Here is a 72,089-nt window from a genome sequence, read left to right on the forward strand (position 1 = left end):
CGAGGCGGACGACACAAGACCTCCTCGGGAACGGCCTCGCCGGGCTGGCTCGCGAGGGGCGGAGAGATCAAGGCAAGGCAAACCTCGCAAGGTTCCAATGACGTGAGCCATGACGATCAAGACCAGGCGGGCGCCAGCACGCACAATGTCCTTGCTTCCTCTTTGGGGCTAAGGAGGCAAGCACAGGCTAGGAGTACCGAGGCCTCAGGCAAAGGTTTCCATATCGGTGCAATGAGACCAAGATCATTAGGAGGCAGAATGGAGGTCATCATGGAGCCCAAGCCGGCGTCACCACCAAAGCCTTTGGCAGGCGAAGACCACCTTTAGTCAGGATAACTTGTACTAGTTGTTCCCTTTAAAATTGGCCGTTGTGGCATCCCTTCCCGCTCAATATTTGGGAAGAAGACCAGGGCCTCTATAAATAGGGCTAGCCACCATAGTAGGAGGCAACTCGTCTCGAACTCATTCAGTTCATCCTCACACCCACCAAGCACAAGAACACCTCACCTCAGGAGGCTGTTCTTCCCCTTGTACTGTTAATCCTCAGCCCGAGAAGCAATCCACCACACCACACTGGAGTAGGGTATTACACCACAACGGTGGCCCGAACCAGTATAAATCCCGTGTCTCTTGTGTTGCGAGTTCGTCGAGCTAAGCTTAGAGATCCCGGTGAGGCTGAGGGCATGATTTGGTAGGGGAGATTTTCGTGCACGCCCCAGTGTTCGAACCTTGAGGGTTTGGCCGGAACCCAAAATCCGACATGTATGCCTTTCGATTTATGCAATGCACCTACTACCTTTCAAAGATGTATGACTGATATATTCTCTGATTTTTGTGAAAAGATTGTTGAGATTTTCATGGATGACTTCTCTGTTTATGGAACTTCTTTTGATGATTGCTTAAGCAACCTTGATCGAGTTTTGCAGAGATGCGAGCAAACTAATCTTGTCTTGAATTGGGAGAAGTGCCACTTTATGGTTAATGAAGGTATTGTCTTGGGACATAAAATTTCTAAACTAGGTATTGAGGCGGACAAAGCTAAAGTTGATGCAATTGAGAAAATGCCATGTCCTAAAGATATTAAAGGTATTCGTAGTTCCCTTGGTCATACTGATTTCTATAGGAGGTTTATTAAAGACTTCTCTAAAATTTCTAGGCCTCTTACAAATCTTTTACAAAAGGATGTTCCATTTGTTTTTGACGATGATTGTGTAGGAGCCTTTGAAACACTTAAGAAAGCCTTAACTTCTGCAGCTATAGTACAACCACCTGATTGGAAATTTCCTTTTGAAATTATGTGTGTTGCTAGTGATTATGTTGTTGGTGTTGTTCTAGGACAAAGAGTTGATAAAAAGTTAAATGTTATCCATTTATGCTAGTAAAACTATCGACAGTGCTCAACGAAATTATGCTACTACTGAAAAAGAATTTTTAGCAATTGTGTTTGTTTGTGATAAATTCAGATATTATATTGTTGATTCTAATGTAACTGTTCACACCGATCATGCTGCGGTAAAATATCTTATGGAAAAGAAAGATGCTAAACCTAGACTCATTAGGTGGGTTCTATTGCTACAAGAATTTGACTTACATATTACTGATAGAAAAGGAGCTGAGAACACCGTGCCTGATAACTTGTCTAGGCTAGAAAATATTCTTGATGACCCGCTACCTATAGATGATAGTTTTCCTGATGAACAACTAGCTGCAATAAATGTCTCTCATAACACACCTTGGTAAGCTGACTATGCTAATTACATTGTTGCTAAATATATACTATCTAGTTTCACATACAAACAAAAAAAATCTTCTATGATTTAAGACATTACTTTTGGGACTACCCACATCTTTACAAAGGAGTAGATGGTATTATTAGACGTTGTGTAACCGAGCATGAACAAGAACAAATCCTACGGATATGTCACTCTGAAGCTTATGGAGGACATCATGCGGGAAATAGAACTGCTCACAAGGTATTGCAATCTGGTTTTTATTGGCCCACTCTCTTCAAGGGTTCCCATAAGTTTGTTTTATCTTGTGATGAATGTCAAAGAATTGGTAATATTGTAAGCGTCAGGAAATGCCTATGAATTATTCTCTTGTTGTTGAACCATTTGATGTTTGGGGTTTTGATTACATGGGACCTTTTCCTTCCTCTAATGGGTATACACATATTTTGGTTGCTGTTGATTATGTTACCAAGTGGGAGAAGCTATTCCAACTAGTAGTGCTGATCACAACACCTCTATTAAAATGCTTAAGGAAGTTATTTTCCCAAGGTTTGGAGTCCCTAGATATTTAACGACTGATGGTGGTTCACACTTTATTCATGGTGCTTTCTGAAAAATGCTTGCTAAGTATGATGTTAACCATAGAATTGCATCACCCTATCATCCTCAGTCTAGTGGTCAAGTTGAACTTAGTAATAGATAAATAAAATTAATTTTACAAGAAACTGTCAGTAGGTCCCGAAAGAATTGGTCTAAGAAATTAGATGATGCACTTTGGGCCTACCGAACAGTTTATAAACATCCTATGGGTATGTCTCCCTATAAAATGTTTTATGGAAAAGCTTGTCATTTGCTTCTTGAGTTAGAACATAAAGCATATTGGGCAATTAAAGAACTCAACTATGATTTCAAACTTGCCGGTGAAAAGAGGTTATTTGATATTAGCTCACTAGATGAGTAGAGAACCCAAGCTTACGAAAATGCCAAATTATTTAAAGAAAAAGTTAAAAGATGGTATGATGAGAGAATCGAAAAGCGTGAGTTCAAAGTGGGTGACTATGTCCTTTTCTACAACTCTCGTTTCAGATTCTTTGCGGGAAAACTTCTTTCCAAATGGGAAGGACCTTATGTTATCAAAGAAGTTTACCATTCTAGAGCTATCAAAATAAATAATGCCGAAGGTACTAACCCGAAGGTTGTCAATGGGCAAAGAATTAAACACTATATCTCAAGTATGCCATTAATGTTGAAAGCAATATTATTCAAACTATGACACTAGAGGAGCACATAAAAGACCCTTCTGGAACACTCTAGAATTGTGAAAAAAAGAGGAGGTACGTGATACGGTAAGTAAACGGACTTCGAAAAATCTGCAAAAATATTTTTTTATAAGTTTTGGAATATTTAAAAAATTAGGAAAATAAGAAACAACTAAGAAGGCAACCCTGGTGGGCACAAGACACCAGGGCGCGCCTAGCGCGCCCAGGTGGGTTGTGCCCACCTCGGGTACCTTCCGGACTCCGTTTTCTCCCGTTTGCTTGTTTCCCAAGATAAAAAAATCTTTATATATCCCGCGAACCTATTGACCATCGTATCACGGAGAAATCTTCTGTATTTCTTTCTCGTTGTTTTCCTGACAGATCTGAAAATATGTCGTCTTAAGATTCAAAGGAGGATTACCCAGTTTCTTATCAGCCTTTGGATAAAAACATCTTCAAGGACACCTATCCCTATATATGTTCACCGATGAGGAAGATGAAGATGAACCAGTCCCTCCTCGCTTCAAGCAAGAAAGTAAGGAGGCATTATGCAAGAGGATAATAAAGCTTGAGACGGAGAACGATGAGTTAAGGATGGATAATTTTACCCTCCGGCCCAAGCTGGAGAAAGAAAAGGATAAACGCGCTACTACCTCATCACCACCGCCGCCTTCCTCATCACCAAAGGAGACTTGAGTATCTGGTATGGCACTACCCTTGGCTTGTGCCAACCTTGGGGGAGGTGCCCCGGTATCGTATCACCACCACTAACTTTTTCCTTTATTTATTTTAGTTTGATCCTTAGTTATCTCTTTGCTTTAGTTGAATAAAAATTTAGTTTGATCTTTCTTTGAGTGTTTGCTTAGTAATCTATCTATCCTTGTAATCGTCTGCGAGATATATAATAAAGTTTAGTTTGAGTTTTTCTCTCTTTACTTTCATGTTCCAATAAAAAGAAACGAAAATAAATGAAAAAGATCATATGCTAATCTTATGATAAGTAATGACATCACATAAGGAAGAGTATAAGTAGTAAAACTTATTGGAGGTTGACAAACATAGCATTGGTCAATGATGCAATTCATGAAAGAATTAATAAAGGAAGATAAGATTCACATGCAAATACACTATCTTTGAGATCTTTTATGATTGTGAGCCCCCATCAAAATATTATATGCCAAAATTGTTGACGCTGGACAAGGAAGACAACGTAATAATTTATGCATGTTCATATTCACATAGAAGTTATATTGTCATAGATCCTTTAACATGTGATGCTTGCCCCCTATCTTTGCTAGCCAAAAATTCCGCACTAAGTAGAAATACTACTTGTGCATCCAAAAACCCTTAAACCCAAATATTGCTTTGAGAGTCCACCATACCTACCTATGGATTGAGTAAGATCCTTCAAGCAAGTTGTCATTGGTGCAATAAGGCAATAAAAATTGCTTCTAAATGTGTTAGATCATTTAGTGTAAGAGAAAATTGAGCGTTGTACGAACTTGTGATGGCAAAATAATAAAGGTGACAGACTACATAATAAAGGTTGCTATCACAAGGGGCAATATAACGTGACGTTCTTTTGCACTAAGAGATTGAGCATACAACCAAAAAAGTGCATGGCAACCTCTGCTTCCCTCTACGAAGGGCCTATGAAAGGATCGATATAGTTGACTAGAGGGGGTGAATAGGCAACTGCCAATTTTTAGCTTTTCTTACCAAATTAAACTTTACATCAAAGTAGGTTGTCTAGATATGCAACTAGGTGAGCAACCTATATGATGCAACAACAACAAGCGCACAAGCAAGCAAGAGATACAACACAAATAAGCTTGCACAAGTAAAGGTAAGAGATAACCAAGAGTGGAGCCGGTGGAGACGAGGGTGTGTTACCGAAGTTCCTTCCTTTGAGAGGAAATACGTCTCTGTTGGAGTGGTGTGGAGGCACAATGCTCCCCAAGAAGCCACCAGGGCCGCCGTATTCTCCTCACGCCCTCAAAAAATGTGAGATGTCGTGATTCGACTATTGGTGCCCTTGGAGGCGGCGACCGAACCTTTACAAACAAGATCGGGGCAATCTCCACAAGTTAATCAGACGCTCCTAACAACACCACGAAGCTTCACCACAATAGAATATGGCTCCACGGTGACCTCAAGCATCTAGGGTGCTCAAACACCCAAGAGTAACAAGATCCGCAAGGGATTAGTGGGGGGAATCAGATTTCTCTTGGTAGAAGTGTAGATCGGGGCCTTCTCAAGCAATCCCTAGAAAACCAACAAGTTTGATTGGCTAGGGAGAGAGATCGGGCGAAAATGGAGCTTTGAGCAACAATGGAGCTTGTGGAGGGAAGAGGTAGTCAACTTGGGGAAGAAGACCCCCTTTATATAGTGGGAGGAAAGATCCAACCGTTACCCACTTATTCATCCCGCAACATGTGGTACTACCGCACATACACACGGTAATAACGCAATGGCATGCGGTACTACCGCTAGGCAGTGTGGTACCACCGCTCGCGTGGCAGGGGCCAGACGAGGCCCTGTTGCGTATAGCAACGAGCGATAGAACCGACGGAGCGGTACTACCGCACGCCCTTGTGGTACTATCGCAAGGCAGAGTTCAACTGGGCTGGGAAGGCACGGACTAATAAAATTACATCCATGGCTACTTCCGCTGAGTTTCGGTCTGTGCAAAAATCCGGCACGATACTGCCGCTCGCAGGGAGCGGTACTATCGCGTAGGGCGCGGAAGTAAAAATTTACTTCCGCACCTACTTCCGTGCATGCCAGCGTTCTAGGCTAGAGGCCACGGTACTACCGCTCGCGTGGAGCGGTACTACTGCACAGCGCGGTACTACCGCTACCCTGGGTGGTACTACCGTGGACCACTGTGGTACTACTGCTCCCTTGAGCAGTATTACCGCACGCCACATAACTATAGCACTTGGAGGCCTTCATCTTCACATAGACAAGGGAAAACGACCGGTGCTCCAATGAAGTGAAGGAAAGGTGGTGCAAAGGAACATATGTGTACGTGTCGATTCCACCCTAACCTTTCTTAAGCGGACCCATGATACATCTCCAACGTATCTATAATTTTTGATTGCTCCATGCTATATTATCTACTGTTTTGGACAATATTGGGCTTTATTATCCACTTTTATATTATTTTTGGGACTAGCCTATTAACCGGAGGCCCAGCCCAGAATTGCTGTTTTTTGCCTATTTCAGAGTTTCGCAGAAAAGGAATATCAAACGGAGTCCAAACGGAATGAAACCTTCAGAAACGTGATTTTTAGGAAGATTATGATCCAGGAGACTTGGACCCTACATCAAGAAAGAAAAGAGGAGGCCACGAGGTAGGGGGCGTTCCCTCCACCCTCGTGGGCCCCCTGTTGCTCCACCGACGTACTCCTTCCTCCTATATATACCTACATACCCCCAAACGATCAGATACGGAGCCAAAAACCTAATTCCACCGCCGCAACCTTTTGTACCCACGAGATCCCATCTTGGGGCCTGTTCCGGAGCTCCGTCGGAGGGGGCATCCATCACAGAGGGCTTCTACATCAACACCGTAGCCTCTCCGATGAAGTGTGAGTAGTTTACATCAGACCTTCGGGTCCATAGTTAGTAGCTAGATGGCTTCTTCTCTCTTTTTGGATCTCAATACAATGTTCTCCCCCTCTCTCTCGTGGAGATCTATTCGATGTAATCTTCTTTTTGCGGTGTGTTTGTTGAGACCGATGAATTGTGAGTTTATGATCACTATTATCTATGAACAATATTTGAATCTTCTCTGATTCTTTTATGTATGATTGATTATCTTTGCAAGTCCCTTCGAATTATCAGTTTGGTTTGGCCTACTAGATTGATCTTTCTTGCAATGGGAGAAGTGCTTAGCTTTGGGTTCAATCTTGCGGTGTCCTTTCCCAGTGACAGTAGGGGCAGCAAGGCACGTATTGTATTGTTGCCATCGAGGATAACAAGATGGGGTTTTTATCATATTTCATGAATTTATCCCTCTACATCATGTCATCTTGCTTAAGGCGTTACTCTGTTTTCATGAACTTAATACTCTAGATGCATGTTGGATAGCGGTCGATGAGTGGAGTAATAGTAGTAGATGCAGCAAGGAGGCGGTCTACTTGTCTCGGACGTGATGCCTATATACATGATCATACCTAGATATTCTCATAACTATGCTCAATTCTGTCAATTGCTCAACAGTAATTCGTTCACCCACCGTAAAATACTTATGCTCTTGAGAGAAGCCACTAGTGAAACCTATGGCCCCCGGGTCTATCTTCATCATATTAATCTCCCAACACTTAGTTATTTCCTTTGCTTTTATTTTACTTTGCATCATTATCACAAAAATACCAAAAATATTATCCTATCATATCTATCAGATCTCACTCTCGTAAGTGACCGTGAAGGGATTGACAACCCCTTATCGCGTTGGTTGCGAGGAGTTATTTGTTTTGTGTAGGTACGAGGGACTCGCGCGTAGCCTCCTACTGGATTGATACCTTGGTTCTCAAAAACTGAGAGAAATACTTACGCTATTGTACTGCATCACCCTTTCCTCTTCAAGGAAATCCAACGCAGTGCTCAAGAGGTAGCAGAGAAGATTTCTGGCGCCGTTGCCGGGGAGTCTACGCAAAAGTCAACATACCAAGTACCCATCACAAATCCCTTATCTCCCGCATTACATTATTTGCCATTTGCCTCTCGTTTTCCTCTCCCCCACTTCACCCTTGCCGTTTTATTCGCCCTCTCTTTTTCGTTTGCCTTCTTCTTTTTACCCCTCGCTCTCTCAGTCGTTATGTCTGAATTTGGGAAATTATTGCCGATATGGACAATAATAATATCATAGAAAATTCTGATGCTCCTGCTGAAGAACCCCCTACCTTGCATACAAAAAGATTTCGAATTGGTAGTGGTAATATTATTGGAAAAGGAGTTATTCAAGATTTCTTTACTTGTGTCGGTGCTTTGCCTTCTATGGACGGTTCTATTCTCCATAGAACTAGTAGTCTTGCGGACGCTATTGCCATGCTTATAGTTGAACTTGAAAGGCAATTTATGCACATGCATCCTTGCATACAAAGAATTTTCTTAGAATTCTCTAATATTGAGCATTCTTCTGCTAAGCGTGCCGCCACTATATTTTTGGCTCATGAGTTTAGATTCATAATAAAAGAGGCCAAAGAAATCTTTGCGCATTATAGGGTAGATGCTAGTCATCCTCCCATTGAAGCTATCCTTTTAAATCAACAAGACATGATGCGTTTACAATCTTTGGATCATATTGCCTATAACGAAAATCTTAGGAAAAAGGTTCCCACCGATGTTCTAGTTGATAGAATTTCCGAGCTTAATGATGATTTTGCTATTCAGAATAATGGATTAGGTTTTCCTCTTGAACAAATGCTTGTGACTTTTTGCCAAAAGAACACTCTTAACGATGAATTGGTTGTGCAATACAAGGGGCCTAGGGAGGAACCCATACCTCCCGAGATAGATCTTGGGGACTTTTGTCCCATTAAATTTAGCCCTTTTGATTATTTTTGCTTGCCTCAAAGAAAACTTGCTGCTGATCGTAGAGAATATGAGAAAAGTTTTCATGACTTGCCATACCACTATTATGGCAATACCTAGATCTATCCTTGCTTTTATGCCTAGCTAGCGGCATTAAACGATAGCGCTTGTTGGGAGGCAACCCAATTTTATTTTTAGTTTTTTTGATTTTTGCTTCTGTTTAGGAATAAATATTTGTTCTAGCCTCTGGTTAGATGTGTTTTTATGTTTTAATTAGTGTTTGTGCCAAGCTAAACCTATAGGATCTTCTTGGATGATAGTTATTTGATCTTGCTGTAATTTCCAAAAACTTTCTGTTCACGAAACAATTGTTAAAAATTACCAGAACGTGATAAAATAGTGATTCCATTGCTACTGATCAATAAACAAATTGTCTAGGTCGTCCTATGATACGTCTCCAACGTATCTATAATTTTTGATTGCTCCATGCTATATTATCTACTGTTTTGGGCAATATTGGGCTTTATTATCCACTTTTATATTATTTTTCGGACTAACCTATTAACCGGAGGCCCAGCCCAGATTTACTGTATTATGCCTATTTCAGTGTTTCGAAGAAAAGGAATATCAGACGGAGTCGAAACGGAACGAAATCAACTGGAGAAGTTATTTTTGGAAGGAAAGCAACCCAGTGAACTTGGAGTGCACGTCAGGGGAGATACGGGCCACCCACGAGGGTGGGAGGCGCGCCCACCCCCCTAGGGCGCGCCCCCTGCCTCGTGGAGCCCCCGTGGCTCCTCCGACGTACTTCCGCCTCCTATATATATCCACGTACCCAAAAACTTCCAGAACAGAAGATAGATCGGGAGTTCCGCCACCGCAAGCCTCTATAGCCACCCAAAGTCAACCCGGACCCTGTTCTGGCACCCTGCCGGAGGGGGGAACCCTCACCGGTGGCCATCTTCATCATCCCGGCGCTCTCCACGGCAAGGAGGGAGTAGTTCACCCTCGGGGCTGAGGGTATGTACCAGTAGCTATGTGTTTGATCTCTCTCTCTCGTGTTCTTGATTTGGCACGATCTTGATGTATCGCTAGCTTTGCTATTCTAGTAGGATCTTATGTTTCTTCTCCCCCTCTTCTCTCTTGTAATGGATTGAGTTTCCCCTTTGAAGTTATGTTATCAGATTGAGTCTTTAAAGATTTGAGAACACTTGATGTATGTCTTGCCGTGATTATCTGTGGTGACAATGGGATATCATGTGCCACTTGATGTATGTTTTGGTGACCAACTTGCGGGTTCCGCCCATGAACCTATGCATAGGGGTTGGCACACGTTTTCGTCGTGATTCTCCGGTAGAAACTTTGGGGCACTCTTTGAGGTTCTATGTGTTGGTTGAATAGAATGAATTGAGATTGTGTGATGCATATCGTATAATCATGCCCACGGATACTTGAGGTGACATTGGAGTATCTAGGTGACATTAGGGTTTTGGTTGATTTGTGTCTTAAGGTGTTATTCTAGTACGAACTCTAGGGCTGTTTGTGACACTTATAGGAATAGCCCAACGGATTGATTGGAAAGAATAACTTTGAGGTGGTTTCGTACCCAACCATAATCTCTTCGTTTGTTCTCCGCTATTAGTGACTTCGGAGTGACTCTTTGTTGCATGTTGAGGGATAGTTATATGATCCAACTATGTTATTATTGTTGAGAGAACTTGCACTAGTGAAAGTATGAACCCTAGGCCTTGTTTCAACGCATTGCAATACCGTTTACGCTCACTTTTACCGCTTGTTACCTTGCTGTTTTTATATTTTCAGTTTACAAAAACCTATATCTACCATCCATATTGCACTTGTATCACCATCTCTTCGCCGAACTAGTGCACTTATACAATTTACCATTGTATTGGGTGTGTTGGGGACACACGAGACTCTTTGTTATTTGGTTGCAGGGTTGCTTGAGAGAGACCATCTTCATCCTACGCCTCCTACGGATTGATAAACCTTAGGTCATCCACTTGAGGGAAATTTTCTACTATCCTACAAACATGTGCACTTGCAGGCCCAACAACGTCTACAAGAAGAAGGTTGTGTAGTAGACATCAAGCTCTTTTCTGGCGCCGTTGCCGGGGAGGCTAGGTAAGTGAAGGTATATCTTTAGATCTTGCAATCGAATCTTTTTGTTTCTTGTTTTAGCACTAGTCTAGTTTATAAAAGAAAACTACAAAAAATGGAATTGAGTTTGTCTCATACGCTTCACCTATCAAGGCCCTAGAATTGTTTGCAACTAGTGGCATTGCATCCATGCATCATGTTTAAATTTCATGAAACTTGAAATGGGGATGAGAGAACCCCCAACACCCCCTTAAACCAACTAGGGTTTACTAAAATCATTTTCAATGAACCCAAAATGCCCTTCTAAAATGTTCATCATCTTTGCATTGGTCTAGAACCTCTCCCAAAAATGGTGCACATTTTCCTAGGCCATTCTGGATTTTTTTGAATTAAATCATATTGTATTTGACTTTGGGCATTTAAATACTATAAATAATTTAAGTGCTCAAATAATTCTGAAACTAAATTATTTCAGGAGTTAAAAATGGGTTAGTACTTTTACTAATTCAAAACAGAGGAAAAGAAATTGAAAAATAGAAAGAATTAGGAAAAGGCAGAGAGTGAGAGAGTTACCTGGCAGCCCATCTGGCTGGCCCAGCCCACCAGGGGCAGGGAGGTCTTCTTCCTCCCGCTAGTCAGAAGCACGGCGCGTGGCCGACGCACGCAGGCGCGCCCCGGCCACCTCCTGCTTGCCGACGATCCCCTAGACGTGTGGACGATTTTCCCATGTCGTCCCGATTCCGCTGACCCCCTCACTCACTCTCCCTCTTCTCTGGCTCTCTCACTCACGCGCGACCGAACTCAGCCGTCGCCGCCGACAGCGCCCCCGAGCTCTGCCGTGACGTCCCCGTCCTCTTCGCCGAGCCACATGACGCCGGAGCGCCCCGCAGCGCCGCTATCGATGTTGTCCTCTTCCTCTGCTCCGGGCGCCGCCCCATTCGATTCGTCACTGTCTGGGCTTCCGCGACCTGACCGACGACGCCATAGAGTTCACTGTGAGCTCCTGTTGCTTTCCCCTCGCTCTCCCCCTCCGTTCCCGTTCCCTAGCCCCGTCTTCCGACCAAGCCCGAGAGCTCACCGCCGCCGGCCATGGCGCTGCCATAGCTAGAGGCATCGACGACGCATTCGAGCCCACCCCCGTGCTCAGCGAGTCCACAGGACTCCGTAGCAACCCGCAGCTCGTCCTCCCGTGCACCAAAACGCTGTGTCTGAGCGTGCCCGTACTCCGGCCGCCACGGAAGTGCTCACCGCTGTCAACTCCGGCCATCCCAGCTGCTGCTGCTACCACCACTAGATGCGCGAGAGCGCCAGCAATCCGTAGGAGCAAACCCCGCCTCAAACCGTGGGCTGTAGCGAGATCCCGACGATCTCCGCCGCGCTAAATGGTCGACGCCGGCGAAACTCCGGCGACTGATGTCATGGCTCGTCATTAGCCACTAATGACCCAGCTAAACCACCCCTAGTGCCACTGCCATGTGGGCCCTGTGCCTGTTTAGTTTAATTTAATTTTCTGTTTAGATTAGTTCATAACCCACTGGGACCCACACGTCAGCATTGACTTTGCTGACGCGGCTGTTGACTGGTCCCACATGTCATCCACCCAAACCAGCCCTACTACACTGACCCGTGGGTCCCAGCTGTCAGGTTTGACTCTGGGCGACCCTGTTGACCAGCTGACGTCATAGTGACGTAGTGCTGACGCAGTAACTCCTTTTTCTAGATTTATTCTTATTCAGGAAATTCCAGAAAATAGTGCTAACTTCTAAAAATCATATAAAATCAATCGTAGCTCCAAATGAAATAATTTATATATGAAAAATGATCAAAAAATCCAATCTATCCATCTGTACCATTTTCATGCATGATAGAACAACTTAGGGCTGCTGTTTAGGCCAAATCTTATAAATGGCATTTAAACCCTCACATATGGAGTTTGAATTTGAACCTAGGGTTCAAACCAACTCCATTTAACATGTTGCTAGTTGCATTAGCTCAAAACACAGCATATTGACATGTCATGATCATGCATCATATTATGCATTGCATTGGTTGTGTTTTCCTTCTCTGTTGCCGGTATTTGTTCCCCCTCGGTAGACATTGTTCCGATGCTGTGATCGTTGACACTAATGAAGACTCTATGCTATCTTCAGAAGTGCCAGGCAAGCAAAACCCCCTTGTTCATTCCGATACAACCCATTTTCTCGCTCCCGCTCTCTTTACTGCATTAGGACAACAACGATTCAACTGTTACATGCTGCGATAGCTGAACCGTTTTCCTCTGCATGACATGTCATTGCCACAGTAAATAGATGAAACCCACTAGCATGAGTAGGAGTTGTTTGAGCCCTGATGTGCCTACTCATTCATGTTTGTTTGTCATGCCTGCTACTGCTTAGAGTTGAGTCGGGTCTGATTCATCGGGGATGAATTGGAAAGTGGTGAACATGTCCTACTGTTGAGAGCTAAGTGTGTGAATACGATTTGGTAAAGGTAGCAATGAGACGCCTTGTAGGAGTACATGGTGGGTTGTCTCATTGAAGCCGTCCTCAGGAACTGAGTTCTGTGTTTGTGATCCATTAAAAAGTTACTACCACACATTGGGATCCTTAATTGACTCTCTCGGCTTCTTAATCACCCTTGTCCTCTGTCCAGGAGCTGCAAGTAGTTTCTGGTGTTTGTAGTATGCTGGGGGTCGTGCGCAGCGCTGACCGAGGGGTGGGCTGTGTTGCGGTAGGCACGTGGCATGGTGTACCGGGCACCCGTTTGGTGTCTTGGGAACCCTGCACACATCATTTGGGGCTGTGAGCGAAACTCCGGCCGAATCTCCTCGCGGATGGAACCCGAATAGGCGATAAACCTGGACTAGAGACTTGAGTGTTTAGGTAGGCCGTGGCCGACACCCTCGCTGGGCTTCCGCTTGAAGGTTTCCGCGTACATGTCGTGTAAACGGCGATAAGTGGTGAGAGTGTGTGTGAAGAAGTACACCCCTGCAGGGTTATAAATGATCTATCCGAATAGCCGTGTCCGCGGTAATGGACTTCTGGGTTGCCTATAACAGTTCATAGACTAGTGAAAGTGGATACTCTAAAATACGCAAGATAAGCGTGAGTGTTATGGATGGCGTTCTCGTAGGTAGACAGGAGCGAATCCATAGTGGTGTATTGATATGGTGAATATGTGGACTCGTGTGCGCCACCTTAAAAGAGTTACTTGCAGTCATAGTTCAGGTTAGCCACTGAGTCAAAGCTGGCTTGCTGCAGTTAAACTCCACTACCCCCATTGTTCATACCGATGCATATGTAGCTAGTTCTGATGTAAGTCTTGCTGGGTACATTTGTACTCACGTTTGCCTATTTTATGTTTTGCAGAGAGACGTCAGTCTCGCTAGTAGTTCCGTGTGGACTTCGACGTTTAGCTTGATACCTCAGCTACGATCTTGTGCCCTCGGCAGGATCTGGTAGATAGTCAGGCTTCTCAGCCTTTTTCATTTGTAGATGTCTGTACTCAGACATGTTAAGCTTCTGCTTGTGCTTTGACTTGTATGCTCTGAATGTTGGGTCATGAGACCCATGTTTGTAATATCTCGCTCCTCGGAGCCTAATGAATAAATACTTTGAGTCGTAGAGTTATGTTGTGATGCCATGTTGTATTTACACATATCGAGCATATTGTGTGTATGATTGAAATGCTTGGTATGTGTGGGGTCCGACAATCTAGTTGTTTATCCTCGGCAGCCTCTCTTATGGGGAAATATAGTCTAGTGCTTCCATGAGCCATAGTAGTCCGCTACAGCCCGGTTCACCGGAGTCCTGCTAGCCCAGCACTACTGCTCAGGACACTTGACTGGACGGCATGTGTTTCACTTCGTTCCTGTGTCTGTCCCTTCGGGGAAATGTCACGCGGTGACATCCGGAGTCCTGCCTAGCCTGCTACAGCCCGGGTTACCGGAGTCCTGTTAGCCCAGTGCTACAGCCTGGATTCACACGCTGCTGATCGACATGCTCGAAGTTGATTCATGTATGCCTGTCTCCATGGGTTATTGCCGCTTTGGGTTCTCGACTAGCCATGTCGGCCCGGGTTCTCTGTCATATGGATGCTAGTGACATTATCATATACGTGAGCTAAAAGGCGCAAACGGTCCCGGGCCATGGTAAGGTGACACCCGTGGGAATACCGTGCGTGAGGCCGCAAAGTGATATGAGGTGTCACCAGCTAGATCGATGTGACTTGGAATCGGGGTCCTGACAGCGTTGGTACCAGAGCCTGACTGCCTGTACGATTACCAAGCCAAACTGGTCGAAGTTGAGTCTAGTAATGCTTTAGTTATATAAGGGAATTGATTGTGGAAGGGAACATAAGGCTCTTTTTACTCCTTATACCTCATGACCTTCTAATCTGAGTCAACCTCTTCTTTTCTACGGGGATTAAGAACTAGGCCTTCTCATCTATCTATCAGGATGACGAGTTACTATGATAGAAACTTATAGGATTGATGGATTTAAGCCCCAGTTCAGTTCCTACTACTTCCGTGTGTTGTCAGTTGATCTCAGAACCTTGATATTGTGACGTTGAGTGGTTATGCCACCATTTTGCAGGATGTCTCAAATCATTTTGAGCATTTACAACCGTTATACCGTCCGAGTCATCCCAGGTTTCTAACTAGTCTGATGCATTTGCAAATTCCTTCCTCCCGTTACCGACGTTCCTTTGGGCCAGTTTAACCACACTAATCGGTGAGTTGAGGTACTCTATTGCCTCGGCGTATATGTTGGAGCTACTATTATGACCCTAGGTGTCTTATGAAACCATCAAGTAATCTAGCCATGTTTTGTGTTCCTAGTGTGATGATTCTGGCCACCATTCTCGAAAGCATCTCGCGATGCCATTTAGTAGTAGGTATTCTACTCCTGGGTTCTTGACCCGAGATTCACCCTACTTACTTCATGTTGATAGTGTTGCCAGTTCCTTTAGGATATTAGTAACCTTTGCGATAGTCCTCGAGGTCCGTGGTATCTCATTCTTCCAATACCATGAACCAGCCAAGGTAGATGTTCTCTGAACGAAAGAATCATAATAAGAGTGCTCTCGATGAGTTCTCCGTTCCACATTGTGACTCTGCTAGTCCTACCTTTCTGCATGGGTTATCCGGAAGAAATATGTTGAACTTGTTCGACATACTAATCCATGCGTCCACAACTCAAAACCAACTATATGTTCCTTGAGTTGTCCCCCTTTAGTTGTATTCCGACCTTAGCCTATCAGTTGATAGTCAAGAGTATGTGTGCATTCGTGTTTATCGGTGCCTTTTACTCTTGTGGTCCGTCAAGCCATTCTATTTCAGAATGACTAGGAGAAACAAACTCCAGTACCTCATCCATATCTAGGATTGGGTCAAAGTAGTTGTATTCCCCAGATCAAAATGCCAATCCAGCTTTTGCTCTGTTCTACCGTGGGGTGTCACCCTCTTTCTTATCAAGAATGTCAATAGAATTGCACCACCTCTTATGAATTCTTGGTTTAGTGATACTTCTTGCCATCATTGTTCATTCCTCGGTTCCGTGTTGTTGTAACCGGAATACCGACAAATGAATTGTGATGTGTGAAATCAATACTCCTAGCAACTCGTTGCTTGGTAGTAAATGGACAATAATATCATTCTTAGTGTGCTGGTTATTGAATCGTCATTCTAAGATATATTGTGCTACCTAGTCCTTATTTGTAGTGCACTCTTCGATCAATGAGTTAGGATTGTGTCAATCCCTCATATCATCTTGCCCTGAAAAGCAAGGTTGTTCTCGAGCTTAGTAACATATCGGTGGTTCGTGATTTTCTGAATATCTTCTCGGAAGTATTACCAGGTTGTCCCCTGACTGTTATGTTGATCTCGTGATCAAGTTGGTTTCTTGTGAACCACCCTTTCTCCAAGAATCTGTGTTGGATACCCCTGAGCTAGTTGGTTGAGCTAAACAACAACTTGGAGAGTTGGAAGATAAAAGCTTGCCTGACTTAGTTCACGTTAGGGGATATCTTTGTGTGTGTGTGTGTGTTGAAGAAAGATAATATCTTCATCGTTTGGTCCTTGTGATCAGTTATTGGACCTATTGTTGAATCAAAACTTTGATTTGAGTATGGGCTATCATCAAATCAAATCAGAGCCAATGATGTTCATAATGCTGTCTTACTCGTGGTTGATCCCTCGAGCATACACCATTATATCTTTTGGTCTGACCAATGCTATCCCGTGTTCACATGATGGTGGAAATCCAGTGATATGGAATTCCGATGAGTTGTTGTTGAGCCCATCAGCACCATTTCGTCTCCCCCATGATTCATGTTGAACATCCAGCTAGTGTTGGAAACTTGTGAGCAATGCTTTCGTCATCCATTCATGGAGCATATGTTCGGATGTAAGAAGTGACTTTCTCTAATTCACGTGCATATGATGCAAGTTGTCGCCGTGAATTTGAGAAAGCTTGTTTTGCTTCCCCTGGAATCATCCCAAGTCAGTCATGCATACGTGTGAAGTATTCTATGGTCTGGAGACTTGCAACCTTCATTCTATATGTATTCTTAGCACACCAAGCCACTGATTGATTTTTTCACGATAAAGGAGTCTGTTCTAAGGTGAATTCTTTGGACTTCCACGCGTGGAGACTTCGATATCCTTAATGATGGTTCCCCACCTGAACTCGGTAGCGTTTTATTATAGGACTACTACGTGATCATGCTTGTCTGGGACAGTGTGTTCACATGTATGTAGCAGAACCAGCTCATGTTTTGGAGCTTGCTATTATAGTTCATTTCCCGAGAATTTCGCAACGTCATCTCATCGGTTTGTGTTGCAAACTTTCTTTTCAGACATGATGAGTCTGAAGTATCCTATCACCAATCGGATCTGAATCTCAGGCAGATATGATGGTTGGAACTTTTCCAACACTTGCATTTTGTTCCCAGCTTGCACCACCATTGTGCCAATTCCCCATAGGCTGCCCTTCTCGGTAGTTGCTGTCCAGGATCATCTTCAAAAGTGGTCCTGTCATGGGTCCCATCCATTTTCGATGATAAGCAAAAATCATCCATTGCGTTGTCTTCAACAAGGTAGTCCACACCATCCATCCTAGTTCGAGTATGCCATTTCTTCGAGCTATTTCAAACGATCAATTGTAAATTGCCTTAAGTTGGTATGAAGAGTTCCAATGATCTATGGATCAAAAGTAATTCTTTTTGCCACTTAAGGGAACAACTCAACGAGTCACTTTTTCCAAGGTGCCCCGTTACGGAATCCTGGCAATTATTTCCTCGCCACCTTGACACCATCCACCATCTCTCTAAGCGTGGAATTGATGCCCACCAAATCAAACCTCGTTGTTTGTTCTTCCATCCCTCTCGATGTGTTTTGTGTCTCACTTCCAGATGTTTCTACATCTCATTCCGTGAGTGGATCATGTTTTGCTTGATCATCGTGAAGATCGAATCATGTAGAGCCTCCCTCTCTTTCCATTGTCATGTTGGATGGAGTTCTCAAAGCAAGATGACAATATCATGATGATGTTTGAATCAACGTTCTTATGAAGTGCAACCTAGATCGTGAAGACCGTGATAGTTTGTGCCCCCTTTGTCTTCTTACCTCACGTCTTGAATCTCGGGACGAGATTCTTGTTTAGTGGGGGTGAGTTGTCACAGACCTAGAATTGTTTGCAACTAGTGGCATTGCATCCATGCATCATGTTTAAATTTCATGAAACTTGAAATGGGGATGAGAGAACCCCCAACACCCCCTTAAACCAACTAGGGTTTACTAAAATCATTTTCAATGAACCCAAAATTCCCTTCTAAAATGTTCATCATCTTTGCATTGGTCTAGAACCTCTCCCAAAAATGGTGCACATTTTCCTAGGCCATTCTGGATTTTTTTTGAATTAAATCATATTGTATTTGACATTGGGCATTTAAAATACTATAAATAATTTAAGTGCTCAAATAATTCTAAAACTAAATGTGGGTCACTGGAATTATCCAGAGAGAGTCCACCAATTATTTCAGGAGTTAAAAAAATGGGTTAGTACTTTTACTAATTCAAAACAGAGGAAAATAAATAGAAAAGTAGAAAGAATTAGGAAAAGGCAGAGAGTGAGAGAGTTACCTGGCAGCCCATCTGGCTGGCCCAGCCCACCAGGGGCAGGGAGGTCTTCTTCCTCCCGCCAGTCGGACGCACGGCGCGCGGCCGACACACGCAGGCGCGCCCCGGCCACCTCCTGCTTGCCGACGATCCCCTAGACGCGTGGACGATTTTCCCGTGTCGTCCCGATTCCGCTGACCCCCTCGCTCACTCTCCCTCTTCTCTGGCTCTCTCACTCACGCGCGACCGAACGCAGCCGTCGCCGCCGACGAGCTCCACCACGGCCACAGCCATCTCCGAGCCTCTCCGACGCGCCCCCGAGCTCCGCCGTGACATCCCCGTCCTCTTCGCCGAGCCACATGACGCTGGAGCGCCCCGCAGCGCCGCTATCGCTGTTGTCCTCTTCCTCTGCTCCGAGCGCCGCCTCGTTCGATTTGTCACCGTCCGGGCTTCCCCGACCTCACCGACAACGCCATAGAGTTCACTGTGAGCTCCTGTTGCTTCCCCCTTGCTCTCCCCCTCCGTTCTTGTTCCCTAGCCCCGTCTTCTGACCGAGCCCGAGAGCTCACCGCCGCCGGCCATGGCGCCGCCATAGCTAGAGGCATCAACGACGCATTCGAGCCCACCCCCATGCTCAGCGAGTCCGCAGGACTCCGTAGCAACCCGCAACTCGTCCTCCCGTGCACCAAAACGCTGTGTCCGAGCGTGCCCGTACTCCGGCCGCCGCGGAAGTGCTCGCCGCCGTCAACTTCGGCCATCCCAACTGCTACTGCTACCACCACTAGATGCGCGAGAGCGCCAGCAATCCGTAGGAGCAAACCCCGCCTCAAACTGTGGGCTGTAGCAAGATCCCGACGATCTCCGCCGCGCGAAATGGTCGACGCCGGCGAAACTCCGGCGACTGATGTCGTGGCTCGTCATTAGCCAGTAATGACCCAGCTAAACCACCCCTAGTGCCACTGCCATGTGGGCCCTGTGCCTGTTTAGTTTAATTTAATTTTCTATTTAGATTAGTTCATAACCCATTGGGACCCACACGTCAGCATTTACTTTGCTGACGCGGCCGTTGACTGGTCCCACATGTCATCCACCCAAACCAGCCCTGTTACACTGACCCATGGGTCCCAGCCGTCAGGTTTGACTCTAGGCGACCCTGTTGACCAGCTGACGTCACAGTGACGCAGTGCTGACGCTGTAACTCCTTTTTCTGGATATATTCTTATTCAGGAAATTCCAGAAAATAGTGCTAACTTCTAAAAATCATATAAAATCAACCGTAGCTCCAAATGAAATAATTTATATATGGAAAATGATCAGAAAAATCCAATCTATCCATCTGTACCATTTTCATGCATGATAGAACAACTTAGGGCTGCTGTTTAGGCCAAATCTTATAAATGGCATTTAAACCCTCACATATGGAGTTTGAATTTGAACCTAGGGTTCAAACCAACTCCATTTAACATGTTGCTAGTTGCATTAGCTCAAAACACAACATATTGACATGTCATGATCATGCATCATATTGTGCATTGCATTGATTGTGTTTTCCTTCTTTGTTGCCGGTATTTGTTCCCCCTCGGTTGACGCTGTTCCGACGCTGTGATCGTTGACACTGAGGAAGACTCAATGCTATCTTCAGAAGTGCCAGGCAAGCAAAACATCCTTGTTCATTCCGATACATCCCATTCTCTCGCTCCCGCTCTCTTTACTGCATTAGGACAACAACGATTCAACTATTACATGCTGCGGTAGCTGAACCCTTTTCCTCTGCATGACCTGTCATTGCCACAGTAAATAGATGAAACCCACTAGCATGAGTAGGAGTTGTTTGAGCCCTGATGTGCCTACTCATTCATGTTTGTTTGTCATGCCTACTACTGCTTAGAGTTGAGTCGGGTCTGATTCATCGGGGATGAATTGGAAAGTGGTGAACATGTCCTACTGTTGAGAGCTAAGTGTGTGAATACGATTTGGTAAAGGTAGTGGTGAGAGGCCATGTAGGAGTACATGGTGGGTTGTCTCATTGAAGCCGTCCTCAGGAACTGAGTTCTGTGTTTGTGATCCATGAAACAGTTACTACCACACATTGGGATCCTTAATTGACTCTCTCGGCTTCTTAATCACCCTTGTCCTCTGTCCAGGAGTTGCAAGTAGTTTCTGGTGTTTGTACTATGCTGGGGGCCGTGCGCAGCGCTGACCGAGGGGCGGGCTGTGTTGCGGTAGGCATGTGGCACGGGGTACCGGGCGCCCGTTTGGTGTCTCGGGAACCCTGCACACATCGTTTGGGGCTGTGAGCGAAACTCCGGACGTATCTCTTCGCGGATGGAACCCGAATAGGCGATAAACCTGGACTAGAGACTTGAGTGTTTAGGTAGGCCGTGGCCGACACCCTCGCTGGGCTTCGCTTTAAGGTTGTCGCGTACATGTCGTGTAAACGACGATAAGTGGTGAGAGCGTGTGTGAAGAAGTACACCCCTGCAGGGTTATAAATGATCTATTCGAATAGCCGTGTCTGCGGTAATGGACTTCTGGGTTGCCTATAACAGTTCATAGACAAGTGAAAGTGGATACTCTAAAATACGCAAGATAAGCGTGAGTGCTATGGATGGCGTTCTCGTAGGTAGACAGGAGCGAATCCATAGTGGTGTATTGATATGGTGAATATGTGGACTCGTGTGCGCCACCTCAAAAGAGTTACTTGCAGTCGTAGTTCAGGTTAGCCACTAAGTCAAAGCTGGCTTGCTGCAGTTAAACTCCACTACCCCCATTTTTGATACCGATGCATATGTAGCTAGTTCTGATGTAAGTCTTGCTGGGTACATTTGTACTCACGTTTGCCTATTTTATGTTTTGCAGAGAGACGCCAGTCTCGCTAGTAGTTCCGCGTGGACTTCGACGTTTAGCTTGATACCTCAGCTACGATCTTGTGCCCTCGGCAGGATCTGGTAGATAGTTAGGGTTCTCAGCCTTTTTCGTTTGTAGATGTCTGTACTTAGACATGTTAAGCTTCCGCTTGTGCTTTGACTTGTATGCTCTGAATGTTGGGTCATGACACCCATGTTTGTAATATCTCGCTCCTCGGAGCCTAATGAATAAATACTTTGAGTCGTAGAGTTATGTTGTGATGCCATGTTGTATTTACACATATCGAGCATATTGTGTGTATGATTGAAATGCTTGGTATGTGTGGGATCCGACAATCTAGTTGTTTATCCTTGGCAGCCTCTCTTATGGGGAAATGTAGTCTAGTGCTTCTATGAGCCATAGTAGTCCACTACAGCCCGGTTCACCAGAGTCCTGCTAGGCCAACACTACTACTCAGGACACTTGACTGGCCGGCATGTGTTTCACTTCATTCCTATGTCTGTCCCTTCGGGGAAATGTCACGCGGTGACATCCGGAGTCCTTCCTAGCCTGCTACAGCCCGGGTTACCAGAGTCCTGTTAGCCCAGTGCTACAGCCTGGATTCACACGCTGCTGATCGACATGCTCGAAGTTGATTCATGTATGCCTATCTCCATGGGTTAGTGCCGCTTTGGGTTCACGACTAGCCATGTCGGCCCGGGTTCTCTGTCATATGGATGCTAGCGACACTATCATATACGTGAGCCAAAAGGCGCAAACGGTCCCAGGCCGTGGTAAGGCAACACCCATGGGAATACCGTGTGTGAGGCCGCAAAGTGATATGAGGTGTCACCAGCTAGATCGATGTGACTTGGAATCGGGGTCCTGACATCACCTTTTTAAAATCTTTCGTGAGTATGATGGAAAGGAAAATTGTGCCAAAGTGTTAGAAGAAGAATGCATTAAAATGTTTGGCACTAAATTTTTGAATGATGAGCATGATTGCAATGTTGTTAGTATGAATTCCTTGAATATTCATGATGCTAATGATATGCAAAGCCACAAGCTTGGGGAAGCTATGTTTGATGAAGATGATATTTTTTGTCCCCCAAGCTTTGATGAGCAAATTTACTATGATGAAAGCATGCCTCCTATCTATGATGATTATGGTGATGACACGTACGCTTTAAAGAATAATGATAACCATGAAACTTGTCATCTTGATCTTAATTTTCAATCATATGATAGTTATTTTGTTGAGTTTGCTCCCACTATTATTTCATGAGAAGAATTTTGCTTATGTGCAGAGTAGTGAAAATTCTATGCTTGTAGATCATGAAAAGAATGCTTTTGTTGCTGGTTATATTGTTGAATTCATTCATGATGCTACTGAAAATTATTATTAGGGAGGAATATATGCTTGTAGGAATTGCAATAATATCAAGTTTCCTCTCTATGTGCTTAAAGTTTTGAAGTTATGCTTGTTTTGCCTTCCTATGCTAGTTGATTATTGTTCCCATAAGTTGTTTGCTCACAAAATCCCTATGCATAGGAAGTGGGTTAGACTTAAATGTGCTAGTCATATTCTTCATGATGCTCTCTTTATGTTTCAATTCTTATCTTTTATGTGAGCATCATTGAAATCATCATGCCTAGCTAGGGGCGTTAAACGTTAGTGCTTGTTGGGAGGCAACCCAATTTTATTTTAGTTTCTTGCTTTTTGGTTCTGTTTAGGAATAAATAATCCATCTAGCTTCTGTTTAGATGTGGTTTTGTGTTTTAATTAGTGTTTGTGCCAAGTAGAACCTTTGGGAAGACTTGGGTGAAGTCTTTATGATCATGCTGTAAAAAACAGAAACGAGATTAGCTTCAACTTTTTACTGGAGAGTGCTATTAACTTGATTATTTTTGCAGATGATTACTAGACAAATTCCTCAGGTCCAAAAATTTATTTTAGAATTTGTGTAGTTCCAGAAGTTTGCGTTTGATAGAGATTACTACAGACTGTTCTGTTTTTGACAGATTCTGTTTTTCGTGTGTTGTTTGCTTATTTTGATGAATCTATGGCTAGTAAAATAGTTTATAAACCATAGAGAAGTTGGAATACAGTAGGTTTAACACCAATATAAATAAAGAATGAGTTCATTATAGTACCTTGAAGTGGTGTTTTGTTTTCTTTCGCTAACGGAGCTCACGAGTTTTCTGTTAAGTTTTGTGTTGTGAAGTTTTCAAGTTTTGGGTAAAGATTCGATGGACTATGGAATAAGGAGTGGCAAGAGCATAAGCTTGGGGATGCCCAAGGCACCCCAAGGTAATATTCAAGGATAACCAATCATCTAAGCTTGGGGATGCCCCGGAAGCCATCCCCTCTTTCGTCTTCGTTCATCGGTAACTTTACTTGGAGCTATATTTTTATTCACCACATGATATGTGTTTTGCTTGGAGCGTCATTTTTATTTTTCTTTAGTTGTGATTTCTGTTTGAATAAAGTACCAAGATCTGAAATTCTTAAATGGGAGAGTCTTCACATAGTTGAATAATTATTTAACTACTCATTGATCTTCACTTATATCTTTCGGAGTAGTTTGTTGTTTGCTCTAGTATTTCACTTATATCTTTTAGAGCACGGTGGTGGTTTTATTTTGAAGAAATAGATGAACTCTCATGCTTCACTTAGATTATTTTGAGAGTCTTAAATAGCATGGTAATTTGCTTAAATAATTCTAATATGCTAGGCATACAAGATTAGTAAAAGAAAAATTCTTATGAGTGCATTGAATACTATGAGAAGTTTGATAATTGATAATTGTTTTGAGATATGAAGATGGTGATATTAGAGTCATGCTAGTTTAGTAGTTGTGAATTTGAGAAATACTTGTGTTAAAGTTTGTGATTCCCGTAGCATGCACGTATGGTGAACCGTTATGTGATGAAGTCGGAGCATGATTTATTTATTGATTGTCTTCCTTATGAGTGGCGGTCGGGGACGAGCGATGGTCTTTTCCTACCAATCTATCCCCCTAGGAGCATACGCGTAATACTTTGCTTTGATAACTTGTAGATTTTTGCAATAAGTATATGAGTTCTTTATGACTAATGTTGAGTCCATGGATTATACGCATTTTCCCATCCTTACACCATTGCTAGCCTCTCTAATACCGCGCACCTTTCGCTGGTATCATACACCCACCATATACCTTCCTCAAAACAGCCACCATACCTACCTATCATGGCATTTCCATAGCCATTCCGAGATATATTGCCATGCAACTTTCCACCGTTCCGTTTATTATGACACGCTCCATCATTGTCATATTGCTAGCATGATCATGTAGTTGACATCGTATTTGTGGCAAAGTCACCGTTCATAATTCTTTCATACATGTCACTCTTGATTCATTGCATATCCCGGTACACCGCCGGAGGCATTCATATAGAGTCATATTTGTTCTAAGTATCGAGTTGTAATAGTTGAGTTGTAAGAAAAATAAAAGTGTGATGATCATCATTTTTAGAGCATTGTCCCAAGTGAGGAAAGAATGATGGAGACTATGATTCCCCCATAAGTCGGGATGAGACTCCGGACGAAAAAAAAGTGGCCATAAAAAAGGACCAAATAAAAAATGAGAGAAAAAGAGAGAAGGGACAATGTTACTATCCTTTTACCACACTTGTGCTTCAAAGTAGCACCATGATCTTCATGATAGAGAGTCTCTCATTATGTCACTTTCATATACTAGTGAGAATTTTTCATTATAGAACTTGGCTTGTATATTCCAATGATGGGCTTCCTCAAAATGACCTAGGTCTCCGTGAGCAAGCGAGTTGGATGCACACCCACTTAGTTTCTTTTGATGAGCTTTCATATACTTATAGCTCTAGTGCATCCATTGCATGGCAATCCCTAATCACTCACATTGATATCTATTGATGGGCATCTCCATAGCCCGTTGATACGCCTAGTTGATGTGAGACTATCTTCCCCTCTTTTTGTATTCTCCACAACCACCATTCTATTCCACATATAGTGCTATGTCCATGGCTCACGCTCATGTATTGCGTGAAGATTGAAAAAGTTTTGAAAATGTTAAAGTATGAAACAATTGCTTGGCTTGTCATCGGGGTTGTGCATGATTTAAATACTTTGTGTGGTGAAGATAGAGCATATCCAGACTATATGATTTTATAGGGATAACTTTCTTTGGCCATGTTATTTTGAGAAGACATAATTGCTTTGTTAGTATGCTTGAAGTATTATTATTTTTTATGTCAATATAAACTTTTGCCTTGAATCTTTCGGATCTGAATATTCATATCACAAGTAAGAAGAATTACAATGAAATTATGCCAACTAGCATTCCACATCAAAAATTATCTTTTTTATCATTTACCTACTCGAGGACGAGTAGGAATTAAGCTTGGGGATGCTTGATACGTCTCCAACGTATCTATAACTTCTGATTGCTCCATGCTATATTATCTACTGTTTTGGGCAATATTGGGCTTTATTATCCACTTTTATATTATTTTTGGGACTAACCTATTAACCGGAGGCCCAACCCAGATTTGCTGTTTTATGCCTATTTGAGTGTTTCGAAGAAAAGGAATATCAGACAGAGTCGAAATGGAACGAAATCAACTGGAGAAGTTATATTTGGAAGGAAAGCAACCCAGGGAACTTAGAGTGCACGTCAGGGGAGATATGGCTGCCCACGAGGGTGGGGGGGCCCACTCCCCTAGGGCACGCCCCCCTGCCTCGTGGGGCCCCCGTGGCTCCTCCGACGTACTTCCGCCTCCTATATATATCCACGTACCCAAAAACTTCCAAAACAGAAGATAGATCGGGAGTTCCGCCGCCGCAAGCCCCTGTAGCCACCAAAAGTCAATCGGGACCCTGTTCCGGCACCTTGCCGGAGGGGGGAACCCTCACCGGTGGCCATCTTCATCATCCCGGCGCTCTCCATGATGAGGAGGGAGTAGTTCACCCTCGGGGATGAGGGTATGTACCAGTAGCTATGTGTTTGATCTCTCTCTCTCTCTCTCTCTCTCTCGTGTTCTTGATTTGGCACGATCTTGATGTATCACGAGCTTTGCTATTATAGTTGGATCTTATGTTTCTTCTCCCCCTCTTCTCTCTTGTAATGGATTGAGTTTCCTCTTTGAAGTTATGTTATTGGATTGAGTCTTTAAAGGTTTTAGAACACTTGATGTATGTCTTGCCGTGATTATCTGTGGTGACAATGGGATATCATGTGCCACTTGATGTATGTTTTGGTGACCAACTTGCGGGTTCCGCCCATGAACCTATGCATAGGGGTGGGCACACGTTTTCGTCGTGATTCTCCGATAGAAACTTTGGGGCACTCTTTGAGGTTCTATGTGTTGGTTGATTAGATTGAATTGAGATTGTGTGATGCATATCATATAATCATGCCCACGGATACTTGAGGTGACATTGGAGTATCTAGGTGACATTAGGGTTTTGGTTGATTTGTGTCTTAAGGTGTTATTCTAGTACGAACTCTAGGGCTGTTTGTGACACTTATAGGAATAGCCCAACGGATTGATTGGAAAGAATAACTTTGAGGAGGTTTCATACCCTACCATAATCTCTTCGTTTGTTCTCCGCTATTAGTGACTTCGGAGTGACTCTTTGTTGCATGTTGAGGGATAGTTATATGATCCAACTATGTTATTATTGTTGAGAGAACTTGCACTAGTGAAAGTATGAACCCTAGGCCTTGTTTCAACGCATTGCAATACCGTTTACGCTCACTTTTACCGCTTGTTACCTTGCTGTTTTTATATTTTCAGTTTACAAAAACCTATATCTACCATCCATATTGCACTTGTATCACCATATCTTCGCCGAACTAGTGCACCTATACAATTTACCATTGTATTGGGTGTGTTGGGGACACAAGAGACTCTTTGTTATTTGGTTGCAGGGTTGCTTGAGAGATACCATCTTCATCATACGCCTCCTACGGATTGATAAACCTTAGGTCATCCACTTGAGGGAAATTTGCTACTGTCCTCCAAACCTGTGCACTTGCAGGCCCAACAACGTCTACAAGAAGAAGGTTGTGTAGTAGACATCATCCTATTTTGGCTGATGTTTTGGAGTTCCAGAAGTTTGTGTTAGTTACAGATTACTACAGACTGTTCTGTTTTTGACAGATTCTGCTTTTCATGTGTTGTTTGCTTATTTTGATGAATCTATGGCTAATAAAATAGTTTATAAACCATAGAGAAGTTGGAATATAGTAGGTTTAACACCAAAATAAATAAAGAATGAGCTCATTACAGTACCTTGAAGTGGTCTTTTGTTTTCTTTCGCTAACGGAGCTCACGAGATTTCTGTTAAGTTTCGTGTTGTGAAGTTTTCATGTTTTGGGTAAAAGATTTTGATGGATTATGGAACAAGGAGTGGCAAGAGCCTAAGCTTGGGGATGCCCATGGCACCCCCAAGATAATCTAAGGACACCATAAAGCCAAAGCTTGGGGATGCCCCGGAAGGCATCCCCTCTTTCGTCTACTTCCATCGGTAACTTTACTTGGAGCTATATTTTTATTCACCACATGATATGTGTTTTGCTTGGAGCGTCTTGTATGATTTGAGTCTTTGCCATTTAGTTCACCACAATCATCCTTGCTGTACACACCTTTTGAGAGAGCCATACATGATTTGGAATTTGTTAGAATACTCTATGTGCTTCGCTTATACCTTTTGAGTTATATAGTTTTGCTCTAGTACTTCACTTATATCTTTTAGTGCACGGTGGTGGATTTGTTTTATAGAAACTATTGATCTCTCATGCTTCACTTAGATTATTTTGAGAGTCTTAAATAGCATGGTAATTTTCTTAAATAATCCTAATATACTTGGTATTCAAGATTTGTAAAACTTTCTTATGAGTGTGTTGAATACTATGAGAAGTTTGATGCTTGATAATTGTTTTGAGATATAAAGATGGTGATATTAGAGTCATGCTAGTTGAGTAGTTGTGAATTTGAGAAATACTTGTGTTAAAGTTTGTGATTCCTGTAGCATGCACGTATGGTGAACCGTTATGTGATGAAGTCGGAGCATGATTTATTTATTGATTGTCTTCCTTATGAGTGGCGGTCGGGGATGAGCGATGGTCTTTTCCTACCAATCTATCCCCCTAGGAGCATGCGTGTAATACTTTTCTTTGATAACTTGTAGATTTTTGCAATAAGTATATGAGTTCTTTATGACTAATGTTGATTCCATGGATTATACACACTCTCACCCTTCCACCATTGCTAGCATCTCTAATACCGCACACTTTTCGCCGGTATCATACACCCACCATATACCTTCCTCAAAACAGCCGCCATACCTACCTATCATGGCATTTCCATAGCCATTCCGAGATATATTGCCATGCAACTTTCCACCGTTCCATTTATGACACGTTCCATCATTGTCATATTTCTTAGCATGATCATGTAGTTGACATCGTATTTGTGGCAAAGCCACCGTTCATAATTCTTTCATACATGTCACTCTTGATTCATTGCATATCACGGTACACCGCCGGAGGCGTTCATATAGAGTCATATTTTGTTCTAAGTATCGAGTTGTAATTGTTGAGTTGTAAGAAAATAAAAGTGTGATGATCATCATTTTTAGAGCATTGTCCCAAGTGAGGAAAAGGATGATGGAGACTATGATTCCCCCACAAGTCGGGATGAGACTCCGGACGAAAAAAAAAAGAAAAATAGGCCATAAAAAGGAGAAAAGGCCCAAATAAATAAATAAATAAAATGAGAGAAAAAGAGAGTAGGGGCAATGTTACTATCCTTTTACCACACTTGTGCTTCAAAGTAGCACCATGATCTTCATGATAGAGAGTCTCTCATTTTGTCACTTTCATGTACTAGTGGGAATTTTTCATTATAGAACTTGGCTTGTATATTCCAATGACGGGCTTCCTCAAAATGCCCTAGGTCTTCGTGAGCAAGTGAGTTGGATGCACACCCACTTAGTTTCTTTTGTTGAGCTTTCATATACTTATAGCTCTAGTGCATCCGTTGCATGGCAATCCCTACTCACTCACATTGATATCTATTGATGGGCATCTCCATAGCCCTTTGATATGCCTAGTTGATGTGAGACTATCTTCCCCCTTTTTGTCTTCTCCACAACCACCATTCTATTCCACATATAGTGCTATATCCATGGCTCGCGCTCATGTATTGCGTGAAGATTGAAAAAGTTTGAGAATGTCAAAAGTATGAAACAATTGCTTGGCTTGTCATCGGGGTTGTGCATGATTTAAATACTTTGTGTGGTGAAGATAGAGCATAGCCAGACTATATGATTTTGTAGGGATAACTTCCTTTGGCCATGTTATTTTGAGAAGACATGATTGCTTTGTTAGTATGCTTGAAGTATTATTATTTTTATGTCAATATTAAACTTTTGTCTTGAATCTTTTGGATCTGAATATTCATACCACAATTAAGAAGAATTACATTGAAATTATGCCAAGTAGCACTCCGCATCAAAAAATCTGTTTTTATAATTTACCTACTCGAGGACGAGCGAGAATTAAGCTTGGGGATGCCTGATACGTCTCCAACGTATCTATAATTTTTGATTGCTCCATGCTATATTATCTATTGTTTTGGACAATATTGGGCTTTATTATCCACTTTTATATAATTTTTGGGACTAGCCTATTAACCGGAGGCCCAGCCCAGAATTGATGTTTTTTGCCTATTTCAGAGTTTCGCAGAAAAGGAATATCAAATGGAGTCCAAACGGAATGAAACCTTTGGGAACGTGATTTTTAGGAAGATTATGATCCGGGAGACTTGGACCCTACGTCAAGAAAGAAAAGAGGAGGCCACGAGGTAGGGGCGCGCCCTCCACCCTCGTGGGCCCCCTATTGCTCCACCGATGTACTCCTTCCTCCTATATATACCTACATACCCCCTGAGGGAGTCCTGGATTAGGGGGTGTCCGGGTAGTCGGACTATACCTTCAGCCGGACTCCTAGACTATGAAGATACAAGATTGAAGACTTCGTCCCGTGTCCGGATGGGACTTTCCTTGGCGTGGAAGGCAAGCTTGGCGATGCGGATATTCGGATCTCCTACCATTGTAACCGACTTTGTGTAACCCTAACCCTCTCCAGTGTCTATATAAACTGGAGGGTTTTAGTCTGTAGGACAGCTCCAAACATACAACAATCATACCATAGGCTAGCTTCTAGGGTTTAGCCTCCTTGATCTCATGGTAGATCTACTCTTGTACTACCCATATCATCAATATTAATCAAGCAGGACGTAGGGTTTTACCTCCATCAAGAGGGCCCGAACCTGGGAAAAACTTCGTGTCCCTTGTCTCCTGTTACCATCCGCCTAGACGCATAGTTCGGGACCCCCTACCCGAGATCCGCCGGTTTTGACACCGACATTGGTGCTTTCATTGAGAGTTCCTCTGTGTCGTCGCTTTTAGGCCTGATGGCTCCTTTGATCATCAACAACGATGCAGTCCAGGGTGAGACCTTTCTCCCCGGATAGATCTTCGTCTTCGGCGGCTTCGCACTGCGGGCCAATTCGCTTGGCCACCTGGAGCAGATCGAAAGCTACGCCCCTGGCCATCAGGTCAGGTTTGGAAGCTTAAACTACACGGCTGACATCCGCGGGACTTGATCTTCAACGGATTCGAGCCGCAAACGGGCGCACCGCGCTATCTCGATGAGCATGATCTAGCTCTGCTACCGAACAGTGCCCTGGAGGCCGCACACGCATCGGTTCTGACCCTTAATTCGGAGCCGGTTGCACCGATCAAGGATGGGCGGTTGGACGCCGCCTCGGGGGCTGTGATTCCAAAGGCGATCGAGCTGAACACCAGCCCCGCACTCTACAAGGCCCATAACTCTGAGTGGCCAGACTCCTCTCCGGACTCCGAGCCCTCCGCGCCCCCGCCGATCGAATCCGATTGGGCGCCGATCATGGAGTTCACCGCTGTAGACATCTTTCAGCACTCGCCCTTCGGCGACATTCTGAAGTTGCTGAAGTCTCTCTCTTTATCAGGAGAGCCCTGGCGGGACTACGGTCAGCAAGGTTGGGATATGGACGATGAAGAAATTAAAAACCCACCCACCACCCACTTTGTAGCCACTGTCGATGATTTAACCGACATGCTCGATTTCGACTCCGAAGACATCGACAGTATGGACGCCGATGCAGGCGATGATCAAGAACCAGCGCCTATAGGGCACTGGAAAGCCACCTCGTTGTACGACATTTATATGGTGGACACTCCAAAAGATGGAGATGGTGATGGAACATCGGGGGACGACACCTCCAAGAAACAGCCCAAGCGCCGACGTTAGTGGCGCCGCTCTAAATCCCGCCAAAGTAAAAACGATGATTCCGGCACGGGAGATAATAATACTCCGGATAGCGCTGAAGAACACCCCCTCCAGCAAGATTCTGCATAGGAGGATGGAGAAGCTAGCCCTCACGAGAGAGCGGCAGACAGAGAGGTTGAGGATGACAATTATATGCCTCCCTCCGAAGACGTGGCAAGCCTCAACGACGAAAAATTCGTCGTGCCAGAGGATCCCACCGAACAAGAGCGTTTTAAACACAGGCTTATGGCCACGGCAAGCAGCTTCAAGAAAAAGCAGCAACATCTTAGAGCTGATCAAGATTGTCTAGCTGACAGATGGACTGAAGTCCTTGCGGCCGAAGAGTATGAACTCGAACGCCCCTCCAAGAGTTACCCAAAGCGCAGGCTGCTACCACGATTAGAGGAGGAAGCACCTACATCACCAGTGCATGACATTGCCGACCGGCCACCTCGTGGCCGGGACAAAAAGGCCTCTCGGCCCTCTACTCAAGTCGTGCCCCGGCGCCACTCAAAACATGCTAAGGCATGGGAAAACACGCCAGACCTGCGAGACATACTGGAGGACAAGGCAAGACAAACAAGATCGATCTACAGATCGCGCGGGCGCCCCACGGCACGTGACGGCGATCGTCACTCCGGATACAATAAATCCAGCCGGGCCGAACACAACAGACAAAGCTCCTTTGAGTTGTGTCGTGATATCGCCCAGTACAGAGGCGCCGCACACCCACTATGCTTCACAGATGAAGTAATGGATCATAAAATCCCTGAGGGTTTCAAACCCATAAACATCAAATCATACGATGGCACAACAGACCCTGCGGTATGGATCGAGGATTATCTCCTTCATATTCACATGGCCCGCGGTGATGATCTACACGCCATCAAATACCTCCCGCTCAAACTTAAAGGACCGGCCCGGCATTTGCTTAACAGCTTGCCAGCAGATTCAATCGGTTCTTGGGAGGACCTGGAAGCCGCATTCCTCGACAATTTCCAGGGTACCTATGTGTGACCACCGGACGCCGATGACCTAAGCCACATAATTCAACAGCTAGAGGAATCGGCCAGGCAATTCTGGACACGGTTCCTAACAAAGAAAAACCAAATAGTCGACTGTCCGGACGCAGAGGCCCTAGCAGCCTTCAAGCATAACATCCACGACGAGTGGCTTGCCCGGCACCTTGGACAGGAAAAGCCGAAATCTATGGCAGCCCTCACGACACTCATGACCCGCGTTTGCGCGGGAGAATACATCTGGCTAGCTCGCAACAACAACTTAACCAAGAACCCTGGTAATTCGGATACCAAGGACAAAAGTGGCAGGTCGTGTCGGAACAAGCAAAAACGCCGCGTTAGCAGCGACAGCAACGAGGATACGGGAGTCAATGCCTGATTCCAAGGCTACAAATCCGGTCAACGGAAAAAGCCATTTAAAAGAAATACTCAGGGCCCGTCCAGCTTGGACCGAATACTCGACCGCTTGTGCCAGATACATGGCACCCCCGAAAAGCCAGCCAATCACACCAACAGGGATTGTTGGGTGTTCAAGCAGGCAGGCAAGTTAAATGCCGAAAATAGAGACAAGGGGCTGCGTAGCAATGACGAGGAGGAGCCCAGGCCGCCAAACAACAGTGGACAGAAGGATTTTCCTCCACAAGTGCGGATGGTGAACATGATATACGCAACCCACATCCCCAAAAGGGAGCGGAAGCGTGCGTTACGGGACGTATATACGATGGAGCCAGTCGCCCCAAAGTTCAACCGATGGTCCTCCTGCCCGATCACTTTTGATCGAAGGGACCACCCCACTAGCATCCGTCATGGCGGGTATGCCGCATTGGTTCTAGACCCAATTATTGACGGATTTCATCTCACAAGAGTCCTTATGGACGGCGGCAGCAGCCTGAACCTGCTCTACCAGGATACAGTGCGGAAAATGGGCATAGATCCCTCAAGGATTAAGCCCACCAAAATTACCTTTAAAGGCGTCATACCAGGTGTAGAGGCCAACTGTACAGGCTCAGTCACACTTGAAGTGGTCTTTGGATCTCCGGATAACTTCCGAAGCGAGGAGTTAATCTTTGACATAGTCCCGTTCCGTAGTGGCTATCACGCACTGCTCGGGCGAACCGCATTTGCAAAGTTCAATGCGGTACCGCACTATGCATATCTCAAGCTCAAGATGCTAGGCCCTCGAGGAGTAATCACGGTCAACGGAAACACTGAATGCTCCCTCTAAACGGAGGAGCACATGGCAGCGCTAGCAGCAGAAGTACAGAGCAGCCTCTCCAGGCAATTCTCCAGTCTGGCCCTCAAAAGGCCGGACACCGTCAAGCGCGCCCGGAGTAACCTACAACAAGACCGCCTGGCACGCTCTGAGCTGGCGTAGCAATGCGGCCCCAACCCTAGCCCTCGCGATATAGCGAAACCAGTGCTTTGCGTACATAACTACGCTCTTGAAATACCATGGGCACAGGGGGAGGGACACTATCACAGCATGCCCAAAACACGGCTTAAACCGTACAAGGGGCTGCCGATTTTTTTTCTTTTCTCTTACTTTCAGGACTCCATACTTCGGACGACCTGTTCGGCAATTCAACTGCCGCACAAACGATGCAAGAACCAGGGAAGCAGACAAGCCATGCCGCATTATGGAACTCCCTGGTGGTCTCTATTACGAGCAGTATACCTGTTTTGCATACAATTCCGTGGCCTGCCCCTGGATAGGACATGTTAAATAGTCCAACTCTTTGCTTATCGCACTATTTGTATCGTTCTGCTTGGATCACAGCCTTTTTATAAACAATGCATAGCTTTTTGTCTATCTTTTGCATTAATCTCTTTTCATATATATGTTTATTAATGACATGTTGCACCCGTACACCGTGCTACGGCAAATACGCCAGGGGCTTCAGTACCCCTCAATATGGTGTGAGAAGTCCGAACACTTTCACAAGTGCGGCACCCCGAACTTATAGCACTATATGCATCGGCTCCGAATCATGATTTGGGTCAATAGTTGGGTTTGCCCGGCTCCTATGTTTTGGTGCCTTACGTTCCGCTATATCGGCTAAGGTAGCACTAGGAGAACTACTGCGATTGTGCCCCAGTTGAGCTGGGCTGAGCACCTCAGTAGAGAAAGCTAAAACTGACTGTCATGATGAGGCAAGTGACCGGTCGTTGTTCGAGAGGTTTTTTGAGTCCTTAAAGACTTATGTCGCTTCGAGCGAGGAACCGGCTTTGTCCGGCCAAGGCGTGGATAGCGCCCCGAACTCGGTCTTCCGGATACTAGGGGCTTCACTGAAATTTAAAATTATAGAGTTCTATGGCTAAGTGAGAGTGTTCAAGCATTATAGTCCGATTGCCTTGTTCATTGTGCTGAGCGCCTCCCTCGAAGGACCCAATCATGGGAAAAATTGCGCTCAGGTTTATCCCGAACACCCCAGCACTAGTGGCATGGGGGCAGAAGCCGACGACTGGCCATCTCTCAATTTTTGATAAACGGCCGCACAGAAAGTAATATTTTAAATTCTAAAAGCATTTGCTTAGCGCATTTGAACAAGTTTTCAGCGCACAGGACGACATGAGCGAGTTTATTCAAAAATTACATCCCTGGTACATTCATCCGCCATAAGGCGGGCACCCGCCAGAACATCCTTATAATAGTTCTCGGGCTTGCGATGCTCCTTCCCCGGCGGCGGCCCGTCCCTCACAAGCTTCTCACCGTCCAACTTACCCCAGTGCACCTTTGCACGGGCAAGGGCCCTACGGGCACCTTCGATGCAGACGGAGCGCTTGATGACCTCGAGCCTTGGACAGGCCTCCACCAGCCGCCGCACCAGCCTGAAGTAGCTCCCAGGCAGGGCCTCTCCAGGCCACAGCCGAACTATGAAGCCTTTCATGGCCTGTTCGGCCGCCTTGTGGATCTCGACCAGCTGCTTCAGCAGGTCGCTCAAGGGCACAGGGTGTCCGGCCTCAGCGTACTGAGACCAGAACACCTTCTTCATCGAGCTGCCTTCCTCGGCTCGGTAGAATGCGGTGGTGTTGGATACGCTACGGGAAGATCTGCGAATGCCCCTGGAGAGCTCCGGATTCGGGTAAGTGACAAGTAGTTTACTTTTATATGTCTGCTTTGCATAAAGAATGCCTTACCCACCGCTATCTTCTTCACCGCATCCAACTCCTGGAGGGCCTTCTGGGATTCGGCCTTGGCAGACTTGGCAGTTTCAAGGGCCGTCGCGAGCTCGGACGCTCGCGTCTTCGAGTCAAGCTCCAAACTCTCATGTTTTTTCATGAGAGCCTGAAGCTCTTGCTGCACCTCGCCAACCTGCACCTCAAATTTCTCCCTCTCGGTGCATTCCAAGGCCGCTCTCTTTTCGGCCTCGGATAGCGCTTGCTTGAGGGTCACCACCTCAGTTGTGGCCCCTACAATAAGCAGCATGATCCTGTCATTTTTTTGCAATTGCATATTTTTATATACATTTTTCTATAAGGTATCTCTTACCTTCCTTCTCCTCGAGCTGCCGCTTGGAATGGCCGAGCTCTTGCTCGGTCCGCTCGAGGCCCTGCTTCAGGGCACCCACCTCCGCAGTCAGTGCGGCGGTGGCTAGCAGCGAAGCCTGCATACGCATATTGACTCTTTTTTGTTAGACTCCTGCGAAATTTATTAGATCCTCTATTCGGCTTTTCTTTCCGAACGCCAAACAGAGCATCAGGGGCTACTGTCTATGCAGTAATATTTTTACATATTTTTTACTTACCTCGAAGCCTGTTAGAAGGCTAGCACAAGCTTCAGTCAGTCCGCTTTTGGCGGACTGAACTTTCTGGATCACCGTACTCATGATAGTACGGTGCTCCTCGTCGATGGAGGTGCCCTTAAGCACCTCCAGCAGATTGTCCGGCGCCTCCGGTTGGACGGGGGTCGCCGGTTCAACAGGCTTGCTCCTCTTGGCAGGAGTTCGCCTACCACGGTCCGGAACCGTTGAGGATTCCGGCGCGGTGTCCGGTGCAAAGCCGGACTTGGAGCCCTGGGGGGTCTTGTCCCCTTTACTCCCGGAGTCCGGGAGGTCGCCTCGCGGCTCCTCCAGGACCACCTCCTCTTGGTGCGGAACTTGTTGCGACGCCACTTCAGCGTCGTCCGCAGCACATGGGGAGGCAGCGGGCGGAACTGAGTTCATGTTCGATGAGTCCAGAGAGCCGATCGATGACTCGCCGAGCTCGTCCTTGGGCGGGCTGCATGATTATATTCAACTTTAGGGAAAGCTGTGCAACAAAGGAATACCATGAGTTACTCTGGTACCCGAATACTTACGATTTCGCCGGGCGCTTGGCCCTGTCTGGCCACTCCTCTTCGTCCTCATCAGCGTCGATGGAGTAGTCCAGTGGAGGGGTCTTCCTCTTCTTGGACCCTTCGGCCTCCCCTGCAGGGGCGGCCTTCCTCTTCTTTCCTCCTCCCGCTGGAGGGGGAGAGGTTTCTTCTTCCTCCTCCTCGTCTTCACGGGAGGAGTGCGTATCGGACTCGTCGGACGATGAGTCCGACACCACCATATGGCGGGAACTCTTTCGAGTCCCCGTGGCCTTCTTCTTCTTGGCCTTCTTCTCCGGCACCACATAAGGTGCCGGAGCTAGCAGCTTTGCTAAGTGACCAGGGGCTGGGTCTTCGGGCAAGGGAGCCGGACAGTTTATCGGTCCGGACTTCACCTGCCAAGCCTGTCAAACGTGAGGGAGTTTAGATCCCGCATAGAGTCAAACTATGAAAAAACTTAACATCCTATAAAAGGTGAAAATAGTTTACCTCGCTAGCATGACACTGCAAGCTGAATCCGCGGTCTTCGGAGGCGGATGTGGGAGCCTCGGCGCCTTTGGTTAGCACCTTCCAGACGTCTTCATACGTCATGTCGAAAATCCTGCTAAGGGTTGGGTGCTACGCCGGATCGAACTCCCACAGACTAAAGTCCTGTTGTTGACACGGGAGAATCCGGTGGACGAGCATAACCTGGACTACATTGACAAGCTTGAGCTACTTGTTCACGAGGGACTGGATGCATGTCTGCAGTCCGGTCACCTCTCCTTCGTCGCCCCACGACAGGCCCGTCTCCTTCCAGGACATGAGCCTCGTAGGGGGTCCGGATCGGAACTCAGGGGCTGCGATCCACTTCGGATCACGCGGCTCGGTGATGTAAAACCACCATGACTGCCACCCCTTCAGGGTCTCCACAAAGGAGCCCTCGAGCCATAGGACGTTGGCTATTTTGCCCGCCATGGCGCCTCCGCATTCCGCCTGGTTGCCACGCACAACCTTCGTCTTGACGTTAAAGGTCTTGGGCCAAAGACCGAAATGGGGGCGGATGCAGAGGAAGGCCTCGCACACGACGATAAACGCCGAGATGTTGAGGATGAAGTTCGGGGCCAGATCATGGAAATCCAGGCCGTAGTAGAACATGAGCCCCCGGACAAACGGGTGGAGAGGAAAGCCCAGTCCACGGAGGAAGTGGGGAAGGAATACTACCCTCTCATGGGGCCTTGGGGTGGGGAGAAGCTGCCCCTTTTCAGGAAGCCGGTGCGCGATGTCTTTAGACAACTATCCAGCCTTCCTTAGCTTTTTGACGTGGCCCTCCGTGACGGAGGAGACCATCCACTTGCCTCCCGCTCCGGACATTGCTGGAGAATGTTGAGGTGGGATGTGGGGGCTTGGGCACTAGAGCTCGAGTGCGCAGAAGATGGATAGGCAAAGGAGGAAGAAGGCGTAGGTAAAAAGGTGGATCCTTATCCCCTTATATGGGCGGATGCGGCTATGCGTCCCCACCAGCCTAGTAAAACTCGCTTGCCTCCCAAGCGTCGTGATAAATGACGCGGTTGGGTTACCCACGTCCGTATTGATGAGAATCCCGTAAATGGGGGACACGATCTATGCTTTGACAAGACGTGCCAAGGAAACCGCCTCGCAAAACACGCTGAGGTGGGGAAGTAAAAATGATTCGAATAAAGGCTTGGCCGTAGTGTGATGTCATGCTGCAGGATACGTCAGCAGATTGGATTTGTGTTAATGTTATTCTCTCTATGGCAATATGTGGAAGCTTATTTTGCAGAGCCGGACACTACCCTTGGTGTTTACAAACTTTTATGAAGAACTTGGAGGAGGAACCCGCCTTGCAATGCCGAAGACAATCTGCGCGCCGGACTTGTCGTCATTGCATCCTGGTTCAGGGGCTACCGAGGGAGTCCTGGATTAGAGAGTGTCCGGGTAGCCGGACTATACCTTCAGCCGGACTCCTAGACTATGAAGATACAAGATTGAAGACTTTTTCCCGTGTCCGAATGGGACTTTCCTTGGTGTGGAAGGCAAGCTTGGCGATGCGGATATTCGGATCTCCTACCATTGTAACCGACTTTGTGTAACCCTAACCCTCTCCGGTGTCTATATAAACCGGAGGGTTTTAGTCCGTAGGACAACTCCAAACATACAACAATCATACCATAGGCTAGCTTCTAGGGTTTAGCCTCCTTGATCTCGTGGTAGATCTACTCTTGTACTACCCATATCATCAATATTAATCAAGCAGGACGTAGGGTTTTACCTCCATAAAGAGGGCCCGAACCTGGGTAAAACTTCGTGTCCCTTGTCTCCTGTTACCATCCGCCAAGATGCACAGTTTGGGACCCCCTACCCGAGATCCGCCGGTTTTGACACCGACACCCCCAAACAATCAGATACGGAGCCAAAAACCTAATTCCACCACCGCAACCTTCTGTACCCACGAGATCCCATCTTGGGGCCTGTTCCGGAGCTCCGCCGGAGGGGGCATCCATCATGGAGGGCTTCTACATCAACACTATAGCCTCTCCGATGAAGTGTGAGTAGTTTACCTCAGACCTTCGGGTCCATAGTTAGTAGCTATATGGCTACTTCTCTCTTTTTGGATCTCAATACAATGTTCTCCCCCTCTCTCGTGGAGATCTATTCAATGTAATCTTCTTTTTGCGGTGTGTTTGTTGAGATCGATGAATTGTGGGTTTATGATCACTATTATCTATGAACAATATTTGAATCTTCTCTGAATTCTTTTATGTATGATTGGTTATCTTTGCAAGTCTCTTCGAATTATCAGTTTGGTTTGGCCTACTAGATTTATCTTTCTTGCAATGGGAGAAGTGCTTAGCTTTGGGTTCAATCTTGTGGTGTCCTTTCCCAGTGACAGTAGGGGCATCAAGGCACGTATTGTATTGTTGACATCGAGGATAACAAGATGGTTTTTTATCATATTGCATGAATTTATCCCTCTACATCATGTCATCTTGCTTAAGGCGTTACTCTGTTTTCATGAACTTAATACTCTAGATGCATGTTGGATAGCGGTGGATGAGTGGAGTAATAGTAGTAGATGCAGGCAGGAGTCGGTCTACTTGTCTCGGACGTGATGCCTATATACATGATCATACCTAGATATTCTGATAACTATGCTCAATTCTGTCAATTGCTCAATGGTAATTCGTTCACCCACCGTAAAATACTTATGCTCTTGAGAGAAGCCACTAGTGAAACCTATGGCCCCCGGGTCTATCTTCATCATATTAATCTCCCAACACTTAGTTATTTCCTTTCCTTTTTACTTTGCTTTTATTTTACTTTGCATCTTTATCACAAAAATACCAAAAATATTACCCTATCATATCTATCAGATCTCACTCTCGTAAGTGACCGTGAAGGGATTGACAACCCCTTATCGCATTGGTTGCGAGGAGTTATTTGTTTTGTGTAGGTACGAGGGACTCGCGCGTAGCCTCCTACTGGATTGATACCTTGGTTCTCAAAAACTGAGGGAAATACTTACGCTACTGTACTGCATATCACCCTTTCCTCTTCAAGGAAATCCAACGTAGTGCTCAAGAGGTAGCAACCCACTCTTAATTGTACGGCTTTCCTACGACTCAAATCCACCGAAAAGAAACATAGAGAAACGCCGTCTTCGATAGGCTCTGAGGGGCACCAAATCATCTTGTGCCTAGACATGAGATATCTGGAATGCTCAATGCACATGATTTGTCCGCAAATGCATTGTCATCAATCACCAAAACCACATAGGGAGAATTATGCCCTTACAATCTCCCCCTTTTTGGTGGAATGATGACAATACTGGATTTGCACATAAGGATATAAAATGAACATAAGCAAACCCAACATCTATAAAATATAGACAGGCTCCCCCTAGATGTGTGCCCTCTCTAGATATGCTTTGGACTGCAGGGCACACATACTAGGATCAACACCCCCCTGTATTTTATAGACAAGGAAATCCTTGCCACAATATAAGAGACACAAGGTAAAGTATGTGAGCATGAAGTAAAGGGCACAAGATAACATTAGCTCACAATCTACTAAACATACTAGAAAATAAGATAAGACAATAAGGCAAGCTAGAGCGCATATGTCTCACACCATATGATAATCTCCTGGTCTCACACGAACACAACACAAACCAACAAACCAAAGCAACGAGGGTTCAACGAAAGCAAAGCGACACAAGACTCGCAAATCCTACACTCTCTCACCCTTTGGCATCGAGACACCAAAAAGGAAGAGAGGACACCTACGACACAGGTGGTGGAGAACTCCAAGGCATCACCAGTCATGTTCCTCCTCCTCAGACTCCTCTGCAGCATGGGGTGAAGAGGGAACTCCAGTATCCTCCTCAGACTCACTCCACCGGCAGTGTTGTCTGGTCCATGATTCCTCATCTGTGATCCTCTCCTCAGAGCCACTCCTAACCTCAAGACCAACCTGCCTCATAATAGCCTTGTCGCGACAACGAGCCATCTTGGCGTTCACATGAGCCTTGTACTATCCCTTGGCCTGCATGCAGAACAAAGCCTTCATCTTGGCCTTGAGCTTCTTAGCCCAAGATGGCTCAGCAGAGGGAGGAGCATACCCCTTAGAACTGTCCTCAGCAGCCTCCTCCTTGAAATCATCCTCATCCTCATCGACATCCATCTGTGCAGCCTCAGCCTGGGTCGTGGTATTAGCCCACTTGCTCTTGATGCGTAGCTTCATAGGCTCATGGCAAATCTAGTTGGGAGCAAGGAGCTCTTCTTGAGGAAAGAGCTTCTCCCAAGTCGTCGAGATCAAGAGAAACATGTAAGGTCCATAGATGGGTACCTTGCGATTAAACACAGCAAACTGCATCTCACACCACATGATATGAGAGACATCAAGTGGTTTCGTCTGTTGGAGACGCGCCTTCTCACAGATGAGCATCATGTCCACAAGATAGGCATGCACCTTATCCTTGTCGCCTATGCGAGGAAAGAGTGTGTTGCGGAAGACCCGGTGCATGATGTCAAGGAAGGGATTCAACACCCCAGTCTTCTTGTCATTGGCTAGCTTCTTCTCAACAAGGTACGGTTGAAGCTTGTTCTTGTTGGCCGACTCGGGGTTAGCATGTGGGCGTACACCAACGGGCACATTGAGCCCCTCATCACGAATGTGTAACATCTCCATGAACTCCTTCTGCTTAGCAGACATCCTCTTCCCATTAGTCATCCAAGTCATGGTCCACTGCTCATCCGTGTGGAAATGGACCGAAGCAAAGAACTGAGCCACAATCTCCGGGTCAAAGTCCATGTGGAACGTGAGTAACTCCTCAATGCCAAACTGCTCCACCAGATCCAGAGGCTCACCAAAATATGCCCGGTTGCTGTCCTTCTTCATATGATTCATGTCAATCCACTGCACTGGCACATAGATGTTCTGCTTGGCCTTGATCACATCTAGGAAGATGTGATTTTGCTGATTGGTCTAAAGAAGGTCATTTCCCCTTGTGATCTCCATAGGGTTGACGTAGGGGTTCAGCTTCCTTCGAATTAGGAACTCCGCTTGAGGCATTTCATCCATTCCAACATTTGGCTCCTTGGTCTTGGTAGCTGTGGTCTTGACTCTATGTTGTTGGACACTGGACCCCTCAGGAGCTTCTTGGTTGCGAAGCCGCTTGGAGCTCGTGTCGCGGCTGCGATTCGAGTGCCTGACATTGCAGCCACCACCTATGACACACAACACAAAGACACGAGAAGAACGAGAAGGATCATTGCAAAGACCAAGGCCAAAACCAAATGAAACAATGTAGAAATGAGATTGAGAGTGGACAAAACAAAGTAGTTTTTAACTCAATGGTAGTACCGGGCCAGGATGTGGACGTAAAATTTTACAGCCTCTCTAGCCGCGGTACTACTGTGTCGGGGTAGCACAGTAGTACCGCACCCGGAGCAGAAGTAAAATTTTACTTCTGTGCCCCGGGCGGTAGTTCCGCTCCAGCGGAGCGGTAGTACCGCACGGGGCGGTTCTCGTGCGAGCGAGCGGTAGTACCGCTCCAGGAGGAGCGGTAGTACCGCACGGAGTCAAAACACGCAAGAACCGCATCTACGGATCTAGAAACATCCGCAAAAGTAGATCGGTACTACCGTTGGTCAAAACTACATTGTTGTGTCACACAAAATAGCATATCTACTGCACGAGCACTCTCCTACAATCTCCTCTCACAAAGATTTAGCCAAAAAACTCGAGAACTACACATGCATCTCCCCAAAACATAAAAGCACAACAGTGGGGCAAAGAGAGAGGGACTGGGGGAGATACCGGGTTCCATGGCAAGAGGGCGAGGTGGGGATCAATCCTACCGGTCGGAATGCGAGGAGAGCGGCCGGAGATGGAGATCCGGCGAGGTCCTCCGGCATCGTTCTTGGGCAAGAGAGAGAAAGACGAAGTGAGGGGAAGAGATGAATGGGTATGGGGGAGTTGGAACTCCCCCTTCCCGCTCTTAACCCCCACACGCTCGTGACGGCATGGTAGTACCGCGGGTCATCACGATAGTACCACCCGGGCGGAAGTACCACTCCTCCAACGGCAGTAAAAAATTACTACCGCGATGGAGTGAAGGAAATATGCCCTAGAGGCAATAATAAAGTTATTATTTATTTCCTTATATCATGATAAATGTTTATCATTCATGCTAGAATTGTATTAACCGGAAACATGATACATGTGTGAATACATAGACAAACAGAGTGTCACTAGTATGCCTCTACTTGACTAGCTCATTGATCAAAGATGGTTGTGTTTCCTAGCCATAGACAAAGAGTTGTCATTTGATTAATGAGATCACATCATTAGAAGAATGATGTGATTGACTTGACCCATTCCGTTAGCTTAGCACTCGATCGTTTAGTATGTTGCTATTGCTTTCTTCATGACTTATACATGTTCCTATGACTATGAGATTATGCAACTCCCGTTTACCAGAGGAACACTTGTGTGCTACCAAACATCACAACGTAACTGGGTGATTACAAAGGTGCTCTACAGGTGTCTCCGAAGGTACTTGTTGGGTTGGCATATTTCAAGATTAGGATTTGTCACTCCGATTGTCGGAGAGGTATCTTTGGGCCCACTCGGTAATGCACATCACTATAAGCCTTGCAAGCATTGTAACTAATGAGTTAGTTGCGAGATGATGTATTACGGAACGAGTAAAGAGACTTGCCGGTAACGAGATTGAACTAGGTATTGAGATACCGACGATCGAATCTCGGGCAAGTAACATACCGATGACAAAGGGAACAACGTATGTTGTTATGCGGTTTGACCGATAAAGATCTTCGTAGAATATGTGGGAGCCAATATGAGCATCCAGGTTCCGCTATTGGTTATTGGCCGGAGACGTGTCTCGGTCATGTCTACATAGTTCTCGAACCCGTAGGGTCCGCACGCTTAAAGTTACGATAATAGTTATATTATGAGTTTATATGTTTTGATGTACCGAAGGTAGTTCGGAGTCCCGGATGTGATCACGGACATGACGAGGAGTCTCGAAATGGTCGATACATGAAGATTGATATATTGGATGACTATATTCGGACACCGGAATGGTTCCGGGGTTATCGGATATATACTGGAGTACCGGTGGGTTACCGGAACCCCCTCGGAGGTTACTGGGCCTCATGGGCCCAATTGGTGGAAGAGGAGAGACGGCCAAGGGGCTGCCGCGCGCCCCTCCCCCCCAAGTCCAAATTGGACAAGGAGGGGGGTGCCCCCCCTTTCCTTTCCCCCTCTCTCTCCTTCCCTCTCCTCTCCTAATCCAACAAGGAAAAGGGAGGGACTCCTACTCCCTGTGGGAGTAGGACTCCTCCTGGCGCGCCCCTCCTGGCCGGCCGCCTCTCCCCCCTTGCTCCTTTATGTAGGGGGCAGGGGGGCACCCTAGAGACACAACAATTGATCTGTTGATCTTTTAGCCGTGTGCGGTGCCCCCCTCCACCATAGTCCACCTCGATAATACTGTAGCGGTGCTTAGGCGAAGCCCTGCGTTGGTAGAACATCATCATCGTCACCACACTGTCGTGCTGACAAAACTCTCCCTCAACACTCGGCTGGATCGGAGTTCGAGGGATGTCATCGGGCTGAACGTGTGCTGAACTCGGAGGTGCCGTGCGTTCGGTACTTGATCGGTCGGATCGTGAAGACGTACGACTACATCAACCGCGTTGTGCTAATGCTTCCGCTTTCGGTCTACGAGGGTACGTGGACAACACTCTCCCCTCTCGTTGCTGCATCACCATGATCTTGCGTGTGCGTAGGATTTTTTTTGAAATTACTAAATTCCCCAACATGGAGGCAGTAGTACCGTGCCGTGGGCGCAGCTATGCACGCACAGGAGCGCCCCATCTCCAGTGGTAGTACCGTGGCTTGCCATGGTAGTACCACAAACCCAAGAAAGTGCTTGTTTCGACGAAAGCAGAAAAACATGGCTTTTTGCAATGAAAACTTCAAGCAACCAGACACACAAACGAGCACACACGAGGCAACTCAAACACAAAAACGGCTCAAAAGAAGGCAAAAGACAACGAGGACCAAACACAGACCAAAACCTCTTAAAGAGAGAGGGCGGTGGCCGGAGCCACCTATGTTTGAGTCAATTGGTATGGCACAACAAAGAATTATCCTTGGGCCCATGACCAAAACTCGTCTTTGAAGCACAAGTACCATAAAAATGGCTAATGTGAATGTAACGCCCTCGATGCGGCTATATCTCCCACGTGTCGAAGCACGACTTAGAGGCATAACCGCATTGAAAGCAATGTCGCAAGTGAGGTAATCTTCACACAACCCATGTAATACATAAGGGAAAAAGATACATAGTTAGCTTACAATCGCCACTTCACACAATACATGAATAAAGCATTACATCATCCAGATACAATCAAGGTCCGACTATGGAACCAAAATAAAAGAAGACTACCCCAAATGCTACACAGATCCCCGATCGACCCCAACTGGGCTCCACTACTGATCAACTAGAACGAAACAACACAAAGGACAAGCTCTTCATCGAGCTCCTCCTTGAGCTTGGTTGCGTCATCTGCACGGACTCATCGGCACCTGCAAGCTGGTTTTGGAAGTATCTGTGAGCCACGGGGACTCAGCAATCTCGCACCCTCGCGATCAAGACTATTTAAGCTTATGGGTAAGGTAAAGGTATGAGGTGGAGCTGCAGCAAGCGACTATCATATATGGTGTCTAACATACGCAAATGAGAGCGAGAAGAGAAGGCAAAGCACGGTCGAGAAACTATGATCAAGAAGTGATCCTAGAACAACCTACGTCAAGCATAACTCCAACACCGTGTTCGCTTCCCGGACTCCGCCGAGAAGAGACCATCACGGTAACACACGCGGTTGATATATTTTAATTAAGGTCAACTTCAGGTTTTCTACAACCGGACGTTAACAAATTCCCATCTGCCCATAATCGCGGGCACGGCTTTCGAAAGTTCAAATCCCTGCAGGGGTGTCCCAACTTAGCCCATGACAAGCTCTCATGGTCAACGAAGGAATAGACCTCCTCCCGAGACATTCCGATCAGACTCGGTATCCCGGTTCTACAAGACATCCTCGACAATGGTAAAACAAGTCCAGCAAGACCACCCGATGCACCGAAATCCCTATAGGAGCTGCACATATCTCGTTCTCAGGGCAACACCGGATAAGCAATCAGTACAACTAAAACCAGCCCTCGAGTTTCCCTGAGGTGGCGCTGCAAGGGGCTCTAGTTTGGACCAACACTTAGTCAAGCACTGGCCTGGGGGGGTTAAAATAAAGATGACCCTCGGGATGCGCGACTCCCAAGGGAAAAGGCTAGGTGGCGAATGGTAAAACCAAGGTTGGGCCTTGTTGGAGGAGTTTTATTCAAAGCGAACTGTCAAGGGGTTCCCATTATAACCCAACCGCGTAAGGAACACAAAATCCAGGAACATAACACCGATATGACGGAAACTAGGGCGGCAAGAGTGGAACAAAACACCAGGCATAAGGCCGAGCCTTCCACGCTTTACCAAGTATATAGATGCATTAATTAAATAAGATATATTGTGATATCCCAACAAAATATCCATATTCCAACATGGAATAAACTCCAATATTCACCTGCAACTAACAACGCTATAAGAGGGGCTGAGCAAAGCGGTAACATAGCCAAACAACGGTTTGCTAGGACAAGGTGATTAGAGGCGTGGCTTCACAATATGGGAGGCATGATAAGCAAGTGGTAGGTATCGCAGCATAGGCATAGCAAAAGAGCGAGCAACTAGCAAGCAAAGATAGAAGTGATTTCGAGGGTATGGTCATCTTGCCTGAGATCCCGCAAGGAAGAAGAACGAGTCCATGAATAAGACAAACGGATGTAGACGAACGGGTCCTCACAAACGTGACGTTATCGGAACCAACCCGAAGAAGCAACACCGGAAATAAGCACACAGCATAGTAAACAACCAATACATGAACATGGGATGATGCGCAAACAAGAATGATGCATGTCCGGTTTAAAGAGGGCATGGCATGGCAAAGTGCAACAAACAACACTACAAATTAAGTGGAGCTCAATATGCAACGAGTTGCATATTGACGAAAAACCACATGACTTATTTAGTTCTCTCTCGTTTATGTACCCAACAAGATTAAATGTTGTTAGCATGGCAAGAGGTGAAGCAAAAGAAAACTACCTATCTAGTCAAGGTTAAATGAGGCCAGAAGCAACGAACAACAATTCCGGAAACTCCTCATCAGAATATTATAGATTTGGTACTGTTCTGCCCTAAACACAATTTTAGAGTTGTTTAACATGCAAATAAAGGTCACCATGTTAAACTAGGCATTTTTCTACCCCATTTACATATAAAGATTGTTAGGTCTGGAGCTACGGTTATTAAGTTATGAATTAAATCATTTTCACATGGCATAGGGACAAATTTAAACAAACATCATTTTAAGCATTTTAAACATGGATGGAAATGACATATTATGAAACTAGACAAAATTCTAAGCAAGTTTCATATATAAATTGTTTTAATTCGATGCACGGTTAATTAGTTAGGATATCCATGAAGTGCAATGGTTTTTCTGTAAAACTGCAGTTCTCTGGATAATTGGACAAATCACAGAACCAGGAAAAAACATATACGGGCCGAAACTGGGACAAGCCCAACAACAGGAGAGGGAAAAAGGTGGGGCGCTAGGGTGGCCTCACCCATGGGCTTCGGCCCGTTTGAGGAGGAGGGGTAGGCCGACAGGGCACGCATCTGGGCCTCGGGCGCTGGCAGGCCGGCCCACTCGCGGCACTGGATGGATCGCCCCTGCCGATCCCACTGGATCGAGGCAGGGACGGGCGCGGTCAATGGGCGCGTTCTGCTCGCTCGGTTCTGAAGAAATAGGAACAGCTGCAGGCGCAGCGAGACTTGCAGCGGCAGGTTCAATGCAGGGGCGAAGCGGGGAACTTGACGAGCGACGCAGGCGACGACGCGGTCAACGCGCGGGTGAACCGAGCGAGCCGAGGCAGGGGCGTCCTCCTCCCTGATTCGAAAGAAGCAGAGGCAGGGCAGGGGCCTTGGTGGAGTGGCTTCAGGCGATGAGGTGGAGCTCGGGGCACTGGTCGAAGGACGGCTCGGCCGTGGTGGATAACGCAAAGGGCGGCGCTCGGAGGAGGCCATGGACTCAGCGATGTCCCCGCTCGTTGTCTCGAGCGCATGGACGAGGACGGCCGAGGCGCTGCTGGCGGCGGGACTTGGCGCTGGCGACGGAGACGAGCGGATCCGGGCGCGGCAGCAAGGCTCGGGACGGCATCTGCTTGGGGCTCCCGCGGCAAGCAAGACGGAGGGCGCCGGGAATGGAGCAGATTTGGAGAGGGGAGGCGGAGCAGAGGCAAGCCGGCGGCATCCGGATCCTCTTAGCAACCTTGGCGTTCGTCCATGGAGGTCCCCTGCCCAAAGGAAAACGAGCAGAGGGATGAGCAGCAGGAGAGAAAACTAGAGAGGGAAAGGAAGGGGAAGGGGGAACGGGGTAGCAGTCTTGTTTCTTGACGCCGGGGGTGATCGCCGGCAGCAGGTCGAGCTCTTGCTCGAGGAAGGCGGCGCACGATGGGCTATGCTGCTTGGTTGGACGGGGATGCAAAACGAGGAGGTGGCTGGTCCGTCCGGGTGGGGTGGATGGATTGGATCGATGGATGAAGTAGTGGAGAGCGATGGGTGGCTGGTGGCTAAAATCGAGGAGGAGGGGATGGATCCCGAGATGGATCCAGACTGGGTGGCGGCGGCGGGATTGCACTGATGGGGCAAGCCTCCTAATTTTCAGGGTTGGACCTCAAGTATATATAGCAAGTGGATTTGGGGTGCATCTGGGCCCTCGATTAAAATCGGACGGTCTCGGATAAATAGGTTAGGGGGCCCAATTAAGAAAATGGAGATATTTTGTAGATGTTTGGGGATGTTCCGGATCCAGCGGTAACGAAAGTAGGAAGCTTCGGACATGCGCGAGGGGTCGATGCACTGTGCAGAGAGGGTTAGGCTGGGTCTGGCTGATTGTGAAGAGCGGGTTGGTCTAAGAGAAGATGGGAGAGATGCAGCCTGGCACGGTTTCCGGAGACCGAAAATGTCTGGCGTTAGACCGGCTTACTGCCGCTATAGTTTAACAGTTGGGCTATCAAATGAACTCCGAATGCGATGAAACTTGGCAGGCGACCTACTAACAACATAACAACACCACATGCCAACTTCAATCCCATTCTGAAAACATTTTCCGGCCACTTATAAAATAATATTTCAGACATGCCGCGGGCGCGTGCAAGTGTGATTGGGCTCAGAACGGATAACAGAAGGAACTGGGGGAACCCGGACGAATGCAGGTTTGAAACATGATGATGCAATGCACATGATGACATGACACGATGCAACACGCAAGCAAATGACATGGCAACGACGACGAATAACTAGAAGACACCTGGCGCATTGGTCTCGGGGCACTACAATGAAAGAGTTGTTCAATTTATGCATAATGGGGGGAGGAAGAGTTCATTGAAAGAACAACATTCCCCTATGTCCATGCCTACACTAAACAAGACAACACGATGAGTATGGTGGTGTGTGCAAAGTTTCAAGCCACATTGCTCGAATCAATGATATTTAGCTCATGCCTTAACTCACGAAATCTTGCTCATCCAAGGGCTTCGTGAAGATATGTGCAAGGTTATCATGAGTGTTGATGTAGTTGAGCTTGATCTCCCCTCGCCTAATGTGATCCCGGATGAAGTGATATCGAATCTCAATATGCTTCATCTTGAAGTATTGCACCGGGTTGAGAGAAATCTTGATGGCACTTTCATTGTCACACCAAAGAGGCACTTTGTCACAAATGACACCGTAATCCTTTAAAGTTTGCCTCATCCAAAGAAGTTGAGCACAACAATTACCGACGGCCACATACTCCGCTTCGGTGGACGAGAGAGACACGCAACTTTGCTTCTTAGAAGACCAACTCACCAAAGAGCAACCAAGAAATTGGTACCCTCCGGAAGTTGACTTCCTATCCACTTTGTCTCCCACCCAATCCGAGTCCAAAAAGCCCACAAGGTTGAAGTTAGCTCCTCTTGGGTACCATAAGCCAAAGTTTGGGGTATGAGCCAAATATCGAAAGATTCGCTTGACCGCCACATAGTGGCTTTCCTTAAGTGAGGCTTGAAACCATGCACAAATTCCCACACTCAACATGATATCCGGCCTAGATGCACAAAGGCAAAGCAAGGAGCCAATCGTGGAGCGATATACCTTTTGATCCACCACTTTACCATTGAGATCTATGTCAAGTTGGCATTTGACGGGCATTGGAGTGGAAGCCGTCTTTACATCACTTAGCTTGAATCTCTTGAGCATGTCTTGAGTGTATTTGTCTTGGTTGATGAAGGTTCCTTCTCTTCTTTATTTGATTTTGAACTCCAGAAAGAACTTCAATTCTCCCATCGTGGATATCTTGAACTTCGAGGTCATGAGAGCGGAAAACTCCTCATTGAAAGCTTTGTTAGGAGAACCAAAGATAATATCATAAACATATAGTTGGAATACAAACAACTCCCCTTTGACCTTCTTAGTAAAAAGAGTGGGGTCAATTTTCCCAATTTCACACCCACGATCTTGCAATAACTCGATAAGGTGCTCATACCACGCACGTGGGGCTTGTTTAAGGCCATGGAGTGCCTTATCGAGTTGGTACACATGATTGGGGAACTCGGGATCCTCAAACCCCGAGGTTTGTTTGACATGCACCAACTCATTAATAGGACCATTAAGAAAAGCACTCTTCACATCCATTTGTTGCAACTTGAAGTTATGATGAGAAGCATAGGTAGTCAACAAACGAATAGATTCAAGGCGAGCAACGGGAGCAAAGGTTTCATCGTAGTCGATACCCTCGACTTGGGAGTAACCTTGTGCTACCAAACGAGCCTTGTTGCGAACGATAATCCCATGAGCATCTTGTTTGTTCTTGAATATCCACTTGGTTCCAATGACATTATGGTTCCCCTTTGGCCTTGGCACCAATCTTCACACCTTGTTGTGCTCGAAGTTGTTGAGTTCTTCATGCATGGCATTAAGCCAATCTGGATCCTCGAGCTCCTCATAGACCTTTTGGGGTTCAACACAAGAAACAAACGCGTGATGTTCACAATAGTTTGCTAATTGTCTACGAGTGCTTACCCCCTTTCTTAAGCTTCCAAGCACATTCATCATGAGACGATCTTTGGTAGTGAGATTGGATGCAATCTTGGCGGCACGACGCTCCAATTCCTCCTCAGGAGAGAGTTGAGGAGCGATAACTTGATCATCTCGAGCGTCGTCTTGAGCTTGTTCTTGATCTTGAGCTTGCTCTTTATCTTGAACTTGCTTGGTGGTGAGAACTTGACCTTGGGCATCACTTGGTGGTTCACCACCATCTTGAGGTTGATCTTGCCCTTGGTCTTGTTCATTTGGTTGAGGGCCTTTGATACGTCCATTTTGCATCATGCATTTATATTGATATTTATTGCATTATGGGTTGTTATTTCAAGTTATGTCACAATACTTATGGCTATTCTCTCTTATTTTACAAGGTTTACATAAAGAGGGAGAATGCCAACAGCTGGAATTATGGGCTGGAAAAGGAGCAAATATTAGAGGTCTATTCTGCGCAACTCCAAAAGTCCTGAAACTCCACGGAATATCTTAAAATAAATAAAGAAAAATCCTCGCCAAAGATGAAGTCCAGGGGGCCCACACCCTGCTCACGAGGGTGGGGGGCGCGCCCCCCTACCTCGTGGCCCCCCTGGTGGGTCTCCGACGTCCATCTTCTCCTATATGAAGTCTTTCGATGAGAAAAAAATCTGAAGCAACCTTTCGGGACAAAACTCCGCCGCCACGAGGCGAAACCTTGGCGGAACCAATCTAGAGCTCCGGCAGAGCTGTTCTGCCGGGGACACTTCCCTCCGGGAGGGGGAAATCACCACCATCGTCATCACCAACGCTCCTCTCATCGGGAGAGGGCAATCTCCATCAACATCTTCACCAGCGCCATCTCATCTCCAAACCCTAGTTCATCTCTTGTATCCAATTCTTGTTCCAAAGTCCGGGATTGGTGCTAGTAGGTTGCTAGTAGTGTTGATTACTCCTTGTAGTTGATGCCAGTTGGTTTATTTGGTGGAAGGTCATATGTTCAGATCCTTTATGCATATTATTACCCCTCTGATTATGAACATGAATATGCTTTGTGAGTAATTACGTTTGTTCCCGGGGACAAGGGAGAAGTCTTGCTATTAGTAGTCATGTGAATTTGGTATTCGTTTGATATTTTGATAAGATGTATGTTGCCTAGCCTCTAGTGGTGTTATGTGAAGGTCGACTACATAACACTTGACCATTATTTGGGCCTAGAGGAAGGCATTGGGAAGTAATAAGTAGATGATGGGTTGCTAGAGTGACAGAAGCTTAAACCCTAGTTTATGCGTTGCTTCGTAAGGGGCTGATTTGGATCCACATGTTTCATGCTATGGTTAGGTTTACCTTAATATTTTTGTTGTAGTTGCGGATGCTTTCAATAGAGGTTAATCATAAGTGGGATGCTTGTTCAAGTAAGAACAGCACCCAAGCACCGGTCCACCCACATATCAAATTATCAAAGTACCGAACGCGAATCATATGAACGTGATGAAAACTAGCTTGACGATATTCCCATGTGTCCTCGGGAGCGCTTTTCCTATTGTAAGAGTTTGTTCCGGCTTGTCCTTTTCTACAAAAAGGATTGGGCCACCTTGCTGCACCTTATTTACTTTCGTTACTTGTTGCTGGTTACCATTTACCTTATCACAAAACTATCTGTTACCACTTATTTCAGTACTTGCAGAGAATACCTTGCTGAAAACCGCTTATCATTTCCTTCTGCTCCTCGTTGGGTTCGACACTCCTACTTATTGAAAGGACTACGATAGATCCCCTATACTTGTGGGTCATCAAGACTCTTTTCTGGCGCCGTTGCCGGGGAGTGTAGCACCTTTGGTAGGTGGAATTTGGTAAGGAAAAATTTATATAGTGTGCTGAAATTTACTGTCACTTGTTACTATGGAAAGTAATTCTCTAAGGGGCTTGTTCGGGGTATCTTCACCCCATCCAGTAGAGCAAAGAGTTGCTCCTCAACCTACTGAACCTATTGAAAATGAAACTCCATTTGTATTTCCTTTGGGTATGATGGAAAAACTGCTAGCTAATCCTTTTACAGGAGGCGGAACAAAACATCCTGATGAGCACTTAATATATGTGGATGAAGTTTGTGGATTATTTAAGCTTGCAGGTATACCCAATGATGTTGCTAAGAAGATGGTCTTTCCTTTATCTTTGAAGGAAGACGCATTGATATGGTATAGGCTATATGATACGAGATCGTGGGACTATAAAAGATTGAAATTGGAATTTCATCAAAAGTATTACCCTATGCATCTTGTTCATCGTGATCGCAATTATATATATAATTTTTGGCCTCGCGAAGGATAAAGCATCACTCAATCTTGGGGGAGGCTTAAATCAATGTTGTATTCATGCCCCAATCATGAGCTCTCGAGAGAAATAATTATGCAAAGTTTTTATGCTCGGCTTTCTGAAAATAATCGCACTATGCTCGATACTTCTTGTGTTGGCTCTTTTATGATGAAGACTATTGAATTCAAATGGAATTTACTGGATAGAATTAAACGCAACTCTGAAGATTGGGACCTCGACGAAGGTAAGGAGTCAGGTATGACACCTAAGTTTTATTGTGTTAAAACTTTTATGGACACCGATATTTTTCGTAATTTTAGCACTAAATATGGACTTGACTCTGAGATAGTATCTTCTTTCTGTGAATCTTTTGCTACTTATGTTGATCTCCCTAAGGAGAAGTGGTTTAAATATCATCCTCCCATAGAAGTAAAAGTAGCAGCACCTATTAAAGTTGAAGAAAAGACTATCACTTATAACGATCCTATTGTTCTTGTTTCTTATGTTGAGAAACCACCTTTCCTTGTTAGAATAAAGGATCATGCTAAAGCTTCAACTGTTGTTCGTAAAAGCAATATTAGAACTTATACACCCCCTGAGCAACTTAAAGTAGAATCTAATATTGCTATTGTTAAAGATCTCTTGTCTGATAATATTGATGGGCATGTTATTCAGTTCAATGGTGAAACTGCTAGAATTGCTAAGCCTTGTGATAAAGATAAACATAGACCTGTGGTAGGCGTGCCTGTTATTTCTGTTAAAATAGGAGATCATTGTTATCATGGCTTATGTGATATGGGTGCTAGTGCTAGTGTTATACCTTATGACTTGTTTAAAGAAATTAAGCATGAAATTGCACCCGCTGAGATAGAAGATATTGATGTCACAATCAAGCTTGCTAATAGAGATACTATTTCACCAATTGGGATTGTTAGAGATGTTGAATTCTTGTGTGGGAAAACTAAATACCCTGCTGATTTTCTTGTTCTTACTTCTCCGCAAGATAGCTTTTGTCCCATTATATTTGGTAGACCCTTCTTGAACACTGTTAATGCTAAGATAGATTGCGAAAAGAATGTTGTTACTATTGGCTTGGATGATATGGTTCATGAGTTTAATTTTTCTAAATTTAGTAAACAACATCGTGAGGAAGAATTGCCTAGTAAGGATGATATTATTGGTCTTGCTTCTATTGCCGTACCTCCTAGTGATCCTTTAGAACACTATTTGCCAGACCATGAAAATGATATGTTCATGAATGAAAGAAGGGAAATAGATGAAGTACTCTTCAAACAAGAACCTATTCTGCAACACAATTTGCCTGTTGAAATTTTAGGGGATCCCCCTCCACCCAAGGGTGATCCCGTGTTTGAGCTTAAACCTTTGCCTGATAATCTTAAATATGCTTATCTTGATGAAAAGAAGATATATCCTGTTACTATTAGTGCTAACCTTTCAGAGCATGAGGAAGAAAGATTATTAAAAACTCTGAAGAAGCATTGTGCTGCTATTGGATATACTCTTGATGATCTTAAGGGCATTAGTCCCACTCTATGTCAACATAAAATAAATTTGGAAGCAGATGCCAAACCAGTTCGTGATCCTCAACGACGTCTGAATCCTAAAATGAAAGAAGTAGTAAGAAAAGAAATACTCAAGCTTCTGGAGGCAGGTATAATTTATCCTGTTGCTGATAGTCAGTGGGTAAGCCCTGTCCATTGTGTCCCTAAGAAAGGAGGTATTACTGTTGTCCCTAATGATAAAGATGAATTGATTCCACAAAGAATTATTACAGGTTATAGGATGGTAATTGATTTCCGCAAATTGAATAAAGCTACTAAGAAGGATCATTACCCCTTACCTTTTATTGATCAAATGCTAGAAAGATTATGCAAACATACACACTATTGCTTTCTAGATGGTTATTCTGGTTTCTCTCAAATACCCGTGTCGGCTAGAGATCAATCAAAGACTACTTTTACAATCCCTTTTGGTACTTTTGCTATAGACATATGCCTTTTGGTTTATGTAATGCACCTGCTACCTTTCAAAGATGCATGATGGCTATATTCTCTGACTTTTGTGAAAAGATTTGTGAGGTTTTCATGGACGGTTTTTCCGTCTATGGTTCCTCTTTTGATGATTGCTTGAGCAATCTTGATCGAGTTCTGTAGAGATGTGAAGAAACTAATCTTGTCTTGAATTGGGAAAAGTGCCACTTTATGGTTAATGAAGGTATTGTTTTGGGGCACAAAGTTTCTGAAAGAGGTGTCGAATTTGATAAAGCTAAGGTAGATGCTATTGAAAAGATGCCCTGTCCCAAGGACATCAAAGGTATAAGAAGTTTCCTTGGTCACGCTGGATTTTATAGGAGGTTCATTAAGGACTTCTCAAAAATTTCTCGGCCTCTGACTAATTTATTGCAAAAAGATATACCATTTGTCTTTGATGATGATTGTGTAGAAGCATTTGAAATACTTAAGAAAGCATTAGTCTCTGCACCTGTTGTTCAGCCACCTAATTGGAATTTACCCTTTGAAATTATGTGTGATGCTAGTGATTATGCTGTAGCTGTTGTTCTAGGGCAAAGAGTTGATAAGAAATTAAATGTTATTCATTATGCTAGTAAGACTCTAGACAATGCTCAAAGAAATTATGCTACTACTGAAAAGGAGCTTTTAGCAGTTGTATTTGCTTGTGATAAGTTCAGACCTTATATCGTTGATTCTAAAGTAACTATTCACACTGATCATGCTGCTATTAAATATCTGATGGAAAAGAAAGATGCTAAACATTAGGTGGGTTCTCCTGCTGTAAGAATTTGATTTGCATATCATTGATAGAAAAGGAGCTGAGAACCCCGTTGCAGACAACTTGTCTAGGTTAGAGAATGTTCTTGATGACCCACTACCTATTAATGATAGCTTTCCTGATGAACAATTAAATGTTATAAGTACTTCTCGTAGTACTCCTTGGTATGCTGATTACGCTAATTATATTGTTGCTAAGTTTATACCACCTAGTTTCACATACCAGCAAAAGAAAAAGTTCTTCTATGATTTGAGACATTACTTTTGGGATGACCCACATCTTTATAAAGAAGGAGTAGATGGTGTTAGTAGACGTTGTGTACCTGAGCATGAACAGGAACAGATCCTACGCAAGTGTCACTCCGAATCTTATGGAGGACACCACGCTGGAGATAGAACTGCACATAAGGTATTACAATCTGGTTTTTATTGGCCTACTCTCTTCAAGATGCCCGTAAGTTTGTCTTGTCTTGTGATGAATGTCAAAGAATTGGTAATATTAGTAGACGTCAAGAAATGCCTATGAATTATTCACTTGTTATTGAACCATTTGATGTTTGGGGCTTTGATTATATGGGACCTTTTCCTGCCTCTAATGGATACACACATATTCTAGTTGCTGTTGATTACGTTACTAAGTGGGTAGAAGCTATTCCAACTAGTAGTGCTGATCATAACACTTCTATTAAGATGCTTAAAGAAGTTATTTTTCCGAGGTTTGGAGTCCCTAGATATTTAATGACCGATGGTGGTTCACACTTTATTCATGGTGCCTTCCGTAAAATGCTTGCTAAATATGATGTTAATCATAGAGTTACATCTCCTTATCACCCACAGTCTAGTGGTCAAGTAGAGTTGAGGAATAGAGAGCTCAAATTAATTTTGCAAAAGACTGTTAATAGGTCTAGGAAGAATTGGTCCAAGAAACTTGATGATGCATTATGGGCTTATAGAACTGCATATAAAAATCCTATGGGTATGTCTCCATATAAATTGGTTTATGGAAAAGCATGTCACTTACCTCTCGAACTAGAACATAAGGCATATTGGGCTATTAAAGAGCTCAACTATGATTTCAAACTTGCCAGTGAGAAGAGGTTATTTGATATTAGCTCACTTGATGAATGGAGAACCCAAGCATATGAAAATGCCAAGTTGTTTAAAGAAAAAGTTAAAAGATGGCATGATAAAAGGATACAAAAGCGTGAGTTTAATGTAGGTGATTATGTACTGCTATACAACTCTCGTTTAAGATTTTTTGCAGGAAAACTTCTCTCTAAATGGGAAGGCCCCTATGTTATCGAAGAGGTCTATCGTTCCGGTGCCATAAAAATCAACAACTTCGAAGGCACAAATCCAAAGGTGGTAAACAGTCAAAGAATCAAACATTATATCTCAGGTAATCCCATAAATGTTGAAACCAATATTATTGAAACCGTAACCCCGGAGGAATACATAGAGACACCTTTCGGAACGTTTCAGACTCCGAAAAGGAATAGGTATGTGGTACGGTAAGTAAACCGACTCCAAAACAATTTTTAAGGCAATATTTCTCCGTTTTGGAATATTTAGAAAAATAGAAAAATAAGTAGCAGTCCAGGAAGGACACGAGGGCTTCACGAGGGTGGTGGGCGCGCCCTCCCCCTCTGGGCGCGCCCCCCTACCTCGTGAGCACCTCGCATGCTCTCCGGACTCCGTTTTCTTGCACGATACGTATTTTGGTCGGTAAAAATTCATTATATATTCTCCTGAAGGTTTTGACTCCAGTATCACGCAAATCTCCTCTGTTCTTGTTTCGAGCTGTTTTCTGTCAGGGTTTTTAAGGCTAGGCATCATGTCTTCCCCCTCCTCCAACAATGGTGGCAATGATGATTGGCTAATGAAGATAGATCTGAAGAGGGAAGAACCCATGAAGGCCAACAAGGATGAAAGGATCAAGAAGGCCACGGAGGATCAAGCTTCGGCAGCAAAAGACATCCTTCAACTTGATCATAACCTTCTTACCCCAACTGAGATTGAAGCTTTCAAGATGATTGAATTAGCTCGTATACAGAATAAGTATCTCACACAAGAAAATATTTTGTTGAAGGAGCATATTGCCGCACTCAAGGGCATTATCCGCAAGCTGGAGGACCACTTACGCTCGATGTGCGATTATCCATCACCACCACCTTCTTCACCAACAAAGAAGGAGACATAATCACATGGGTATGGGCACTCCCCTTGGCAACTGCCAAGCTAGGGGGAGGTGCTCCGGTATCGTATCACAAACACAACACCTATCTTTACCGTTTTTCTTAGTTCGATCCTATTAGTAGTATCTTGATCTAGTAGAATAAAGTTTATGGCATGATCTATTTTTGAGTTTAGCTTTATGATCTCTCTATGTAATCGAGTCCGTGAGCTATATATATAATAAAGATTAGTGTTGAGTCAAGGGCTTGATTATTTTGCCATGATCTTGGGTGAATAAAAGGAAAAGAATAAAAAGAAACAAAGAGTTCATATTGATCTTATTGAGAGTAATGACTTCACATAGAAAGAGTATGATGATTAAAAGTTGTTGGAGTTGACAGACATAGCTTTGGTCATCGTTGCAATTAATAGGAAGTAATAAGGAAAGAGAGGTTTCACATATAGATATATTATCATTGACATCTTTTATGATTGGAAACACTCATTAAAATATGACATGCTAAAGAGTTGATGTTGGACAAGGAAGACAACATAATGAGTTATGTTTTTCTTATATCTGAGATAAAGTATGTTGTCATGGTTCCTCTACCATGTTGAGCTTGCCTTTCCCCCGCATGCTAGCCAAATTCTCAGCACTAAGTACAGATACTACTTGTGCCTCCAAATACCCTTAAACCAGTTTTGCCACGAGAGTCCACCATATCTAACTATGGATTGAGTAAGATCCTTCAAGTAAGTTGTCATCGGTGCAAAGCAATAAAAATTGCTCTAAATATGTATGATTGATTGGTGTGGGAGAAATAAGCTTTATACGATCTTGTGATGTGGAAGTAATAAAAGTGACGGACTGCATAATAAAGGTTCACATCACAAGGGGCAATATAAAGTGACGTTCTTTCGCATTGAGATTTTATGCATCCAACCATAAAAGCGCATGGCAACCTCTGCTTCCCTCTGTGAAGGGCCTATCATTTATTATTATCTTATAACCTTATGCAAGAGTCATGGTGATCTTCACCTTTTCTTTTTCATTTTATCCTTTGGCAAGCTCAGCATGTTGGAAAGAACATGGTATATATATCTAATTGGATGTATGGGAGCATGAACCATTATTGTTGACATTACCCTTGAGGTAAAAGGTTGTGGGGCAAAATTATAAGTCCCTATCTTTCTCTGTGTCCGATTAAAACTCCATAACCACAAGTATCGCATGAGTGTTAGCAATTATGAAGGACTAGATGATAGTTGAGTATGTGGACTTGCTTTTTAGCTCTGACATAGACTCTTTCCGATGTTATGATAAATTGCAATTGCTTCAATGACTGAGGTTACAGTTTGTTGGTGCTCAATAAGGTTTCTGATTCATACTTTCGCTTTGTGAATTGATCATCGCTTGAACATAAGTAATCATATGACAAAATCTATATATGGTGTTGTTATAAGAATAATCATGATGCCTTCATGTCCATATTTTATTTTTATCGACGCCTCTACCTCTAAACATGAGGACATATTTATTGTTATCGGCTTTTCGCTTGAGGACAAGCGAGGTCTAAGCTTGGGGGAGTTGATACGTCCATTTTGCATCATGCTTTTATATTGATATTTGTTGCATTATGGGCTGTTATTTCACGTTATGTCACAATACTTATGGCTATTCTCTCTTATTTTACAAGGTTTACATAAAGAGGGAGAATGCTGGAAGCTGGAATTCTGGGCTGGAAAAGGAGCAAATATTAGAGGTCTATTCTGCGCAACTCCAAAAGTCCTGGAACTCCACAGAATATCTTAAAATAAATAAAGAAAAATCCTCGCCAAAGATGAAGTCCAGGGGGCCCACATCCTGCTCATGAGGGTGGGGGCGCGCCCCCCCTCCTAGGGCGCGCCCCCTACCTCATGGGCCCCCTGGTGGGTCTCCGGCGTCCATCTTCTCCTTTGTGAAGTCTTTCGATGAGAAAAAAATCTGAAGCAACCTTTCGGGATGAAACTCCGCCGCCACGAGGCGGAACCTTGGCGGAACCAATCTAGAGCTCCGGCGGAGCTGTTCTGCCTGGGACGCTTCCCTCCGGGAGGGGGAAATCATCACCATCGTCATCACCAACGCTCCTCTCATCGGGAGAGGGCAATCTCCATCAACATCTTCACCAGCACCATCTCATCTGCAAACCCTAGTTCATCTCTTGTATCCAATTCTTGTTCCAAAGTCCGGGATTGGTGTTAGTAGGTTGCTAGTAGTGTTGATTACTCCTTGTAGTTGATGCTAGTTGGTTTATTTGGTGGAAGGTCATATGTTCAGATCCTTTATGCATATTATTACCCCTCTGATTATGAACATGAATATGCTTTGTGAGTAATTACGTTTGTTCCTGAGGACAAGGGAGAAGTCTTGCTATTAGTAGTCATGTGAATTTGGTATTCGTTTGATATTTTGATAAGATGTATGTTGTCTAGCCTCTAATGGTGTTATGTGAACGTCGACTACATAACACTTCACCATTATTTGGGCCTAGAGGAAGGCATTGGGAAGTAATAAGTAGATGATGGGTTTCTAGAGTGACAGAAGCTTAAACCCTAGTTTATGCGTTGCTTCGTAAGGGGCTGATTTGGATCCACATGTTTCATGCTATGGTTAGGTTTACCTTAATACCTTTGTTGTAGTTGTGGATGCTTGCAATAGAGGTTAATCATAAGTGGGATGCTTGTTCAAGTAAGAACAGCACCCAAGCACCGGTCCACCCACATATCAAATTATCAAAGTACCGAACTTGAATCGGATGAACTTGATGAAAACTAGCTTGACGATATTCCCATGTGTCCTCGGGAGCGCTTTTCCTATTATAAGAGTTTGTTCCGGCTTGTCCTTTGCTACAAAAAGGATTGGGCCACCTTGCTGCACCTTATTTACTTTCATTCCTTTTTGCTCGTTACCATTTACCTTATCACAAAACTATCTGTTACCACTTATTTCAGTACTTGCAGAGAATACCTTGCTGAAAACCGCTTATCATTTCCTTCTGCTCCTCGTTGGGTTCGACACTCTTACTTATCATAAGGACTACGATAGATCCCCTATACTTGTGGGTCATCATCCTTCACTTTGTTCTTCAAAAGCATGTGGGTCTTGGGTTGGTGATGGTTCCACTTGGGTGGAACATTGTCCTTCTCCTTCGGGCGCAAGGGGTTCCTCAATGGGTAGGATATGACCAACACCCATTCTTCTTATGGCTTCGGGAGAAATTTCATCACCTACATCACAAGTACCACTTTACTCCACTTGGGTGCCATTATTCTCATCAAACTCCATGTTACACGTCTCCTCAATGAGTCCGGTGGACTTGTTGAGGACACGGTAAGCATGAGAGTTTGTAGCATAACCAACAAATATGCCCTCATGAGCTCTAGCCTCAAATTTAGACAAACGAACACCTTTCTTGAGAATGAAACACTTACACCCGAACACCCAGAAGTAATTGAGGTTGAGCTTGTTGCCGGTGAGTATCTCATATGGAGTCTTGTTCAAGTCTTTGCGGAGATAGAGCCGATTGTATGCATGACAAACGGTGTTGATGGCTTCGGCCCAAAAGTTGTATGGAGACTTGAACTCCGCCATCATGGTCCTTGCCACATCCATCAATGTCTGGTTCTTCCTCTCCGCTACACCATTTTGTTGAGGGGTGTAAGGTGCGGAATATTGATTCTTGATCCCCTCATCACTAAGAAACTCATCCAAGGTGTAGTTCTTTAACTTGGTGCCATTGTCACTTCTTATCGTCAAGATCTTTGCATTATGTTGACGTTGGCCTTCATTTGCAAAGTCGATGATGGTTTTTTGGGTCTCACTCTTCCTCTTGAAAGAAATATACCCAAGTGTATCTTGAATAATCATCCACAATCACCAAGCAATACTTTCCACCCCCAAGACTATCAAAGGATGGAGTCCCAAAGAGATCCAAGTGAATGAGCTCCAAAGGCCTCTTCGAGTAGATCATAGTCATGGGAGGGTGAGCCTTCTCATGTAGCTTTCCTTCGATACAAGCACCGCAAGCACGATCTTTAGCAAAACTAACATTTGTTAGTCCTCGGACATGGTCCCCCATGAGAAGACCTTGCAAAGATCTTATATTGACGTGGGCTAAACGGTGATGCCAAAGCCATCCCACGTCAACTTTAGCCATTAGGCATGTCGCGGTCTTAGTGGGTCGCTCCAAAAAGTTAATCACATAAAGACCGTTCTCGACATGCCCAACAAAAGCTACTTAAGAGTCTTGCTCCACAAGAGGGCCACGGTATCAATATCCAAGAAAGTGGCAAAGCCCATGAGTGCAAGTTGACGAACGGAAAGTAAGTTGTATGCAAGGGACTCAACAAGCATGACTTTCTGAATCGTGAGATCATGAGAAATGACAACCTTGCCAAGCCCCAATACCTTAGAAGGTGAGGCGTCAGCCCACTCAACATTGGTGGGCATAGATGAAACCTTGTGCACGTCCACCACCAAGTCCTTGCTTCTGGTCATATGATTTGTGGCTCCACTATCGAGCAACCATGATCCCCCACCGGAAGCAAACACCTACAAGACATCAATGCTTGGTTTTAGGTACCCATTTTGTAAAGGGTCCTTTGATGTTAGTAACAAGGGTCTTACGAATCCAAATAGACCATTCAATGTACTCATAAGGAGAACCAACAAATTTGGCATAAACATGCCCATCACTAGCATGACACAGCACATAAGAAGGGTTAAAGTCGCCGACTTTGTTGGAAGGAGTGGCATTGCCCTTCTTGACACCACCACCCTTCACATTGTTCTTCTTCTCCTTAGAAGCACCCTCTCCCTCCTTCACAAAATTTTGCTTTAGAGGAGGAGGTTGTTTGGCCTTGTCATTCTTCTTCATGTTCTTGCACTTGGGTGCAAACCCAATTACCTCCTTGCCCACAACTTCCTTTTGATTGCTCAAAAGGTCGTTGAGGTTCTTCTCACCTTGTATGCATGACACAAGGCCTTTCTCAAGTTGATCCTTCAACTTAGCATTCTCCTCCACAAGATGCACATGCTCACAACACGGGTTAGTAGCATTTGCATTATCAATTAAAACCATATGAGGAAATGTGGCTTTATCCTTGGTTAGCTTCACTTGGAGTTGATCATGAGACTCTTTCAGGCTAGCATGAGCACCCTTCAAGGCCTTGTGAGCCTTGTCAAGTATATCAAACTCCTCCTTGAGTCTAGCATGGTCAACCCCAAGATTGGCCTTCTCGGAATTGAGCACACGAGATACAGCAAGAGCATGATCAAGATCTTTCTTTAATTTAGCATGATCATCGTTGTGTGACTCCTCAAGAGCCAAACGATGAACACGCTCTTCTTGGAGAGTATTAGAGAGATCATATATCTCATTGGCATAGTTACGACTATGCCCTTCCATCTTAGAGATGGTTTCTTCGTGAGCCTCGATCATGTCATTGGCTTCACCAAGTTGTTCCAAGAGAGCAACGAAGTGCTTCTTGGGTTCACCCTTGAGCTTACTCATAAAAGACTCAAATTCATTTTCTTCCTCCTTCAACCCCTCACTTTCATCAATGCAGTCTGTCAAGGAAGGATTAGTAGTGATAGTGGTTTTGATGTTGGGGGTTACCTTGTTGGTGGCTTTAGCCATGAGGCACTTGGCGGTGATGTTCTTGTTGGGTGAGTCGAAGAGGGACGCTCATTGAGTTGTTGCAATGGCAATGGAGGCCATGGAAACCGTCCCACTGTCTTCATCATCATCATCCTCATTGTACTCTTCTTGTGCCACCAACCCCTTGGGAGGAGTCTTCTTGGTGAAGTTATTCTTGTTGGGGAAAGACTTGGCCTTGTCTTTTTGGATAAGCTTGCCACCATTGTCTTCCCTCTTCTCGTACGGGCATTCCGCAACAAAGTGGCTTACATTGCCATAATTATAGCATGTCCTCATGCGTTGCTTGCCCTTGGCGCCACTTGAGTTGTTCTTATTGAAGTTGGGCCTTGAGTTCTTCTTGCTCCAAAATTATCGTGAAGCGAGAGCCATGTGCTCATGATAATCATATTTTGTATCTTCGGGGCAACACTCTTCTTCTTCCTCTTCACCCTCTTCTTCCACACTAGCCTTGGCCTTCAAAGCAAGGTTGGGCTTCTTTACTCGTTGAGAACGCAACACCGCATTGTTGGCGGTCGTTTTCAAGATCCTCATTGCCACAAACTCATCCAACACTTCACTTGAGGACAAGGCGTGAAAGTCCGGCCTTTGATGGATGACGGAGGACATGGCCTTATGGTAAGGCATCATGGCCTTGAGAAACTTGCGCTTGATCCAATTGTCATCCGTATCCTCGCTCCCATGATCTGGGAGTGAGACGCAAGAGTGGTTAGTCTCCAGTAAAGCTCTTGAGGTTCTTCATCTTCATTCATTGCAAACTCATTGGCTTGATCTTGCACTACTTCAAAGTTTGAGCGTTGAATGTTTGCGCTTCCCTTGTAAATGGAAACAACATGTTACCATGCTTCCTTGGCAACGGTGAAGGGTCGGAGATGCACAATATCTTCGGGAGGAATAGCTTCTTGGAGAATGAAGAGAGCGGACTCGTTGAATTGATGATCCGCGGCTTCTCTAGGAGTGAAGTTGCTTGGGTCGTGCGGATAGAAACCTTGCTCAATAATTCTCCAAAGATTAGTAGAACTATGATTTAAATGGCGTTTAAAGCGATAGACCCAAGAGGCAAAATCCTCATTTTTCACAAGCTTAGGAGGAGGACCAACATGATACAAATGCTTGGAGGGAACCGGTCCTCCATAAGTGATTGAAGGTTCAACATGGGCAAAGATGCCATTTACACTTCTACCACTAGGCAAAGGAACTTGTTCACTAGTAGCTCCCCCCTTGTTGGAGTTAGCATCCGTCACCTTGTTAGTGGGGTCAACCACTTTCAACGGTGCGGTGGATAATTTAAGGCCTTCTAAAAACTTATTGAACATGCCTTCAACCTCGGTCATCATGGAGGTTTTCAATGTGTCCAAAGCCGCATTGAACTCCTCACGAGAGATCGAGGTTCCCCCATCGGCCGTAGACGAGAACGGATTCACATGGGAGTGCTCCTCCCCACCATCTATGGTGTCAGCCATACTCTTCGGACGACAAAGTCCTTAATAAAGAGACGAGGCTCTGATACCAATTGAAAGGATCGATATAGTTGACTAGGGGGGTTGAATAGGCAAGTAACAATTTTTAGCTTTTCTTTACCAAATTAAACTTTGCACCAAAGTAGGTTGTCTGGATAACTAGATGAGCAACCTATATGATGCAACAACAACAAGCGCACAAGCAAGCAAGAGATACAACACAAATAAGCTTGCACAAGTAAAGGTAAGAGATAACCAAGAGTGAAGCCGGTGGAGACGAGGGTGTGTTACCGAAGTTCCTTCCCATTGAGAGGAAGTACGTCTCCATTGGAGTGGTGTGGAGGCACAATGCTCCCCAAGAAGCCACTAGGGCCACCTTATTCTCCTCACACCCTCACACAATGTGAGATGTTGTGATTCCACTATTGGTGCCCTTGGAGGCGGCGACCGAACCTTTACGAACAAGGTTGGGGCAATCTCCACAACTTAATCGGAGGCTCCCAACGACACCATGAAGCTTCACCACAATGGAATATGGCTCCGCGGTGACCTCAACCATCTAGGGTGATCAAACACCCAAGAGTAACAAGATCCGCAAAGGATTACTGGAGGGAATCAAATTTCTCTTGGTGGAAGTGTAGATCGGGGCCTTCTCAAGAAATCCCTAGAAAATCAACAAGTTTGATTGGCTAGGGAGATATATCGGGCGAAAATGGAGCTTTGAGCAACAATGAAGCTTGGGGAGGGAAGAGGTAGTCAACTTGGGGAAGAAGACCCCCTTTATATAGTGGGAGGAAAGATCCAACCGTTACCCTCTTATTCAACCCGCGACATGCGGTACTACCGCACATACACATGGTACTACCGCAAGGGCATGCGGTACTACCGCTAGGCAGTGCGGTAGTACTGCTCGCGCGACATGGGCCAGACGAGGCCCTGTTGCGTATAGCAATGAGCGATAGAACCGCCGGAGTGGTACTACCGCGCACCCTTGCGGTACTACCGCAAGGTAGGGTTCAACTAGGCTGGGAAGCCACGGACTAATAAAATTACATCTGTAGCTACTTCCGCCGAGTTTCAGTCTGTGCAAAAATCTGGCACGGTACTACCGCTCGCAGGGAGCGGTACTACTGCATAGGGCGTGGAAGTAAAAATTACTTACGCACCTACTTCTGTGCTGTAACATCCCAAATTTTCAATTTGGAATGTTATACTTAGGTCATTCATGCATATCATATTTTATTGCATTTTCGTTTTGCGATCCTTGAAATTCTAAGCAACTCAAGGACCCTCGAAGAGAGTTGGGGATTTCACGATTTTCATATTTGAATTTTATCAAATATTGAAACAAGGATCATTTTGGTTTTAATTAATTTTTTCTCTCCGAAAATATTTTATATTAAAATATACGAGAGGAGATCATATGAATTCTTCAAAATAAATGAAATATTGGAGGGAAAATATTAAAATCAAATAATAAATTTTATTTGGATTTTATTGTAATTTTATTCAAATTAGGAAAAATACGTGTTTTTGAAATTTGCATTATAGACACAAATAAATGTTCACCCTGTCCGGCATATTTTTAGAGGACAGGGAAAATTTATTTCGGGATTTTTGGAGTCCGTTTAGTATTCCTTTTGTCGGTGTCAAAACCGGCGGATCTCGGGTAGGGGGTCCCGAACTGTGCATCTAGGCGGATGGTAACAGGAGACAAGGGACACGATGTTTTTACCCAGGTTCAGGCCCTCTCGATGGAGGTAAAACCCTACTCCTGCTTGATTGATATTGATGATATGGGTATTACAAGAGTTGATCTACCACGAGATCAGAGAGGCTAAACCCTAGAAGCTAGCCTATGGTATGATTATTGTTCTTGCTCCTACAGACTAAACCCTCCGGTTTATATAAACACCGGAGGGGGCTAGGGTTACACAGAGTCGGTTACAAGGAAGGAGATCTTCATATCTGTATTGCCAAGCTTGCCTTCCACACTAAGGAGAGTCCCATCTGGACACGGGACGAAGTCTTCAATCTTGTATCTTCATAGTCCAATAGTCCGGCCAAAGGTTATAGTCCGGCTGTCCGGATACCCCCTAATCCAGGACTCCCTCAGTAGCCCCTGAACCAGGCTTCAATGACGATGAGTCCGGCGCGCAGATTGTCTTCGGCATTGCAAGGCGGGTTCCTCCTCCGAATACTTCATAGAAGATTTTGAACACGAGGATCGTGTCCAGCTCTGCAAAACAAGTTCCACATACCACCGTAGAGAGAATAATATTTTCACAAATCTAATCTGCTGACGTATTCCATAGTGTGACATCACACCACAACCAAGCCTTTATTCGAATCGTTTTTTACAGCCCACCTCAGCGCATTTCGCGAGGCGGTTTCCTTGGCACGTCTTGTCGAAGCAGAGATCGTGTCCCCTTATCGCGGGATTCTCATCAATACGGACATGAGTAACCCAACCGCGCCATTGATTACGGCGCTTGGGGGACAAGCGAGTTTTACCAGGCTGGTGGGGGCGCATAGTTTTGTCCGCCCATATAAAGGGATAAGGATTCACCTTTTTCTACCCACGCCTTCTTCCTCCTTGCTCATCCATTCTCGCGCACTCGAGCTCCAGCGCCCAAGTCCGCATTCTCATCCTCAACCATCTCCAACCATGTCCGGAGCGGGAGGCAAGTGGATGGTCTCCTCCATCATGGAGGGGCACATCAAGAAGCTGAGGGGAGCCGGATACCTGTCCGAAGATATCGCACACTGGCTCCCAGATAAGGGGCAGCTCATCCCCACCCCCAGGCCCCATGAGAGGGTAGTGTTTCTTACCCATTTCCTCCGCGGACTGGGATTTCCCCTCCACCCATTCGTCCGGGGGATCATGTTCTACTACAACCTGGATTTTCACGATCTGGCCCCGAACTTCATCCTCAACATATCGGCATTCATCGTCGTGTGTGAGGCCTTCCTCCGCATCAAGCCCCACTTCGGCTTATGGCTGAAGACCTTCAATGTCAAAGCGAAGGTGGTGGGTGGCCAGCAGGCGGAGTGCAGAGGCGCCATGGTGGGCAAAATGCCCAACGTCACATGTCTCAAGGGCTCATACGTGGAGACCATAAAGGGGTGGCAATCGGGGTGGTTCTACATCACCGAGCCGCGCGGCACCACATGGGCGGCGGCCCCCGAGTTCCGATCCAGAATTCCCACGCGGCTCACCTCCTGGAAAGAGAAGGGCCTGCCCTGGGGCAATTCGGTAGAGCTGACCGGACTCCAGACCTGTATCCAAAACATGGTAAACAAGAAGCTCAAACTTGTCAACATGGTCCAGGTCATGCTCATCCGCCGGATCCTCCTGTGTCAACAACGGGCATTCAATTTGTGGGAGTTTGTCCCGGCCCAGCACCGGAATCTGAGCGAGCTCTTCGACACGATGCACGAGGACGCCTGGAAGGTGCTGTTTAAGAGTGCCGAGGTTCCGCCTCCCCTCACCAAGGATCGCGGGCTCAGCGCACAGCGTCAAGCCGGCGCGGTAAGCTTTTACCATTTATAGGGTATTCAGTTTCCATAGTTTAACAATGCGCGAGATCTGAGCCCCCATGCCTTTGACAGGACTGGGTGGAGACATCGGGACAAATCGACTATCCGGCCCCTCTGCCCGAAGACCCTGCGGACGCTCTCCTGACGGAGATGCTTACTCCGGCTCCTTATGAGGTGCCGGAGAAAAAGGTCAAGAATAAGGCTACGGGAACCCGAAAGAGTTCCTGTCGCCAGGTGTTATCGGACTCATCGTCCGATGACTCCGATGTTGGGGATCGTAGCAGAATTTAAAATTTTCTACGCATCACCAAGATCAATCTATGGAGTATTCTAGCAACGAGGGGAATAGGAGTGCATCTACATACCCTTGTAGATCGCGAGCGGAAGCGTTCAAGTGAACGGGGTTGATGGAGTCGTACTCGTCGTGATCCAAATCACCGATGATCCTAGCGCCGAACGGACAACACCTCCGCGTTCAACACACGTACGGTTGGGGAAGACGTCTCCTCCTTCTTGATCCAGCAAGGGGGAGGGAGAGGTTAATGGAGATCCAGCAGCACGACGGCATGGTGGTGGATGCAGCAGGGTCTCGACAGGGCTTCGCCAAGCACCAATGAGAGGGAGAGGTGTTACGGGAGGGAGAGGGAGGCGCCAGGGGCTAGGGTGCGCAGCCCTCCCTCCCCCTCTTTATATAGAGGCCCTGGGGGGCGCCAGCCCCTCTAGATACCATCTAGAGGGGGGGGCAGCCAAGGGGGGTGGCTTGCCCCCCAAGCCAAGTGGGGCGCCCCCACCCCTAGGGTTCCCCAACCCTAGGCGCGGGGGAGGCCCAAAGGGGGGCACACTAGCCCACCAGGGGCTGGTTCCCCTCCCACTTCAGCCCATGGGGCCCTCCAGGATAGGTGGCCCCACCCGGTGGACCCCCGGGACCCTTCTAATGGTCCCGGTGCAATACCGGTGACCCCCGAAACATTCCCGATGGCCGAAACTGGACTTCCTATATATAAATCTTTACCTCCAGACCATTCCGGAACTCCTCGTGATGTTCGGGATCTCATCTGGGACTCCGAGAAACTTTCGGGTTACTGCATACTAATATCTCTACAACCCTAGCGTCACCGAACCTTAAGTGTGTAGACCCTACGGGTTCGGGAGACATGCAGACATGACCGAGACGACTCTTCGGTCAATAACCAATAGCGGGATCTTGATACCCATGTTGGCTCCCACATGCTCCTCGATGATCTCATCGGATGAACCACGATGTCGAGGATTCAATCAATCCCGTATACAATTCCCTTTGTCAATCGGTACGTTACTTGCCCGAGACTCGATCGTCGGTATCCCAATACCTCATTCAATCTCGTTACCGGCAAGTCACTTTACTCGTACCGTAATGCATGATCTCGTGACCAGACACTTGGTCACATTGAGCTCATTATGATGATGCATTACCGAGTGGGCCCAGAGATACCTCTCGGTCATACGGAGTAACAAATCCCAGTCTCGATTCGTGCCAACCCAACAGACACTTTCGGAGATACCCGTAGTGCACCTTTATAGCCACCCAGTTACGTTGTGACGTTTGGCACACCCAAAGCACTCCTACGGTGTCTGGGAGTTGCACAATCTCATGGTCTAAGGAAATGATACTTGACATTGGAAAAGCTCTAGCAAACGAACTACACGATCTTTGTGCTATGCTTAGGTTTGGGTCTTGTCCATCACATCATTCTCCTAATGATGTGATCTTGTTATCAATGGCATCCAATGTCCATAGTCAGGAAACCATGACTATTTGTTGATCAACGAGCTAGTCAACTAGAGGCTCACTAGGGACACATTGTGGTCTATGTATTCACACATGTATTACGATTTCCGGATAACACAATTATAGCATGAATAATAGACAATTATCATGAACAAGGAAATATAATAATCATTTTATTATTGCCTCTAGGGCATATTTCCAACAGTCTCCCACTTGCACTAGAGTCAATCATCTAGTTACATTGTGATGAATCGAACACC

Source organism: Triticum aestivum, chromosome 4A (assembly GCF_018294505.1).
Source record: "Triticum aestivum cultivar Chinese Spring chromosome 4A, IWGSC CS RefSeq v2.1, whole genome shotgun sequence".
Classification (NCBI taxonomy): domain Eukaryota; kingdom Viridiplantae; phylum Streptophyta; class Magnoliopsida; order Poales; family Poaceae; genus Triticum; species Triticum aestivum.